The sequence below is a fragment of the Cornus florida genome, unplaced genomic scaffold (assembly GCF_030987335.1).
Source record: "Cornus florida cultivar Cherokee Brave unplaced genomic scaffold, ASM3098733v1 CherokeeBrave_3.0.0_Hap2_Chr01, whole genome shotgun sequence".
In the NCBI taxonomy this organism is placed as follows: Eukaryota; Viridiplantae; Streptophyta; class Magnoliopsida; order Cornales; family Cornaceae; genus Cornus; species Cornus florida.
This window is the reverse complement of record NW_026775571.1, coordinates 96,843,837-96,904,784: the sequence shown is the minus strand read 5'-3', so window position 1 is coordinate 96,904,784 and position 60,948 is coordinate 96,843,837. Positions and strand designations below refer to the sequence as shown.

The window sequence follows — 60,948 nt, the reverse complement described above, 5'->3', positions numbered from 1 at the left end:
AACCACATTAGCATCCACATCTATAACTACATTAGCATCCACATCTACATCCACAGTAGCATATTCATGCTCTAATTCATCATTCAGTTCATTTTTAGTCTAAGTTGCCCATTCTAGTATTTCATCATCCCAATTAGAATCATTAAATTACATGTCAACTTCAGGTTGTACTCCATCCTCCATACACTTATAACTTTCCTCAACATTTTCAGTATTTTCACCCTCAACACTGCCTTTTGAAATTATAAAGATTTTCATCAACCCGAACCTGCTATGAGCATTGATGCATTCCAATACATCTTCATATTCTTCAATTTTCTTAACTCCTTCATTACTGGCCATCATTGGATTTCTATAATACAACTCATAGTTTTTTTCAAACCCAAGCCTATTGGCCACCTTTTTTTAGATGAAAAAATGATTAAAAAATCCACATTAATATTGTCAAGTAGGTCTACCTCACCACCAACATATGACTTAAGTGGTGTGTATTGGAAATAACCTCCAAAATGTGCTTCCAGTGTAATCAACCTAGTAGTATTTATTCTCTGTTCAATCAAGAAAACCAAACCATCAAAAGATCAAATGGTCAATAAACAATACCTAAGCAATAAAATAACAATTTGCACAAACCCTAAGCACAAATATATATATATATATATATATATATATATATATATATATCAAATGACAATCCCTAAGCACAAAAAATAAAAAAACTTAAGTAAATAACAATATTTGAGCAATAAAATAACAATTTGCATTTTATTTACTAAAAAAAAATAACAATTTGCACAAACCCTAAGCACAAAAAATGAAAAATTAATCAAATGACAATCCCTAAGCAAAAAAAATAAAAAATTAAGCAAATAACAATACCTAAGCAATAAAATAACAATATGCATAAACCCTAAGTAAAAAAAATAAAAAAATAATCAAAAGATAATCCCTAAGCAAAAAAAATAAAAAATTAAGCAAATAACAATACCTAAGCAATAAAATAACAATATGCATAAACCCTAAGTACAAAAAATAAAAAATTAATCAAAAGACAATTCCTAAGCACAAAAAATAAAAAATTAAGCAAATAACAATACCTATACCTAAGCAATAAAATAACAATATGCATAAACCCTAATAGAGTAATGAAGCATTTTTTTTTTCACTGTTATTAATTATGTAGTAATGGAGCATATGAAGATACAAAAATGTAGTAATGATCACATGGAAACAAACTGACATCAAACACAAGACATGGACCATTGTGTATCACTATACGAAGACATAAAGGTAAAAAAAAGAAAAAAGACATGGACCACTGTCATTGACTATAAACTCTATTGTCAATGTGGTCTATCTTCTTTAATCAATATACAACCTACACCAAACATTTCCTAAGTTCTAAAAAATTGCATATAATTGACTGCATGCATGTGTATTATATATACAAAAAGAGATCTTTATACTAGGTCAAGATATATTTTCACAAATCCTAGAAATCGAATTTTCGATTCATACTAATTAACCCAAAAATATAACCATTAACATACAAAATGAAAAACAAGATTCATTTAAAATCGACATAAAGACATAGAACAGAATCTACACTTACAAATTTGGAGAACTTGTAAAATCGAACCAAAGTTCGTGAAAACGACAGACGCAACAGGAAATACCACACGATGTAACACACAATTGAAGAGAACAACAACACGATGTCGCGCACAATTTAACAGAATAAGAATACAATCAAAGTCTTCAACCCACATTATGAAACCCTAAGTTCGTATCTGCGCCTCCATCTCTCTCTAACTCTCTGTGCGTCTCTTTCTGTAACATAATCAGCTAAATGAGATTTTATGGCGACTTAACTTAGTAGGGTAAAATTGGTATTTCACCATCAGCCTTTTATTTTTATTTTTATTTTTATTTTATATAATTTAATAAGTAATATTATTTCAGTCATTTCAAATCAACAGTTGCCTGAAAGCTGATCCAATGACTCTCAGAGGGTATTTGCACACTTTGGTACTTTAGGGAGATGTTTGCAATAATTTAAATAGTTCAGGACGTTTTTTTACACTTTTACCTAAAAAAGAACAGTGAAAATTGACATTGGGCTTTCATAGTAACCAATTTGGCACCTGATGGAACCGTGAGATAGGAGGGGGGATATTGCACGCTCTGTTGCATTTGTTGTGTTGTTGCTGACATGGCAGGTTTTTTTGTTTAAAATAATTTTATCAAATGGTGCATTTTAATTGGATGGTTGTAGGCTTGAAGCACGTAAGGTAGTTGCTGGGGCAGTGCATAATTTCTTCTAGGGCTGCAAGTTGGGAGGGTCCAACCCAGCCCAGTCCCAATCCAACCTCAACCCGAATCGGATTGGGTTGGGCCAACCCGAATTATACTTAACATGGGTTATAGTCAAAACCCAGCCCGAATATTTTTGGGCCGGTCGGGTCGGGTTGACGGGTTGAGTTTTTAAAAATTTATTTATATTTTTTTTTTGGAAAATATATATATTATATAGATATATATATCTATATATTATTAAAAAACAAAAAAAATTTAGGGCAAATCATTTCAGCCTCCCCTGTCTCATTCTTAACTCTCTCTCTCTGTAACTTCAAACTACAAAATCTACAAGAATCAGAAGTTCAAAACCCATATATTTCAGATCTGTCTGCAAGAATCAAAAGTTCAAAATCCATATATTTCAGATCATTTCAGATTGTTCAAAAAATCAAAACCCATATGTTTCAGTTTCCATTGCCGACTGTTCCAGTTCGGGCCGTTCGCAAGCTTCAGCCGTCTCAAGCTTGCTCCCCTCTATCTCTGCAACTGCTAACTTGTATGTATGGGTTTGTTTTTATTTTTGGAAGTGACGGCGGCGGCGGTGGATCGGCTGAGGACGGCGGCACAGAGAGAGAGAGAAAGAAGAGAAAAGAGAAAAAAAAAAAAAAAAATTTCGGGCAGAGAGGGAAAAAGAAAGAAGAAAGAAGAAAGAAGAAAGAGAAGAGAAAGAGAAAGAAGAGAGAGGAGAGAGAGAAAAAAAAAAAAAAAATTCGGGCAGAAAGAAGAAAGGGAAAGAAGAGAGAGAGAGAAGAGAGACGAGAGAGAGAAAAAAAAAAAAAATTCGAGCAGAAAGAAGAAAGAAGAAAGAAAGAGAGGAGAGAGAAAAAAAATTTCAGGGAGGAGAGAGAAAAGAGAAAAAAAAATAATAATAATAATTTTGGGTTGGGTTCGGGTTGAGCCCGAGCCCAACCCGAATTGTTTGGGTTTTGACAAAATCCAACCCGAGCATGAACCCGATTTGTGAATTGTGTGTCCAAATTTCAAAATTTTTTGGTTGGGGTTGGGGTTGGGGTGGGCTGGGCTAACCCGCCAACTTGCAGCCCTAATTTCTTCCGACACATGGTTGATTAACCCAGGCGCATCAAACCAACTTTAAGTATCCCAATCCTAGATTAAGTCTGATTCTCCTTTGTTTCCACTTACCGATCTTCCCAATCGGAATCCCTACGATTTTAAGTTGGTACCTTCTATATTTCTGCGCATGTGTGTGTGTGTATATATATCTATCTGTTTTCCGATTCGCTGATTTTATTACTTTTAAATTGTTGTTATTTATTTGTAGGCGAAAGCAAATAAGGGGAGATCTATCAAGCAGGTATACAAGGGTGTTAGTGTTTTAATCTGTTATAGACGGGAATTGAGTGCTTAAGAACTTGGGTTTTCGATTTGTTGTTCCGAAAGTCTCAATCTTCACACTGATGCATGATTTCTGTCGTTTCGTGATTGTGCTCTTTATTTTGCAGGGTTTGTTCTAACATAAATTATTACAAGCTAAGGCAGGCATAGACAACTGTGTAATTAAGATGAGGAAGATTGCACGGTGTACCTCTTCTTTCAAGCAACAGAAGGTGAGTTGTTCAGATCAACCCCTAAACTTTATAATCACATCTTTAGAGTGTATTCGGTGACTAATTATTTGGTCTCAATCATCAATCCGATTTTTTCTATTAAATTTTAAAACATTGAGTACATAGAATAATTGTCATAAAATAAAATTTTCAGTGGCTGGTGGCGACAGAAACCAAATATGATAAAATACCTTAGATCAAAATCCTGTCAAGTAATACCACCAATGCGGACCATAGTGGTTTATATGCATTTAATCATACACGATCACAACACTAGCACATCATTCACATGGATCCCATGCAAATATGGAAAAATTGGAAATAGCATCTTCATGTAATTTTTTTATGCTATATCCATATTTTATATCAAGTTTATGATTTTTAACAAAACCCCCTTATGTTTTTGTCTTTAAACCAAGACAATCATGCCTTTTAACTTTATTTCTTCAATAACCTTATGACATGAGGCATAATAAAAAATTCGGCTTTAAACCTTATGCGGAATACAATTGTAGTCTTTCAAACTTTATGTTTCTTCACGAGATTCAAATAATTCATAAAACCATATGTGCACAAAAAGAATATTCAAGAATATAATTTGTATAATAATACTCCAAAAATTTTTAGAGCTACCAAATATTCAGACAAGATAAGACTACAAATTCTTTATATGAATGCTAGTGAATGAAAGAAAATAAAACTCCAATAATAATACTCCAAACTTTAAGAGCTACCAAAAATTCAGACAATAAGTCAAATGATGTTGATTAAGAGTAGTTTACAGCAGATAAAAGTATGTTCCTTATATAAGACAACAATTGTGATACTACTTTTTCCCAAGACTGACTTTCGGACTACCCAAGAGTATTAATAACAACTTTTATGTTTTCCAATACATATTAAGATTTTCCATACCATAATGAAACCCTTGACTAAAGACTATTGACTGACACAACTGATTGTATTAATGAGACAGAACTTACTGCATCAATCCTTCCTCCTTGGAAGAAACTCGTCCTCGAGTTGAATTCTGTCCAGCAACCCTTTTTTTACTGCCATCATGGAATGGATGCAGATCTGAAACATTGAATGTAGGATCGATACCCAAGTGCTGTGGTAAATCAATTTTATATGCATTCTCTCCAATCTTCTTGATGATTTGATAAGGTCCAATATTCTTCTTGCTGAGCTTAAAATAAGAGCCAGTTGGGAACCTCTCCTTTCGTAAGTAAACCATCACCATTTTGCCTTCTTTAAAGCTCTGGACACGCCTCTTCTTGTCTGCATCCTCCTTATACTTGGCATTTGATTCTTCTATTTTCAGCCTCATTTGATCATGCAACCTTTTCATCTCATCAACCATGGTTTCTCCCTTCGCATTTCTTTTCCCAATCCGTGGTATATGAGCTAAATCATAAAAATGAGTTGGTTGTCTTCCATGTACTACTTCAAAGGGACTTTTTTTTGGTAGTTCGATTCTCGGAGTAATTATAGGCAAAATCAGCTTGTGCAATAATGGCCTCCCATTGCTTTGGGTTCTTGCCAACCAAACACCTCAGAATATTGCCCAAACTTCTATTGATTACATCAGGTTGCCCATCTGTTTGAGGATGCTAGGAACTACTATACCGCAGCCCAGTTCCTAATTTCTTCCATAGATCTCTCCAGAAATGTGTCCAAAACTTGGAGTCTCGATCCGATGTGATTGTTTTGGCACTTCATGCAAATGAACAACTTCCTGGAAGTAAAGATTTGCAATATTTGATGCATCCATGGTCTTTTTGTAGCAAATAAAATGACCATCTTAGAAAATCTGTCGACTACCACGAAAATAGAATCCATTCCCCTTTGAGTTCTAGGCAGCCCCAATACAAAATCCATGCTTACATCTTCCCATGGTGCTGTAGGAACAGGCAGTGGTGTGTATAGACCGGTATTCTGGACTTTTCCTTTGGATTCTTGACATATTTGTCATCTATCAACAAACCGGTACACATCTCGCCTCATTTTGGGCCAAAAGTACTTCTGCTCAATCATGGCATGTGTCTTGTCTCTTCCAAAATGTCCTCCTAAGCCTCCTCCATGCATATCTATAATGATTCTCTCTCGCAAAAAACATTCTGGAATGCACAACTGATTGCCTTTGAAGAGAAATCCTTTATGCCACGTATATGTTCAATCTTACCCATTAGTGCCGTCACTCCAAACTGCACGATATAAATCCTTGAAAGATTCAAATCCTTCAATGGTTGTAGACATGATATTTAGCAATATGGTCCTCCTGTTGAGCGTTTCTGCCACTTTATTGCTAACTCCAGATTTATGCCTCAACACAAAAGTGAACTGTTGGAGGAGAGAAGCTCACTTTGCATGCTTCTTATTTAACTTCTTTTGGCTATTTATATGCTTCAAAGCTTCATGATCTGAGGACAAAAGAAACTCACGGCGAAGCAAATAATGCTGCCAGTGCCTTAAAGCTTGAACAGTGGCATAAAACTCTTGATCATAGGTGCTCTTGTATCATTCAATTTCTCGCTGTCGCATGCTACTGGTCTTCCCGTTTGACTTAGAACAGCTCCAATCCCAATTCTAGAAGCATCACATTCTACTTCAAATATATTTTCGAGATCTGGTAATGCAAGGACGGGGGTTGATCATAGCTTTTCTTTGATCTGCTGGAAGCTCTCTTCAGCTTTGTTGGTCCATTCAAACTTGCCTTTCTTCAAACAATCAGTCACTTTTGCAACTATAGTGCTGAAATTCTTGATGAAACGTCTGTAAAAGGTTGCAAGACCATGAAATTCTGCAACTGTAGTTGGTGTTGGCCAGCTTCTAATGGCTGACACTTTGCTGTCATCTACTTTTATTCCTTCTGCACTGATGATGTATCCCAAAAACACCAAGGAATTATTCATAAAATGGCATTTTTTCAGGTTAGCATTGAGTTTCTCTTGTCGTAGAACCTCTAATACTTCCCTTAAGTGCTGCAAGTGAGAATCTTTGGATAGACTGTAAATCAAAATGGCATCAAAGTAAATCACAACAAACTTTCCAATAATGGCTTCAAAATTTGACTCGTCATAAAGGTTCTGGGTGCATTTGACAAACCAAAATTTGATTCATCAAATACATGAATGTTCATGAATAAATACTCATTGTTCTCTGAATGTATGTATGGTGGTCCTTAAATACTTTAGTAGAGTAGTGGTTTCTATTACTTTTGTTGAATATGTTTCTTTTTCTTGTGTTTATGATTATTTGGATTTTCACTTCAGACAAAAGAGCAGCATACGAAGGATGGAATTAGTGGATTGCCAGACGAGATCCTCATTGACATCCTGTCTCTTTTGACGCTTAAGGAAGCTGCATGCTCTAGTATTCTCTCACGCAGATGGAGATATTTATGGAGACATACAACTGGTAGTTTCAACTTCGATTTAAATACATTACTAGGAGCTCCTACAGAGAGGATTTTTTTATGTTCTGAACATGAAGAAAAGCGTACTACATATACAAATTGGGTTAATGAAGTCTTGAAATTGCATCTTGGCACCCGTATAGATGAAATGAGGATTTATTTTGATTTCCGTGACCAATACCCTCACGATATCAATGATTGGATTAAGTTTGCTATGGAAAAGGGTGCTCAAAGGTTTGAATTGAATGTGTTGGGTTACACTATTCCCGGCCAGTGGCGTACATTTTACAATTTTTCAAGCGTGGAAAACTTCAAAATCTTATTTAGGACTTCACACAGTCATCATGTGTCACGGAGTATTGGTTCTGCAGCTGGCTTTTGTTCCCTGACAGCTCTTCGATTGGTTGGTGTTGATATCACGGAGGAGATGCTTGAGAATTTCCTATTCAACTGTCCGTTTCTTGAACAATTAGGCATTGTGGGTACAAAATGTCTGGTGAATCTAAAAATTTCTGGCCCGTCACTCAAATTGAAATGCTTAGAGATATCTCAATGCTTGTCTTTGGAAAATCTGGAAATTTCTGCAATAAATCTTGTTTCATTCGCCTACAAGGGACGAGAAACAGGTGTGCATTTTAAGAATGTTCCTCTACTCTCTGAGCTATCAATTGGGGGAGAATTCTGTCCCCCCTTTGTTTTTGGATGTTGCAAGCATTCCAGCTCTCTTCCTCAAATAGAAAAGCTCAAGTTAAAATATTTACAGGTTAGAATACACAATCATTGCGTGATTGTATGCTTTTCTTTTCTTTTTTGGTTATGGTTGTTGTAACATCATTATCAACTTGTGCTTTCTTTTTGTTAGGAAATACAGCGGTTCCCCAAGTATTGCCGTGATCTAGGTAATCTCAAGCAAGTGGAATTTTTCTTTGTAGGATCTGGTGGTGACTGCCTTCTGAGTTTCACTTCTGTGATTAAGGCATCTCCTAATTTGTCTAAGTTTTCTGTTCGGGTAAGTATTCTTTCTTTGTAATTTAAGTTATGTTTGCTGATGGAAGTATTAGTATTGATTTTTTAATTTTTTTTTTTTCATAATTTGTATTAGTATTGACTATTATTATTTTATTTATAAAAGGTACATGTATGATTTAAATAGACTTCAAATGTAAAGAGATAAGAAGATTGGGAGAGGTGTAAGCAGAGAGACACGTATATGATAGAATATAAGATTTTTATTGAAGTGGCTGAGGAGGTGAAAGGGACCATCAGCCTGCCACTTTCGCTTCTGCAAATAAATTCCCATCTTCAACTTAAAAGAGGAAACATACTGAACTTGATAACTTACTAAATTTCTTTTGACCCAAATTAAATTTAAAGAACAAGTTGAAGATGAAGAAGATAACAATTGAATAATGCTTTCATAAAAAATGCCATTCCAAACACACCCTAAATTTTGAGAACTTAGTGGGTTTGTGCCATTGTAGCTTTTTGCTTATACAATATGAGTAACCTAAGTAAAATCTTTAATGGAGGCCTTCTGAATTTACCACAGCTGTTTTCAAGCGTTAGGGTAAAGTAGACAGAGAGAATGGAATGGGATATAAGAGGCTGAGAAATATAGGAATTGGAAAGAAAGAGACAAACATCTTAAATTGTCCTCAATTATGCAAAGGAAATTAAGGAAAAAAAAAGTGAGAGAATATATATCATCAGGATGCAAACATTATCTTATAAAGAGATCCATTGATCCTAGCCACTCTTTTCTTGTTTAATCTTAGCTGCTATTTGTTTTCATGCCATTATTATGTGATTATAAATGAAAATAAGTTGAAGTCTTAAAACATGCTACTAGAATGTGACTTACCAAATATATATATATATATATATATATATATATGCTACTAGAATGTGAATAGTATCAATACATTGTTACTAGCCTAAATAAAATTAAGTTGTACCTAATGCTTAAAGGTATAATGTGATTGAATTCATAAGTTATAGTGAGCTAGCTTTCAATACAAATTTAATGACAAAATGAACGTGGATTCCCGCCTTACTCTTTCTTTATCGTCTATACACAAATGTAACATTTGGATGGTCATTTGATTGACAAATTGGACCTCGCAAGAAGCAAAAATCTTTGTATGCATGAACTATTTGCACTTAAATAAAATGGAACTTATACAAGTTTAGGGTCTATGTAAATAGACATTGTTTTATTGTCTTGCTTGTAAAGTTGCAATGGTTTTAGAATGTTAAAGGCTATTGCTTAGCCACCAATGTAAGGAGATGGAAAGGCAGATTGGATGCAAATCTAACCTTTCACATTAATAAAGAAAGTTGTTATTCTTAGCCTTAAAACAGTGGTCACATGCTAACAGCTTGGCCTTTTACCGTTGCACAAAGGATAACGGCGATGAGCTACTGTATTGCCATTGTATTACTTCTAGTGTTGGGTTTGTACCGTTCTGTAACTTTTTTTTTTTGGGGATAAGTAGTCCTATAAAGTTTTTACGATGATAAAATCTATAAATGGGACTCATTTTTTGGTTGGATATCATTGTATGTTATTAAAAGAGATTAATTTTTTTGCGATGAAGTTGAAGACAGCAGACATAAGCCCCTAACTTTTTTCTTGGATTTTTTTTTTTTTTTTGAGGGGGGGGGGGGGGGGGGGGGGGGGGGGCGGGAATGAATTTTCCAAGAGTTCAGGGAGGCAGATTAGGTTTTGGTCTAGTCCATGATGTGGGGTGGGGATAGGCCAATAGCAAGTGTTTTCCTGAGGTTGTTCAGGATATCTTCAGATGGTCATGTCTTGGTAGCTGTTTTTTATCGCCTTGATAGCAGAAGGACGAGTTGGGATGTGCAATTTGTATGTGTTTGGCTAGATTCTAGGCAAGGGAGGTTCGAGGTGTGCTATTTTTACCAGAGATTTTCAAATATTTGGTAGTCTACAATTCCGGGAAGTTTGGTGAACCAAAGGTTCCCTCAAGGTTGCTTTTTTTGGATGGACGGTTGTGTTGGGGAGGATCTTGACAAGCGACAAGAAAGAGGCGTCAAATCTTGGTAAATTGTTGTTGCATGTGCAAGAGGGATGAGGAGTTGATTGATCAGCTTCTCTTACGTTTTTCGGTGACTAGGGATGTGTGGATATTGAGCATGCTCGAAGCTTGCCAAGGTCCACGTTGAGCATGCTCGAGGCTTGGAATGGGTGTATAGTTGTGTTGCTAGCCTGGGATACATGAGAGTGATTCTACTTTGTATTTGGTGGGGCTTCTGGTATGAAAGAAATAGGGGACTCTTTGACTAGAATTAATCTAGTATAGGGGTATTAAAATCGTCCATTCTTCGTTTTGTTGTTTGTTGGGTTAATGGGAGGTATTGTAGAGGATTTTGTTGCATTTGTGGATAGTTTAAGGCTGTGTTACCTGGACTCGTCAGAGAAGGCCAGAGTGTCCGTGTCGACACGACACGGACACGGACACGGGATATGTGTCCGACCCTCCATTTTTCAGTCGGACACGGCTGATGACGAAAATACATAAAATGATGTGTACTTTGATGCTTGTGAAGGATTAGGAATTTTTTTCGTGTTTTTTTGTTAAATCTGCAGGCATATGAAGCTTTCTGTTTCAACAATGGCCGTTTTGGTTTGGATCGGTGGTCTGAAGGTTGAAGACGACTTGCTGTTTATGAACCCACATGCGCTGCTTTTGTGCAATTTTTTGTGCCATCTTGTGCGTGGTTTCACGAACTTAATATCTAACCTTTTAACGGTCAGGATCACAACACCTGTTTATTTGGATCTAGAAAGATAAGAGACATTGGCACACAGCTGTAAAAAGTCTTGCATCTCACGTGGAAAAAAGGACCTACTGTGGACTTTTGACTTGGCTTCCTTTTATGGTTACAGCTGTAACTTTGCTTTTATGGTACTACTATATGAATCGGCTTCCTTTTTAATTGGGCTTTTGACTTGTACAGGCCCAAAACCCAAGCATCAATCCATGACTGAGATGCACATACAGAGACATATTAGCCCATATTGAATTAGTCATCCTTTTTTATTGTGCTTTGACTTGTACAGGCCCAAATGCCAAGATATAGAGGCATATTAGCCCAAGCCCAAACTCACCCTTGGTTAAACAAAAAGAGCCCTACAACTCAGAATTTCTTATTTACTGGTTTCATAAAAACAGCAGTAGCAGGGGAATGCATAGCCATGACATGCCACCTATCAAATGAGGCAAACAAATGCAGTAATAATTATAAAATTCTTATAAAAGAGTACAATTGATATATATATTTTTAGTTTTAGGATTAATGTCTCAAACATAACTTACAAATTTTTTAAAGTGTCCAAGTACCCGTGTCCAATATTTGGACACTTTTAATCCGAGTCCCCGTGTCTTGAAAATTGATAGATTGACGAATCCAACTCTTAGACACGCACCCGTGTCCGACACCCGTACCCGAGTCCGGGTAACATAGGTTTAAGGGTATAGGGGATTATTTTGACTTGGAGCTTATTGTTTTGCACATGTTCGCTTGGGTGCGCTCCCCTTTTGAGTGCTTATAATGAAAAATTACTTGAACAAAAAAAAAAAAAAAAAAAAAAAATCGAATAAGTTGTTAATCTAAGGACATCAAGACATTCCCTTCGTGCTTTTTATTTTATTTTTTCCAAAAATTTCATGACTGGTAAACTTTGTGGTCATTTATGGAGGAATTAGCTCCATCGTTTAAATTTTGTGATGGCCTCAAGCATGTTTGATCTCGTTGTTCTGCTGGAAGTAAATTTGTATGGAGAACTGTTCACTTGAATCCTTCCCCGGCTTTAAGTGAATCTTGTTTTCATAATTGACATTGAATAGAGATTGAATTAGAATGTGAATAAGATTTGATAAGAGAGCTTTTGGCATGGTAAGGATTTTATTACTATTATTGTTGTTATTAATTTTTTTTTAATAAACAACCTATGCTACTAATCTATACTATTATGTCTGTGGGTGGCTATTATTTGAGTGTTTTTGGTAGCCTCCAATGCCAGTTAAAGCAACTGGGGACAGTTTCTGCAGCCTTACTGAAAATAACCAAATTGTGGTTTGGATTTCTCTTATGAATGATTCCTGATGTTTAACCAATATTGATGACCATTATGTAAGTGAGTTACTCTAATAGTCAGTTGCTCTAATAGGTTGTTGCATAACCCGGTTGCATTACTTGAATCACCATTGGCAAAAAATAAAAAAGTCTTTCCCAGTATGCAAGACCCCTGCATTTAGCAGGGTCTGAAAGAGTAATACTATTGGGTGCGCCAGGTGCACGGTGCACCGGCTCATCCGAGCTGTACATGCACAACACGCGCCTGCGTGTGCACAACACGTACGGCTCGGATGAGCCCTGTACACAGTGTGCCAGGTGCACCCAATACCTTCTCCTGAAAGAGGTGGATGGTAAGCTGCCTTACTCCATTGCTAAATAGGTTGATTTCAGGACTCGAGCCCGTGTCATTGCGGGGGACTGATGAGCACTTGAGTTGTCATTGGAATGCAAATACAAGGTCATTTGTTGATTTTCTTAGAAACCTTTTAGAAAATCATTGAGAAAAGGAAGATTTCTTATTTTTATTAGAGACAACTGGCTCCTTTCACATCCAGTGCAATTTACTTTTTTACTAAATCTTCTTGTGTTAACCTACTGTTGTTCTAGCTTCTAATTCATTGTTCTGTTTGTTTTTTTTATTTTTTATCTGACTATCTTCCTCAATGGCAGATGCATCTTGCACCGGTTTATAGAGAGGTACTGAAAATTACAAATTTATACTGGTCTAGAGTTTGTTATATATTCTTAACCTTGTCTGCAAATAATGCCTTCTCTTGTTGTGCTGGCAGATAATAAGGGAAGTTGATGAAAGAACATATTTACATGCTGTAAAAGAGGCGACTAAATGTCATCATCAATGCCTTAAGGTGGTGGAATTGTGTGGGTTTAATGGGATTAGCGGAAGCGAAGTTGAACTTGTTTTGCACATACTTGAGATTGCTGCATCACTAGAGAAGATAATTATTGATACTCGTCTTGTGATACCCTCTGAATTTTCGCGGGAAGCCCAAATAGAAGCTGCTAGAGAGCGTGCCAGACAGTTGAAAACAAGATTACCTGCAACCATTGAACTTGTGATTCTTTAGTTATTAAAAATAATAATAATAATAATCCCAGTCCCATGTCTTCTAGTTTGGAGGGTTACAACTTTAAGTGATTATCTATTTATTCTTCTCAGATTATTTATAATCTAAAAGGCAATGTATCTTCAGGGATTACAACCGAAAGTAGAGATGAGCTGCTATTCTATGACTGGCTGCGGAAAGTTTAACACAGTTTTGAATTATAAAACCCTGAATGGAAAATTTTAAATTTCTTCTTTCTGATGCAGTTGGAAGTTCGTAGGAAATGATCCATCTCTATTTCACATCTCTTGCATGCTGCTAGACCTTAATAGCCATTTATTATTTATTTATTTTACGGGAGGGAGGGTAATAGTAGCAGTGAGGTGCAAATTTTTAAAAAGTTTCATCTCAGGAGTGGTCGGTGTATGCAGGAGTGCTAATGTTTTTACGCGGACTTGGAGAAATGTATAGAATAGGAAGAATTAACATTGATGACACGCACGCATGGTGGTCAGGCTCATTAACCCATCTAGACTCATCCTACTGGGCAGGTCGGGTCGGGTCAAAAATAAATTGTGAAAAAATACTTTAATTATTACCACTAACAAAAGATGATTGGTTGATTATACATGGTAATGGTGTAGAGAAAGTCTCTCTTTTGGTTGTCACCCTTGATTGTGCAAGTCAAATTAAAATTAGTTGGTCAAATTTGTTTGCTGACGTAAATTTAGCAATTTTTTTCAAAATTCTTTAAATTCTATGCAGTTTTGGCAAGAGTGCAAAAAAATTATTCTACACTTTCATCAATTTTGACACTTTTTGGACAATGACATTTTCAGATTTGATAAATTGAACACTGATACATTAAATCAAAATCAAAATCAAAATATCCTGTTACCCTTTAACTTATGAATTAACTATTTAAATTAAAATTTTAACATTTTAACCTTCTCAAAACATTCTCGAATTCATAGGAGTACTATATATATACATATTTTTAATATTAATAAAGTACTCATATGCTGTAACAAATATTAAAATAATAATTTACATTTGTTTTTCAAAAGCAAGAGTAGGTGGTCCTCAATTCTCAAACCCATTGCCGGCTGTATTACGGAGTAGTCTACTTCTGTCCGCATGGAAAGTTCCAAGCACTTCTCGTATGTAACGGTCAACATGTAGACAACACACGTACATATATAATACTCTACATATATATTTCTATATATCTAACATCAACGAGTCACAAAGTGAATATGATTGCTAACAATACAGACAACAAAAATATAACCATTACCAGTTACCACCTCAAAATTCCTTATAAACATAGCTTCACACCCTCTCCTCTCCCTCGCTCAACACACACTGTCACACACACACACACACACACACAAAACCATGGAATCTGTAATCTATTTTAAATTTGCCACTTCTACTCCCTCTCCTCCTTTTCCTGAAAAACAGATCTTCCAAAAGGATCCCACCAGTGACCAGGCTCAATGGGGTTACCCATGGTAGGCCAGAGCCTTGGCCTCCTACGGGACATGAGAGCCAATTGGGGAGAGGAATGGCTCCAAGAAAGGATAAGAAAGTGTGGTTCGATTTCGAAACTCAGCCTCTTTGGGACCCCGATCAACAGTTTTCCTCCATGGAGAGGCTGCAAACAAGTTCATATACACTTGTGATGGCAACACATTTGCCAACCATCAGCCTGCTTCAATCAGGAGGCTCAATGGGGACAAGAATTTAATGGAGTTGGGCCAGGATGATCACCGGAGAGTCAAGGGAGCTCTTGTATCGTTTTTGAAGCCGGAAGTGTTGAAGCTGTATGTTGGGAAGATGGATGAAGAAGTTAGACAGCACCTTGAGATGCATTGGCATGGCAAAAAGGAGGTGACGGTAGGTATACATGTCTATGTCAATTGGACACGAAAATCAACAGTTGATGTGTGTGATTTAACTCTCTAGACATTAAAATCACACTCACATCTAACCACTACCTAACTTAATTGATTTTTACAATACTATATACTCCTTTCGTCCCTAAATACAAGTCCATGTTTAAAAATTGGAATTTTTAAGGAGACATGTAATTAATGCATTGTCTCTTTTTAAATTTACCAAATTGTCCTTTATAATTTAAACATATATAGTTACAAAGTTTGAAATTTTTTAAAAAGATAAAGGATAATGATGAAAATATAATAAAAAGATGCTTTAACTTTTTAAAGAGACAACTAATTTAGAATATGTAAAAAGAGAAAAATGAACTACTAATTAGGGATGGAAGGAGTACTTAATTAAGGGGAATAATTTTTGCAATACTATATACTTACTTAAGGGGAATAGTTTTATCCGAACTTTTCTCGGTATAGTTTCATCATATTGTTTTAAGTGGAGAAGAATCATTTGCGATTGGATACGACCTAAATATAATTAAAATCTATTAACTAGTTCATGAAGTTTTTGTCAAATTTAATTGTTTAGGGTACGGAAATCATATTTTTTAGTCCATTTCGGCATTTTTGTGTGGTCTAAACGGACTCCAATTTTTTATATTTAGCAGTTTCATAGATTAGGGTTCTTATCCTATGTTTTTGGTAATTAATTTTTATCTAAAGTTACATTTTAGGCTTTTTAATGGTGTTAGCTATACGTTTCCTTATGCTGCAGAAAACCGAATTTATTAAACGATTAATAACATTTCACAATAATCTTTGCATATACTCTAGATTTAAAGTTGTTTATGGTTGCTTTGTGAAGCTTAATAGCTTCCACTTTTTAGTATATACATGGAATTAAAGAGCCCTTGCTATGTTGTTAGACATTTACAAGTACCCGTTTGCTATTCCAAAGATTAACTAAAACATGAACAAGTGATACTTAGTTATCAGTGAATCTTGTAGAAATAAAGGTTTGTATATATGTGTGTGTCTCTAAGTGTCTTCATCCAATCAACTGAACAACATTAATTGTAATACGTGTGAGTTTGTTCGCAGCGAAATGGTTGTGGAATATAATATGGATAATTTACCTAGGATGATGGTGAATTGATATAACTTGCTTCTTTATCCAATTTTTACTTATTTTAATTTTACCGAAATAAAACTAAATTCAAATCACAAAGCAAAAATAAAGTGCAAGTAAAGTAAATAAGGTTTAAGAGATGACCACACGATTTTTAACGAGGAAATTCCAATTGGTAGAATAGACTGATTGTTATGGGAAAAATCTCGTTGGACTGTGCAGTCCAGAGAAAAATAATTCACTATGTTTGAAGCAAAGTACACCGAACTTTGACTCAGGCTCACACCCAATCGTTCTACCAAAAACCAATCGTTGACAATCCCTGACTTTGTGACCCCCTTGTCCAACAGCTCTCGACTTTAGGCTTACTCTTGATCTCTGTAGAAGAGTTGCAGGTAGATCAAACAACACTCCACAAATGCTTTAACCCCTTCAAAGTGTGATCGCTTCACCTCTTTTCTTCAAGATCTGAATTTGATGAAGAATGAATGAATTTTGCTTTTCGGAATTTCTGAATATTCAATTATACTTTAATTCCGATGAGATAGAGAACAACACTCCTAAATCACTCTTATGTTTATGTGTGTGCTCTCAAAAATAAAATCAGAAAAATCAGGTTGATTTTCTGAATAAAAATCTCTCAAAGATGGCTCTTAATTAGATCTGAATTTTGTAAGCAAAAGCACGATGTTGAATGAAAGAGATATTATATAGAAGTTAGGAAGACCTAATAACACTTCTAAAACAATTAGAATTCGTGCATAGGTTATGGAAAGAAGTTTGGTCCAAAAAGGATTTAAAACATAATAGGAAACTGAAGTTACCTAACATACTCGGCAGTCTTGAACCGGTACCAGATTTAGCTACCGGTTCAAGAAGGTCAGAAAGCTTTCCGACGCACTTCTTGAATAACTAGCTACTAGTATCAGATTTGGCTACCGGATCCCAATGGATAGAAGTGAAATTTCTATTTGGCTACCAGTAATAGATTTGGCTACCAGTACTAAAAGGACAGAATGTAAACTTCCTAAACACTTCAAACTTCTAAGACTTCCTAAGTGTTCTCACTCACTTACATGCCTTTCTAAAGCATTGTTCTCATCATCCCGGAGTGTAATAAACCATGAACACTTGAACTTCTTTAAATCTGCATCCGATCTTCAATCTTGAATTTTTGAACTGAAAAATTACAACTTGATCGGACTTGTTTTGACAACGAAATTAGCCAATTACAAAATAAATATCTCACAATACGTACATAGGTGATGCCACTAATGAAAACCCTGACCTTCAACATAATTTGTACACTTATATTCGGTATTGAAAGAGAAGGATATGATGGAATGAATGTTGTTTGTACCAATACATTAGCCATTTACACGCTTTAACCATAGCCTCCGGGCAAGGGCAAAAATCAAAACCATAGTTATGGATCTTATATCCGAGAAAAAGGTGGAATTAGAGAAACATGGGGCTTCCCCTCATCAAGATCTCATCACTTGCTTGCTAAGCATCCGCAACGAAGACGGTTTAGCTGCACTGTCTGATGAGGAGATTTTGGACAATGCCATCATTGTAATGCTTGCAAGACATGACACTTCCTCCATTTTACTTACCTTCTTGGTCAGACTTTTCGCCAACCATCCATCCGTCTACTCTTTTGTTCTTCAAGGTATATCCTAACACCATTATGGTAAAGAATCCAGATCCTCTCCCGTGCATTGGACAGTCTACTCTATTGGTAGGGTCCACACCCCTTATAGAGTCACTGGACCGTTCAGTGCATAAGAGATGATCCAAATTGCTGTGGGCACTTATTTTTTTCTCAATCACCCCCGAGAAAAATACAATAAAATAAAAAATTGATAAATTATGTTACTAATTGTGATTGTAGAGCAAGAAGAGATTGCCAAGAGCAAGAGCTTGGGGAAGCTTTTCACATGGGAAGACCTTATGAAGATGAAGTACACATGGAGGGTAGCAATGGAGACACTAAGGGTGACCCCTCCTATATTTTTTTTTCCTTCAGGAGGGCTCTCAAAGATATTGAATATGGAGGTTATATAATTCCAAAGGGTGGCAAGTATGTGACAAATCTTCAATATTATTGTAGTTAGCTTTTAATCATCAGTACTACTATAATATATGTGCCATTATACATACATACATACATACAGACATACATATATATATATATATATATATATATAGAGAGAGAGAGAGAGAGGACTGACTGACATGCATTTGTGGATTATAATGTGAAACAAGAGTTACGCGGAATGTGGAAACTGTTAGTTGATTTAAACGGTGATTAGCTCCTTAATGACCTAGATCTGATTATTAGGTCAACTTGCTTAATTTACGATTGATTAGATTATCTGATCAATTTAAACATCCACAATCACAAATATATGAAAAAGTAAAACAAGTTAGAGTTAGAGAGATTGCACCAGGATTTTTAGCGAGGAAACCCCAGTTGATAAAATATGTCAACTGTTGTGGGAAAAATCTCGTAGACTGTGCAGTCCAAAGTAAACCAATCCACTATATTTGAAACAAAGTATACCGAACTTTGACTCTGTCTCACACCCTATCGTTTTACACTACACCAACCGCTGACAATCCTCTAGCTTTGCGACTCCCCGTCCAACAGCAACTTGATCTCAGGCTTACACTTGATATTTGTAGAAGAGTAGCAGGTAGATCAAACAGCACTTCACGAATGCTCTAACCCTTTCAAAGTGTGATTGTGTTTACTTCTCTTCTTCAAGATCTGAACTCGATTGTAGAAGAATTAAATCCTGCAGATCATCTGGAATATCTGAATATTCAATACAGCTCCAATTCCGATGAGATAGAGAACGTTATAACTAAATCACTCATGAATATATATGTGTGCTCTCAAAAATAAATTCAGAATAATTAGATTTGATTTTCTAAATTTTTCTCTCTCTAAAGGCTTTCTCAAAATATAGAATTGATTTTCCTTAAAGCCATCTTTAAACCAATATATATGACATAGTTTATATAGAGTTTTTAAAGTCCTAATCCCTCAGAAAATATGATAAATTTCGTGCATAGGACTTGGAAGAAAGTTGGAATTGAAAAGGAAACTTTCAGCATAAAGGAAACTAAAATCCAAGTGCTGCTAGAAGACCTTGAACTGGTTCAGCCATCTTGAACTGGTTCAAGATGGACAGTGTTGAAAATTTGCAATATTTTGCAATTATTCTTGTTTCGAACCTTCCAGAAACCGTCTTAACTGTTCTCACTACCTCTCAACCTTCTTAGAGCATCTTTCTCATTATCTCAGAGTGTAGTAATGAACACTTGACTTTCTTCTTCAAATCCGCGTCCGATCGTCAATCTTCGAAATTTTTGAACCGAAAAATTACAACTTGATTGGACTTGTTTTGACAACAAAATAAGCCAATTACAAAATATATATCTCACATATAATAATTAGGTGGTTTGGTCTGCAAGCATGACTCATATGACATATGGATGAAACAATCTTCCCAGAACCAGAAAAGTTCGATCCAATGCGCTCGGAGAAACAAGGAACTCCCCGTCCTTACAGTTTTGTGGCATTTGGAGGAGGCGCCAGGAACTGTCCTGGATATGAGTTTGCAAGAATTGAAACTCTGGATATGGTTCATCACTTGGTTACCAAATTCACATGGAAGCTCTAATGCAAAGATGATTCCTTCAGCAGAGATCGAATGCCCCTTTCACTTAGAACAACTCCAATCCCAATTCCAGAAGCATCACATTCTACTTCAAATATACTTTCAAAATCTTGTAATGCAAGGACGGGGTTGATCATAGCTTTTCTGTGATCTACTGGAAGCTCTCTGCAGCTTTGTTGGTCCATTCAAACTTGCCTTTCTTCAAACAATCAGTCACTGTTGCAATTATAGTGCTGAAATTCTTGATGAAACCTCTGTAGGTCTATGAAATTCTGCAACTGTAGTTGGTGTTGTCCAGCTTCTAATGGCTGACACTTTGCTGTCATCTACTTTTATTCCTTTTGCACTGATGATGTATCCTAAATACACCAAGGAATTACTGATCAAATGGCACTTTTTCAGCTTAGCATTGAGTTTCTCTTGTCGTCAAACCTCTAATACATCCCTTAAGTGCTGCAAGTGAGAATATTTGGATAGACTGTAAATCAAAATGGCATCAAAGTAAACCACATTCCAATAATGGATTCAAAATTTGACTCGTCAAACGCATAAAGGTTCTGGGTGCATTTGACAAACCAAAATTTGATTCATCAAACGCATGAAGGTTCATGAATAAATACTTACTGTTCTCCGAATGTATGTATGGTGGTCCTTAAATACTTTAGTAGAGTAGTGGTTTCCATTACTTTTGTTGAATATGTTTCTTTTTCTTGTGTTTACGATTATTTGGATTTTCACTTCAGACAAAAGAGCAGCATACGAAGGATGGAATTACTGGATTGCCAGACGAGATCCTCATTGCCATCCTGTCTCTTTTGACACTTAAGGAAGCTGCATGCTCTAGTATTCTCTCACGCAGATGGAGATATTTATGGAGATATACAACTGGTAGTTTCAACTTCGATTCAAAGACATTACTAGGAGCTCCTACAGAGAGCTTTTTCATCTTCTAAACATGATGAAAAGCGTACTACATATATAAATTGGGTTAATGAAGTCTTGAAATTGGATCTTGGCACCTGTATAGATGAAATGAGGATTTCTCTTAATTTTCGTGACCAATACCCTCGCGATATCAATGATTGGATTAAGTTTGTTATCGAAAAGGGTGCTCAAAGGTTTAAATTGGATGCATTGGGTGGCACTCATCCTGGCCGGTGGCGTACGTTTTACAAATTTTCAAGCACGGAAAACTTTAAAATCTTATTTAGGATTTCACACAGTCATCATGTGTCATGGAGTATTGGTTCTGTAGCTGGCTTTTGTTCCCTAACAGCTCTTCGATTGGTTGGTGTTGATATCACGGAGGAGATGCTTGAGAATTTCCCTATTCAACTGTCCGTTTCTTGAACAATTAGGCATTGTGGGTACAAAATGTCTAGTGATCCGTCACTCAAATTGAAATGCTTAGAGATATCTCAATGCTTGTCTTTGGAAAATCTGGAAATTTCTGCAATAAATCTTGTTTCATTCGCTTACAAGGGACGAGAAACAGGTGTGCATTTTAATAATGTTCCTCTACTCTCTGAGCTATCAATTGGGGGAGAATTCTGTTCCCCCTTTGTTTCTGGATTTTGCAAGCATTCTAGCTCTCTTCCTCAAATAGAAAAGCTCAAGTTAAAATATTTAAAGGTTAGAATACACAATCATTGCGTGATTGTATGCTTTTCTTTTCTTTTTTGGTTATGGTTGTTGTAACATCATTATCAACTTGTGCTTTCTTTTTGTTAGGAAATACAGCGGTTCCCCAAGTATTGTCGTGATCTAGGTAATCTCAAGCAAGTGGAATTTTTCTTTGTAGGATCTGGTGGTGACTGCCTTCTTAGTTTCACTTCTGTGATTAAGGCATCTCCTAATTTGTCTAAGTTTTCTGTTCGGGTAAGTCTCCTTTCTTTGTAATTTAAGTTATGTTTGCTAATGGAAGTATTAGTATTGATTTTTTAATTTTTTTTTTTCATAATTTGTATTAGTATTGACTATTATTATTTTATTTATAAAAAGGCAGATGTATGATTTAAATAGACTTCAAATGTAAAGAGATAAGAAGATTGGGAGAGGTGTAAGCAGAGAGACACGTATATGATAGAATATAAGATTTTTATTGAAGTGGCTGAGGAGGTGAAAGGGACCATCAGCCTGCCACTTTCGCTTCTGCAAATAAATTGCCATCTTCAACTTAAAAAAGGAAACATACTGGAACTTGATAACTTACTAAATTTCTTTTGACCCAAATTAAATTTAAAGAACAAGTTGAAGATGAAGAAGATAACAATTGAATAATGCTTTCATAAAAAATGCCATTCCAAACACACCCTAAATTTTGAGAACTTAGTGGGTTTGTGCCATTGTAGCTTTTTGCTTATACAATATGAGTAACCTAAGTAAAATCTTTAATGGAGGCCTTCTGAATTTACCACAGCTGTTTGTCAAGCGTTGGGGTAAAGTAGACAGAGAGAATGGAATGGGATATAAGAGGCTGAGAAATATATGAATTGGAAAGAAAGAGACAAACATCTTAAATTGTCCTCAATTATGCAAAGGAAATTAAGGAAAAAAAAAAGAGAGAGAATATATATCATCAGGATGCAAACATTATCTTATAAAGAGATCCATTGATCCTAGCCACTCTTTTCTTGTTTAATCTTAGTTGCTATGTGTTTTCATGCCATTATTATGTGATTATAAATGAAAATAAGTTGAAGTCTTAAAACATGCTACTAGAATGTGACTTACCAAATATATATATATATATATATATATATATATATATATATATATATATATGCTACTAGAATGTGAATAGAATCAATACATTGTTACCAGCCTAAATAAAATTAAGTTGTACCTAATGCTTAAAGGTATAATGTGATTGAATTCAGAAGTTATGGTGAGCTAGCTTTCAATACGAATTTAATGGAGGCAGATTAGGTTTTGGTCGGATCCATGATGTAGGGTGGGGATAGGCCAATAACAAGTGTTTTCCTGAGGTTGTTTAGGATATCTTTAGATGGTCATGTCTTGGTAGCTGTTTGTTATCGCCTTGATAGCAGAAGGACGACTTGGGATGTGCAGTTTGTATGTGTTTGGCTGGATTCTAGGCAAGGGAGTTTCGAGGCGTGCTATTTTTACCAGAGATTTTCAAATATTTAGGAGTCTACAATTCCTAGGGGGGAAGTTTGGTGAACCAAAGGTTCCCTCAAGGTTGCTTTTTTTGGATGGACGGTTGTTTTGGGGAGGATCTTGACAAATGACAAGAAAGAGGCGTCAAATCTTGGTAAATTGTTGTTGCATGTGCAAGAGGGATGAGGAGTTGATTGATCAGCTTCTCTTACATTTTTTGGTGTCTAGGGATGTATGGATATTGAGCATGCTTGAAGCTTGCCATGGTCCACGTTGAACATGCTTGAGGCTTGGAACGGGTGCATAGTTGTGTTGCTAGCCTGGGATACGTGAGAGTGATTCCACTTTGTATTTGGTGGGGTTTGTGGTATGAAAGAAATAAGGGACTCTTTGACTAGAATTAACCCACTATAGGGGTATTAAAATCGTCCATTCTTCGTTTTGTTGTTTGTTGGGTTGTTTGTTAGGTTAATTGGAGGTATTGTAGAGGATTTTGTAGCATTTGTGGATAGTTTAAGGGTATAGGGGTTTATTCTGACTTGGAGCTTATTGTTTTGCACATGTTCGCTTGGGTAGGCTCCCCTTTCGAGTGCTTTTAATGAAAAATTTCTTGAACCAAAAAATATATATATATATTATAATAAGTTGTTAATCTAAGGACATCAAGATATTCTCTTTGTGTTTTTTATTTTATTTTTTCCAAAAAATTCATTACTGATACACTTTGTGGTCATTTATGGAGGAATTAGGTCTATTGTTTAAATTTTGTGAAGGCCTCAAGCATTTTTGATCTCTTTGTTCTGCTGGAAGTAAATTTGTATGGAGAACTGTTCACTTGAATTCTTCCCCGGCATTAAGTGAATCTTGTTTTCATAATTGGTGTTGAATAGAGATTGAATTAGAATGTGAATAAGATTTGATAAGAGAGCTTCTGGCATGGTAAGGATTTTATTACTATTATTGTTGTTATTAATTTTTTTTAATAAACAACCTATGCTACTAATCTACTATTATGTTCTGTGAGTGGCTATTATTTGAGTGTTTTGTAGCCTCTAATGCCAGTTAAAGCAACTGGGGACAGTTTCTGCAGTCTTACTGAAAATAACCAAGTTGTGGTTTGGATTTCTCTTATGAATAATTCCTGATGTTTAACCAATATTGATGACCATTATGTAATTGAGTTACTCTAATAGTCAGTTGCTCTAATAGGTTGTTGGATAACCCGGTTGCATTACTTGAATCACCATTGGAAAAAAAAATAAAAAAGTCTTTCCCAGTATGCAAGATCCCTGCATTTAGCAGGGTCTGAAAGAAAAATACTATTGGGTGCACCGGGTGCACTGTGCGCTAGCTCATCCGAGCCGTACATACACAACATGCGCCCGCATGTATACAACACGTACAGCTCGGATGAGCCTATACAATGTGCGCCGGGTACATCCAATACCTTCTCCTGAAAGAGGTGGATGGTAAGCTGCCTTACTCCATTGCTAAATAGGTTGATTTCAGGACTCGAACCCATGTTATTGCCGGGGACAAATGAGCAATTGAGTCATCATTGGAATGTAAATACAAGGTCATTTGTTGATTTTCTTAGAAACCTTTTAGAAAATCATCAAGAAAAGGAAGATTTCTTATTTTTATTAGATACAACTGGCTCCTTTCAAATCCAGTGCAGAACAAAGTGCAATTTACTTTTTTACTAAATCTTCTTGCGTTAACCAACTGTTGTTCTAGCTTCTAATTCACTGTTCTGTTTGTTTTTATTTATTTTATCTATCTTCCTCTATGGCAGATGCATCTTGCACGGGTTTATAGAGAGGTACTGAAAATTACAAATTTGTAGTGGTCTAAGAGTTTGTTATATATTCTTAACCTTGTTTGCAAATAATGTCATCTCTTGTTGTGCTGGCAGATAATAAGGGAAGTTGATGAAAGAACATATGTATATGCTGTAAAAGAGGTGACTAAATGTCATCATCAATGCCTTAAGGTGGTGGAATTGTGTGGGTTTGATGGGAGTAGCAAAAGCGAAGTTGAACTTGTTTTGCACATACTTGAGATTGCTGCATCACTGGAGAAGATAATTATTAATACCCGTCTTGTGATACCCTCCATTTTTTCACGGGAAGCCCAGATGGAAGCTGCTAGAGAGCATGCCAAACAGCTAAAAACAAGATTACCTACAACCGTTAAACTTGTGATTATTTAGTTAATAATAATAGTAATAATCCCAGTCTTCTAGTGGAGGGTTACAACTTTAAGTGATTATCTATTTATTTCTCAGATAATTTATAATCTAAAAGGCTTGGAAATGTATCTTCAGGGATTACATTCATAAATTTCCGGGGCTTTTCAAAAGAAGTATGAGCTTTCGGTGGACCTAATTTAATTGGGTCTGTTTTTAACTCAATTTTTAAAAATTGAGTTAAACTAAAAAATTTATAAATTCTTATTTAAGTAAAAATAAATAATTTATGTATAATAAATATATATTATTATTTTATTACTGGCACATTCAAGAATGGTGGGCTTGCAATGGCTTGTGTCTGAAGTGACCTCAACCGGTTCGAACATTAAAGAAGGGATAATACAATGGAAACACCCAAAATGAAAATAAGCCCGTCAAAGATAAAATAAAAGAACAACATGCATGACCCAAGTTATTCAACCCATAGCTGTTGCTTTCGCTCACATTTATTTATTTTTCTTTATTATTATTATTTTTTTTTGGGCTCTATACCATTCCAAACGCCCTTATATATGGGGCTTGGGCGCACACAAAGCTCACTTTTCGGAAGACAGATGGGAGGCTTTTGCCTTCCTTTTCCAATCCCCAATAAAGAACTCCTCCACGGCTGTCTTGGCGAAGTCTAGACATCTTTTATCAATTTGAATTTCCATGCTCTAAGCAAAAACCAGCACAAGATCTACATAGAAGATGAAGATATTGTAGACAATGCTGAATATTGGTCGAACTCGAGAAGTGGGTATGTCAAGCCCTACCATCCATTCTTCAAACGATTCATACAAAAGCTGTGGACAAATGATTTCCAATTAACATATCAGAAGGTAGGCTTCTTTGTGGTGAGATTTGAAATCTTCTGAAGATATGGAGAAGGTGCTGCAAAGAATTCATACTTTTGAGGGGACCTGTTACAATCAGCACGGATATGGCTTGAAGTCCATGGTCTTCAAATTCACTGCAGGATCAGAGTAGTTCTCTCTAAAATATAATTGGCTTAGTCGAAAACCATTTTTATGGATGAAGCAGGAAGTGACCGTGGCCAATTTGCAAGGGTTATGGGTGAAGTTGGATGAGCCTCCAGAATCACTGATTATGTGCGTGTATGGTGAAGAGTGTGTAATCTGGACATTGAATACAAATGGCGCCCCCAACTGTTTACCAATTGCAAACGCATTGACCATTTTTGAGAAATGTCCTCGAAGAATCCTAGCAAATCAAAAGAGTAGAGCTAAACCCATTGAGAAGTGGGCGGTTAAATTGAGAGGTAAACTGGTGGAAGGCATTACCGAAGATCAAGATAAAGAAAATTCTGCAGAGGTCAATGCTAGCCTAGAAGAGGAAACCTCAACGGGAAATGGCTATGTTACTGTTTCTAATCCTTTTGCTATGTTCCAACTGGGATAAGGAAGAAAGCAATCATGAAGAGTAGGTATGACAACCCACTTTATCACGTGGTATGATATTGTCCACTTTTAGTCCGAGTCTACACGGCTTTGCTCTTGGTTTTGACCTCAAAATGTCTCGTACTATTCGAAAATAGCATTATGACATATGAGTGTTTCACCTTCACCTTACTCAGCCAATGTGGGTAGCTCGTCCAGTGTCTTGCATCTGCTCCCATCCTCATTAGCCACACTTCTAGCTAGACTCTCGCTCTAATACCATTTATAATAGCTCACTCCACTATATGATAAAATATTATCTATTTTAAGCTTGTACCCGCACAGTTTTGCTATTGAGATTTAGCTCAAAAGGCCTTATGCCATTTGGAGATGGCACTGGCACATATGAGCACTTTACCTTTACCTTACATGAGATTGTGCAACTTGTAACTCGCCCAATGTGATAACTCATCCAGTCGCCACAATCCCCAAAATCCACAACTACCTCCCTGAACACTATTAGCAAGTCAAACTGGAATTTAATTTACAAACTCCCATAATAAATGTAACATTAGACGTGATCCGGAAAACATAAATTATCTCAAACATTCTATATATACAATATAGGAATAGAGAGTTTCTCACTAATACTATTATTAAATTACGTTTCAAAGTCTCAGCATCAAATATTAAACATCAAAGAGAATCCAACAAAATTACAATAACATTAGTTCCAAAAATTCTGAATTTTAGTTGCAAGGCATGGAAACATAACGTCCTTCGCAACTCTACTCCCTTTCACCTGAAAATAGTAATAAAAGGATGAGCTCAACAGCCCAGAAAGCAATTATACAAATTCTTAGACCAATGGTCAACACTAAGTATACACGTTAATATATTATTTTATTTAGTTATCAATACATATATTAATTTAAAATTTCTTTTATTTATTAAACTTATACATATATATATATATATATATATATATATATATTTGTTTTATTTTATTTTATCTTCAAGAACATGCAAGTAATATCAAGCAATAATAGATGAGGGCAAATAAAAACCTAAGAAGAAAAGTCCACACACGCAAGTAAATAATATGAGAAGCAAACATGAATTTATGCGCTAATGGACACATTAGATGAATGCAATGATGATGATGCAAACATTATACGTTGATGCATTACATTAAATGAATTTTTGAATAATGCAATGATGATGATGCAAACATTATGAAACATGAATTCACTGCTTGCTAAAAAGTTAAAAATTAGGTTTCCAAGGGCTGCCTTGGTGATTGGATTGTTTCGTCCCTACGCTGAGGGGCTTGCTAATTGAATGGTTGGAGTGGGATTGTGTCCTTCCGTTCAAGGTACTCTTAAGGTTTTTCGATACTCCGGACAGAATAGCGGAGTCTGTTTTGTGATCTGACGGCCAGGTTCTTGTCATTTTATGGAGAGGCAAAAGTAGGGTGCCTACAATAGACATTAAAAGGTTTTTCTGCCAGAAGAGGAGACCCAACTATGGGTCTGAAAATAGACATTAAAATGGCTTATGACAGTCTCTAGGGAGTTCCTAAATCAAATCCTTCACAAATATGGTTTTGGGGAGGCTACGGTAAGGTGGATTACAGAATGCATCATTACTGATTACTTCTGCTAAATTTTCAATTCTCGTTAATGGTACTCCTGCAAGCTTTTCCTCAGCTTCAAGAGGTATTTTCCAAGCATGTCCACTTTCCCCACCACAATTTATACATGTTATTGATTACTTCTCAAAACTTATGGATGCTAAGATTGGGACAGATCAGATTAAGCTTTGCAAGGCTGCCGTGAAAGCTGGGATACCCATATGCCATGTGTTTTTCGTTGATGACATGCTTGTTGTAGTCAGTAAAGCTGATCTCTCAACTGATAAAGCGCAAAAGGAAGTGTTGGATGAGTTTGTTAAAGCTACAGGTCTTCAAATAAATTCTGATAATAGTACCATCATATTTTCTAAAGCTGGAGGAGGAAAAGAAATATCAAAAGTATTATTCGAATCAAAGAAAGTCAACTCTCTATAAATTACTTGGGGTTGCATTTGATTGATGGCACTCCTAAGAAACCTCATTTCAAGGCTCTGCCTGATAAAATTTATGCCAAAGCGTCAGCTTGGAATACCCAATCTTTCTATGGCGGGTAGAATTGAGTTAGTTAAAGTTGTGCTAATGTCATATCTTTATCATTGGGTTTTTGTATTTAATATCCCTTGGGGTTGCAAAATTTATATAGAGAGAAAGCAGAAGAGATTTATTTGGGGAAACAAAGATTCTGTCAGGAGACTACACCGACTAAACTGGAAAATGGTGACAATAACAAAGGAAGGTGGTTTTGGCCTGATATAGATATAACAGCTAAAGTTGGAATGGCCTGGGACTTTATACAACAATAAAACAAGCTGTGCGTTAAATGGATGCATTATTTTTGAAAGAAACAACTTCTGGACTTGTGTACACAAACAAAGAGATTCTGCTGGTATGGAACATGATTCTAAAAGTTAGACCAATTATTCTTGAAAATAGCCAATTCAAAATTGGAAATGGTGCCTTGTTCAGTCTCCAACATCACCCATGGAGTAATAAAAATCATTGGTTCAAAATTTTGAAGCAAATCTATTTAGAAGTTATCCCAGAGACACCAAACCAGCAGCTTTCATCTTGAATGGCAATGGAACACCCCTCATTTTTTGCCTCAACATGCCACTGATTGGCTGCAGATCTTCAGGTCAACAACGGAAATGGTTCAAACTTTGCTAGAATAGATGTCGACCAAGAGCATCTATCACAGCTGCCTTGATTATGCAAAATAGAGATCTTTCAATGGTAAACTTGAAAAGAAAAGGATTCAGAATGACAGCTATATGCACAAATTGTTGTTGCACTGAAGAAGACAACTTTCACCTTTTTTGGCAATGCACATATGCTTCAGAAATCCGGGATCATATTTTTTTCTATCCTTCCTATCCCTAAACCTCCTATTTCATCTGAAGAGCAGTTGATAGAAGAGTTCCTCAGGCTCACTGAATTCAAGTCAATCAAATCCGTATTTCTTTGTTGCTTGTTCTCTACCTCCTTATGGAAGATTTGGTGGGATAGAATTGCAGCCCTTCATAGAGGTCATTGAAATCACCCTCAATCAGCAGCCATGGCCATTTTTTGGGATGCTTTGTTGGCTTGTGATGTCTCTTAGGAGGATATTTCTCTGTTTTCTACAGATTCAGATGATAAATAGGAATTTTCAGAGCCCCTTTGATGTACTAATTTATTGGAAATGGACTCATTCTATTTCCAATGCTGTGTTAGTGGGAGTTTGCCCATATTATTTTATCTTGTAACTTTGGTATTCTCCATTAATGAAAATTTGTTCAAGTTGGGGGGGGACTAAGCATAGCTGAAATGAGAAAGTTCGAGATTAAAAGGTGGAAAAACAAGATAAGGTAGAATTAAAAATGCGTTGATGTAACAAAGAAGAGGTCATATAAGATGAGATCATGAAAGAAGGACAGTTGGGATGATTAGGTTATGTAATAAAATTCAATGGGATTGTTTGTCTATGCACCAATAGGAGCGATGTATTGTTCAGGTAGCAGGTGTTTTAATGATGAGAGGAAGAACAAAAAGACTACAGATATAAATGTCGATGCATAGACACACTAGCCAATTAATTAAGAAAGTACCACAACTTTATTAGAAACAAATATCATTAGTGTACAAATATTAACATTTTTTATGGTGGTTTTGGGCCTCTTGTAGCACCTTATAATCCACAAATGAGCACATGAACTGGGCAATTACCGGAAAAATTCCTTGGGAGTGCCCACTAGGGGTTCAAACTCCAAACCTATAGGATGTGATGAGAGACTTGCCATTAGGGTAAATCTTACCTACTTAAGGTAGATGCCCCTTACTTGTTAGGATAAGGATTTGTAGATATAAATCTTACCTACTTAGATAGGAAAGCTACACAAACTGAACTTTGCCATCAGTTAATATGGCCCACTGATGGAGATCAATGGCACAAATCTTTAAAGGTGTATAAAAGGCGCCAAAAGGAGAATTCTAAGATTCGAGCTGGCATAGGCTAGATAATATGGGTCCACATGGAATTTTGAATAATTGGGAGATTTGGTCAACTTTTAGTTGCTTTAATTATGTTATTAGGTAAGTATTGATTACCTTAATTATGGGGTAATCCTAGAGTCAAATATTGATTGTCTCAATTATGGGGTGCTTATTTTTATTATGTTATAGAGTCAACTTTTGATTACTTTAATTATGGGGTACTCCAAGGGTAATGATCTGCACTCACAGAATGTTAAAAAAAATGGTAAAATGTAATCTTAGTGAGATAATCAATGAATGAATAAAAAAAGTCTTTGAAATTTCTTTGTGAGTGATTCACAAAATATGAGGGTGTGAGACCTTCTTTAGGTGTGATACCTAGGCCCTGTTGGAGTGATTCCAATAGATTTTTTTTTTTTTGGTGGTGTGATGCCAATAGGCTTTTTCTTATTTTCAAATCATTTCTATCTCTTGAACCATAATCTGTTTCTCTGACCCTGTTGGTGTGATGTGAAGAGGCAGCTATTATTCTATTCTCCTTAATTTCCTACATTTCTACTATCAAACCTCCAAATTTTAGCCCTAGTTGTTAGAACTTTGATACTCCGAATTCTTTGAGTTCTTAGCTATTTAAGGCTGCTCTCTTGTCCTATATCAGATTTTGGTATCAGAGCTTAAGCCGACATTATGTTTACTTGATCGACAATGGAAGATTATATAATAATCAACAGATGAGTTGTTGTTACATATTCAGGACCAACTCAAAGGGCTGAATGCTCGATGCGATGAGATAGGAGCTCGAATTTCGCGGCCTTTTAACAAATCGGTAGCCCTTGAAGAAGGATATGTATTTGGTACTAATGATGGCAAAAACCGCGAGCAACAACAGCCTTCACACTTTCAGCAAAGGTGTAATTTGAAGGCTGATCCACCACTCTATCCCATGTTGGAGTTTCCAAGAAATCCATTAGAGGTGAATCATCATGAGCCACGTGAAGTTCCTGGAGATATTCCAAAGAAGTCAAGTGATGGAACGTGCAGCACACCGACAACAACAATGCTGCCAAATGGTGGATCAAATGCATCTTTCTCTAACATAGTTGATCATGAAGGAAAGAGTACTATGGCTAGCAAGGTTAATGAGAACCTGCTTAACCATGGAACCTATTACACTGATGATCCGGAAGAGGATGAAGAGAATGTTCCATCCATCTCTATTGGGAGGCACATCCTCGTAGCCCCTAATGTTGAAGGCGAAGAAGGGTGGCTCACCTTTAATTTTCAGATGCAAGTTCGTTGTGGAAACCAAGTTCGGAAGCCTATTATTGATGGGTTTTGAATAATTGAGAGATTTGGTCAACTTTTAGTTACTTTAATTATGTTATTAGGTAAGTATTGATTACCTTGATTATGGGGTAATCCTAGAGTCAACTATTGATTGCCTCAATTATGGGGTGATTACTTTTATTATGTTAAAAAATAAACTTTTGATTACTTTAATTATGGGGTATTCCAAGGGTAATGAGCTGCACTCACAAAATGTTCAAAACGGGGTAAAATGTAATCTTGGTAAGTCAGTCAATGAATGAATAAAAAAAGCATTTGAAATTTCTTTGTGAGTGATTCACAAGATATGAGGGTGTGAGACCTTTTCTAGGTGTGATACCTAAGCCCTGTTGGAGTGATTCCAATAGGTTTTTGTTTTCTGTTGGTATGATGCTAATAGGCTTTTTCTGATTTTCAAATCATTTCTCTCTCTTGAATCATAATCTGTTATTCTAACCCTGTTGGTGTGATGCCAATAGGCAGCTCTTATTCTATTCTCCTTGATTTCCTACATTTCTACTATCAAACCTCCAAATTTTAGCCCTAGTTGTTAGAACTTTCAGACTCTAAATTCTTTGAGTTTTTAGCTACTTAAGGCTGCTCTCTTGTCCTACATCACCCACACCCTACCTAATATTATGTCTTTTCATACTACCTCGATAAACGATCTTCATTCTGTCCTTATAACACCTATGACCTAAATTGAATTACTCCTTCCTATCAACTTATAGTCATCTCATGTGTTTAACTTACATGTAATCCTTTTTGGAGTTACACTAAAATTTATATATACATTATCCTATTAATAAATATGAACACATTTCAACCAATTCCCAAAAAATATAAATTTGTATCATATTAGAACTTAGTAACTAATCCCAACATGGAAGTGCAGAAAAAACTCATATAAGAAAAAACTCTCAAAATCCTTGATCATGAGACATATAATTATCACTAACTATACCAAGTGATAGAACATTAGGAAAAGCCCAATGTGTTTCAGCGCATCAAAATGGAAAATTTCAGCAAAGTATTAGATATAAGTAATAACTATGACATTTTAGAAATATATTATTAAACCTGCAAAATGAATAACCAGATATTGCTTTATACTTCAACCATTATCTAACAAAGAATCCAGAAAAAGCAAAAACCTCAATTCTAACCGAGGAGAAATCATACCTTTTTTGGGCATTGCGGTGGCATTAGTGGCTGCATTCTCACCATTTGATTCTGCCATAGTCGCCTGAGGAGGTAGTGCCTGCAGCTTCAACTCAGGTTCTTCTTCTTCTTCTGGTGAAGGTAACGGTATGTTCATCGATGAAGCGAATCTTGTGCGACAAATTTAACCTAACTTCGTCTCAACCCGTATTCCTTGATGTCCAAATTTGACAAACGATCCCATATCCCATGAATGGGATCGTTGATCAGATTTGGACATCAACGACTACGTTAAACTGGTTGACAAGTTAGGGTTAAATTTTGTCGCACATGATTCGCTTCATCGATTCCTATTTACCGATTACCTTCACCAGAAGAAGAACCTGAGATGTTGAGTAGGGGTGCACACGGTTCGGTTCCTGTTGGAACAGGAACCAGAACCGGTCTGAACGATTCCTACAAAATGGAACCGGAACGGGAACCGTGAGCAGTGGGAATGGGATCGTTGGTCAGATTTGGACATCAACGACTACGTTAAACTGGTTGACAAGTTATGGTTAAATTTTGTCGCACATGATTCGCTTCATCGATTCCTATTTACTGATTACCTTCACCAAAAGAAGAACCTAAGATGTTGAGTAGGGGTGCACATGGTTCGGTTCTTGTTGAAACCGAAACCGGTATGAACGGTTCCTACAAAATGGAACCGGAACCGGAACCGTGAGTAGTGGAACCAAACCGGAACCGTGAAACCAAACTGAGACCGAAAGGAGAGGTTGAGAGGAAAGGCAAAGATCTGAGTAGAAGTGATTGAATCAGAGGCTGATAGAAGAAACGATTTAATTAAATCAGAGGCTGAGATGAGAGGATGAGACAGCCAAGTAATTTCGCCTCAACTCTTGCCAGAAAATGTTGTATATTTCTGAGCACCGCCTCCACCCCCGATCAGCTCCAGTCGCCGATCATCAGTCACAAAGGCCGACGTTCTCACCGATTTTCTCAAACACTCTCCGCGTTCCGAACCTCATTTTACCGGATCGAGTCTTCTCTCGCCAAAAATCGACAAACCCTCCTAAAATTGACTTAATTAAATTAGAGGCTGAGAGGAGAGTCTAAGACAGAGACAGATTTGACCGATCCGACCAAATCCACTAAATTAGAGGCTGAGAGGAGAATCGAGAGTCGCGAGTCCAGTGAGAGGCTCGAGAGGCTGAGAGTAGAGGAGAGGAGAGGGCCGAGAGGCGGAGAGGAGCCGCCGAGTGAGTTTGAGAGGTTAGGTTTAGGTTTTGAGAGTTACAAGACTTTTGTCATTTCTGATTTTAATTTTTGGGTAAAAAAAGCCACACCCTTTGAGGTTTGATAAAAAAACATTCAAAATAAACTTATCTGTTTTTTAAACAAAGACACCCCATGAAGGTTAAAAAATGGACAAAGATACCCCTTTATATGAGAATTTGACAAAATTACCCTTTGACCGTTTATGAGACTTTTTTAACTTTATAATTTAATAAATTGGACCAATATACCCTTATGAACAATTTATGTAAAAAAAAATAAAATAAAAAACCCTTTATATTGTTCACTTTTTTTTTTCTTTTTTTTGTTATTTACTTTATAAATGTCCCAACTTTTTAAAAATGTAGACGTCTAAAATGATTTTTTGATCCAATACATATATTTCAAGTAAATTATATTTTGTTATTACTTCTTTTCTTTTTCTTTTTTATTTTTAAATTAAGATGCTTAATTCTTTCATCTAAAAAAATTAAACCAATCTATTTTCCTTAAAAATAAAAAATATGGTACCAGTATAACTTTATGCATCTTAAATTATATATCAAATATTATGCATTTCCCAACATAAAAGGGAAAAATGTAATAAAAAAACAAAGGGGCAAAAAAAAAAAGGCATGCATAAAGTTATATTGATACCTATTTTCTTTTATATTGGGAAACGCATAATATTTGATATATAATTTAAGATGTGTAAAGTTATACTGGTACCATATTTTTTATTTTTAAGGAAAAGAGATTGGTTTAATTTTTTGAGATGAAAGAATTAAGCATCTTAATTTAAAAATAAAAAAGAAAAAGAAAAGAAGTAATAACAAAATATAATTTATTTGAAATATATGTATTGAATCAAAAAATCATTTTAGATGTCTACATTTTCAAGAAGTTGGGACATTTATAAAGTAAATAACTAAAAAAAAAAAAAAAAAGTGAACAATATAAAGTTTTTTTTTTTCACTTTTTTTTTATGCTTAAATTATTCATGAGGGTAGATTGGTTCAATTTGTTAAATTGTAAAATTAAAAAAGTCTCATAAAAAGTCAAAGGGTAATTTGGTCAATTTTTCATGTAAAGGGGTGTCTTTGTCCATTTTTGAACCTTCAAGGGGTGTCTTTGTTCAGAAAATAGGTAAATTTCCTCTGAGTGTCATTTTGCCAAATCTCAAAGGGTGTGATTGTACTTTATCCTTTAATATTTTATCCAATATATGATAATCTGAATTCTAAAATGAATATGTGGATCAGTGGATGTGGTTCTTTGAAACTTACAGGCTAGACACCGCCCAGTCGCCCTCAGCCCACAGGCACAGCCCACAAGTAGAATTATATATAATATATATATATTCGGTTTCGGAACCGAATCGTGAGACCGGAACTGAAACCGAACCGAATCTAAACGATTCCTCATTTTAGGAACCGTAATTGAAAGAATCGAAAATTCGATTCCGATTCCACAGTTCTTTTATGCACCCCTAATCTTGAGACATCTTTCTCATTGCACATCACACTTCCAAGTGCTTTCTCAATGCTCCCACCCTGACAAATAAATTTGTTTTTGAATTGTCTAAAATGGTCATTTTCATATTACTAAATTTTTTAATATTATTTTATTTTATTAACAAGAGGACATTATAATCTTTTTATTTGAACAGAGGGTATTTGTAACAAATTAAAAACAAGCAATGTTTGTATTTTTGCACCATAAACGTGGTTTAAGAAATTTTGCACTTAACACACATATGTCAATCTATATCTACCTATATCTACATATACTATTTTAAAAGTGCAAGTCCCACTCCTAATTTCTTAATATTTTTTATTTTTTATAAAAAAAAAAATCTAATTAAATCTCGTTAAAAACATCTCATTCAATCATCTTATTTAACTCACAACAATATGACTTACTACCAACAAATCCAATTCATTATTGATGGCCCTTACTACATAAAAATCAATTTTCACATTATCACAATGTTGTGAAATGTTCTCTATTATTAATTATTTTAAATTGTTTTAATCCTTCAGCTCAAAAAAAATACTTCCTCTTCCCCACTTAGAAGAGAGTTTGTAGAAGACACATAGAAATCATCAAATTTCAAAAATATTTATTGAAGATATATTGAAAACTACTAATTTGTCACAAGTGGTCAAAAACACACTTTTTTTTTTCCCCAATTTTTTTTTTTTTTTTTTTTTTTGTTTTCGTTCAAGAAAAAACTATGTAAACCATACTAAATAGGTCCACATATGAAATATCTCGTTGCAGCTAACATATACATCTTCCACTACTATTGCCACGAGATCACCACCAGATTCAAACTCATGACAAATTAATTGTCACCTTCCACCTCCATCTTAAATAATCCGGACTTTGAAGAAATTTCATCGATTCTTTTAAAATAATAATGTCTACAAACCCTTAAGGCCCTTTCGGCAAATTTTGTAATAGGCATCTTGGACAAGGAATTACATGTATCTGGTTTAATTATGAAGTGTTCTAAGAGATTCGACACCACCACTAACAAAAAAATAAATAAACAATCACAAGGAACTCTATTTCTCATTTAAGAAACCCATGCCAGCAAATTCCAACCTCAAAAGACTCATCTTGAAAGCTACTCTTTATGTCCTACTTTTGAAATATTTTACTATATCTATGTCAATATCTGTAATATATATTATACTACTACAACTGCATAGTTTTTTTTATTTTTTTTTATTTTATATATATATATATACACATTTTAATGCATTTTTCATTAATAATTAATTACATAAATCTATATTCTAAAAGTGTAACCCCCTTCTTAATTTCTTAACTTTTTTATTTTTTTAAATACAAAAAATCTAATAAAGTCTCATTAAATCGCTCTATTTAACTCTCACAAATAAAAAATTAAATCACCTTCTGATTCTCATTAACATTTTTTTATTTTTTATTTATAAAAACTCTAATAACATGTTATTAAATTACCTTATTTAACTCTCACAGATAAATAAATAAAGAGAAAAAAAAATTCTATTTTATTCTAACTATTTAAAAGGATAGCAGTGTTACACATCTCAAACTAAAATTGGAGATGTGATTTTGAATCTGATGCCACTATAGCTAAAAAGACATTAATGTCTTCTATTTTAATACATATGTATTATATTTTATTCTTTTATGCATTTGTATTTCTTAAATTAGCAAACTAAATGAATTGTCTATTGAAGGGAAAGGAAATAACGTACAATTGCACTATGTTTTTCTCTCAATCTCTAATTTATTTTTCTCTATTTATATTTTTCATTATATACACAAGTATATATATATATATGTAGATATATAGTAGTGTTCAATTGCTCTCTGGTGAGCTGGAAAAATCATACTCACTTTCAATTATAATCGTAGGATCTAATCATACGGCTAATACAATCCTTGCACTGTTTTTAGGGAATTGATATTATTTGAATTAGTAATTAATTACAATTAAAGTAAAATTACTATAATAGACAGTTTCATAAAAAGAAAAAAGAAAAAAACCAGTTTTGTTTGTCATAGCCTTTTAAAATTTGGTTGATTAACTGTGAATATATCTCTTTTATCGAAATCATATATGACATATATTTTTTTTATGATAAAAATTAAGGAAGATTATATAACAAGAAATTTTTTTTTTTTTTTGGGCAAACTATGAAGACATATTTAATTGATAGAGAAAAACAAGATTAGCAAGAAAAATAATAAATAAATAAATAAAAATTTTCTTGTTATATTCTTCCTTAACTTCTTATTTAAAATAAAAAAAAAAGTTTTCATATGATTTCGATAAAAATAATATTCTTCCATTCACGGTTAATCAACTAAATCTTAAAAAGTTGTATCAATCAAAATTGATTTATTTCCTTTTATAAAACTGACTACTATTGTCATTTTACCTCAATTATAATTAATTACTAATTCAAATAATATCAGTTTTGTGCAAGGATTATATTAATAGTAGGATTAGATTTTAAAGCTATAATTGAAAGTGAACATGTTTTTTTCTGCTCACTGAGGAGCAATTGAACACTACTGTGTATATATATATATATATTTATTTCCCTTTCTTCTCTTTTTCAAAGTCTCAAAATCTTGACCTATCAAAGTGACTAAGACAAAGGTACACCAATTCGTGTAGAAATCTCCTTCATATAGTACTACACTGTATAAAAAATAAATTTGGATCCCCAATCGTGTTCCTTGATCTTGTGTTGCTGATACAATATTATGCACTAAATTAGTCTCACGACAAAGTGCAACAGGAATTGCAAGTAAAGTTATTATCCAAGCAATCTGAATTATTATATAAAAAGAAGTAAAAGACGCGAGCTGCGGCACAAGAAGAAATGACAAAAAAGAGATTTTAAAACCAATAAATAAGAGCTAAAAATTATAGACAACAAGCTTTGTTTTTACTCTAATGTTCGTTTGGGGTAGCTTCTTAAGGTTTTCAAAATCTTTCCAAACGTCAAAAGTCATTTTCTAAAAAATTATGACATTGTTTACACATATGTGAAGTCCTTCTTCAATAACTTGATAATTAGTAAGTCCATTTAAGATAAGTAACAAAATGTTACTTTTAAAACTTCCTCAAGAAGTCAATATATTTTTTTAGATAAATTTATTATTTTTACTAATTTGCCTATATAATTTTCATATATTGGCACTGCCTTTCAACACCACCTTCGTGACTTTCCACCATCATTACCTTTCAACCGCCGCCTTCCAACACGTACACCACCTTCCATCATCACTTTCCATTACTGCCTAATATCACCCCCACCTTTGCGCGCCGCTTTTCAATTTCACCACAATCTCCTTCTATCACCACCACCTTCCACACCCACCTTTTCGTGCGGCTTTTCACCATAGTCTCCTTCTATCACCACCACCTTCCACATACTGCCACAGTTGTTGTCACTTTTCGTCACTGAATTTTTTATATTTCTATTTTAGATCTCAATTTTTTTAGAATTTATGAAGATGCTCTCACTAAAATTACAATTCGGCCCCCACTGAGTCCTTTTTTTTTTCTTTTTTTTTTAACATTTTATACTTTAAATTTTTAAAAATTTATGAAGATGCCCCACTAAAATTACAATTTCCCTACCGAATTAATGTTTTTTGCATTTTATACTTTAAATTTTTAAAATTTATGAAAAAACTCAATTGAAATTATAAAAATGGACCCATCATATAAGTTTGTCCCACAAATTAAAAGGTCGCGCCCCTCACAAATTTTTCTGAATCCGTCACTACCTTCCGCCATTGTTCATACTTTTTACTTGAGGCTTGCAATAATTGTCAAAAAAAAAAAAAAAAAAAGGAATAATATTATTGAAACAAAAATAATTTAAAATTTAAAGTACATTTAAGAAATACACTAACCAATTTTGCAAATGACTTTTCTCCTCACGAATTTCTTTAACCAAGGCTTTATCAACGAAAGGACTTTTAAAGAAGCTCGGCGCCTAATCTTCTATGGAATTTAAATAACTAGACGAATTGTTTTGGCGAGTTCACGTGAACCAATGATACACTTCCAGTGCTAAGTACCAACCAATCATCTGCTTGAAACGATAGGTAATGACGTTAGAGTCAGAGGTTGTAGCCTGAGATTAAAATATGCAATCTTCATTGCGCGCCTTCATGGTACTCCTACTGGGCGTTCATTACAACCTGGACACTTGTAACGAATGCTTTTTACCTGATCATGAGACACGGACTGTCATCATTTCTAGAAACAGCCCTAGTGATCACCGTTGATCAAAAATCAATATGGACCCCACTTAATATCATGCCGTCGTTGATGCAACATTTCTTCAATTAAATCCAAATTATATATACTTGTAATAAACAAGCTAAAAAACATACAAATGTATATGTGAATCTGTGTGCGCCATCGATTCCAAAGTTCTCAGAACCCGAGGTTTTGTTTTCTCGAGTCTTGGTAGTTTTCGTCAATTCGAAGTTCATAAAGCGTATGATATTCTTTCTATCTGTGTTTTCGTAGAAAGTTGTATTAGGGTTTTGATTTTCAAGAGTCGAATTAGAAATCGGAGAGTGATGGCTCAAGCTGTTGAAGAATGGTACAAACAGATGCCTATTATCACCCGTTCCTATCTCACTGCTGCAATCGTCACCACCGTCGGTTGCTCCCTCGATGTATACCTTCTGTCTATATATAATTATTCGTACGGATTTATGTGTGATCATCTGTTATTCATTTGGGTTTATATCAATTAGTTCGTCATGATGGGGTTTTGTTATTATTTTGTAAAAATATTGGGTTTTCAATTCGCCTTTTTCTTGAAAAAGAAGTGTTTTTCTTGTAGTTGTTTCAATTCCTTTTTTCATGTAGTTGTTTTGAGGTTATGGATTATTGTACCTAATGAGTATATATGTATATGTGCTTTTTTGCTTTTATATCAGTGCTGATGATTTACTTATAAATTCTTGCAGATAATATCTCCTTATAATTTGTACTTGAACCCTAAGCTTGTGGTCAAGCACTATCAATTCTGGCGTCTCGTCACCAATTTTCTCTACTTCCGGAAAATGGGTATAATTTGTTTAGTTTTGATTTTTTAAGTGATTATGACTAATGTTGGAGTCTATGAAATGGTCTGCTGTAAATAGGTTCCCAGTCTTTGATCTGAGTACCAGGCTTGTATTTTATTCATTAGAAGGGTTCAAGATTAGCATTAGCATATTTTTTGTGTTTTAATATTATTTGTTCTAAGGAATCCGTAAGGGAGAAATGGTTGGTTGCTAGTCGGGACATGTCAAAACGCATGATTGATTTCTTCTTTAAATGTACAACAATTACCAAGCCTTTTTCCCAACTACTTGCGCAAATGTGGGAAAATGTATTCAATTGATTCATTGAAGTAGTCCTAAGTATTAGGGCAGTAGTATTCCGTCATTGTTATTTGTACAAAGAAGCTTTCTAGAGTTGACTTCATCTCCACCACCCTTTATTCTTTTGAACACATACACACACATTTACTTTGACAACAATAAGCTGTGTTGCCAACCTGATTGGTTACTACTTTTAAATGAATCCTGAGTCCCAAAATGAAGCTGTCAGTTACTTCTCATCTTTTCTGTAGATTTTCATGGAATTCAGGTAGTGCCTTTAATCAAATAGGGTGGAATTGGTTGCTTTGGATTTGTGTGCATTGATCTTTTGTGGTCCTCTAAGAATTGCTCTTGCTTATCTTCAGAGTCTCGTTTAAGTTCTAATCATTTAGCTTGGTGTTTTGGACCTTTGTGGATTTGCAACTCCTACCAGGGAACTTTAAAACATGACAAAGAATGGATATTTAATAAAGGTCAAATATACCTATCCAAAAAAAAAAGGTCAAATGCAAATATTTCTTGATGCTAGAGAAGTTTGACTGGGCATGCCTTCTTCTTGTATTGAATGTCCTCCTCTTAAAAGGAAAAAAGGCGGCACGGGTACATTAATCCAAAATGAATTTCCAAAATTGATTGTTTTATGTAATTTTGTTTTGCAATTATTAAATTCAACCAAAATGAATTTCCAAAATTGATTGTTTTATGTCTTTGTGGGATTTTTGTTTTGCAATTTTTAAAGTTCTCTTGCCAAGATAATTATTCGTTTGACTTTATTCATGGTGAAAATGAGGTTACGTGTCTCTAAAATATTTCTTTGTAGAGTCATCTTTAGAATATGGAATCTCATTTATCTCACCACTTCATTTTTCATGTAACTTGTAATATTTGAGTGGACTGGTAACAACAATTTGCGAGCTTCAAATAATTTTCAATCTTTTAACTGTACTTGATCAAGGAGATGTGATTGCTTCTCTAATCTAGTAACACTTTTTTCCTTTGAAGTTTGTCGTAAAGATTCAATAATTTTTATGCGTTCTTAATTTGGCATTTAGTTTATCAAGGTCATCAAAATTTGTAGCCTCTCCTGGATTGAATAATCATGAAATTTGTATACATTAAGTGATTAGAGTTAATAAAAATGAATGGTTCCTATGGCATCGCGTTTGGATTTGTTCGATTACTATTCTGTTTCCGTTAAGGAACTCTTAATACATTTGTTATAATTGTCCCAAGTTAGTCGTGTTTTTGCCCTGCCTTCAAATAAACTATTAAAGTCAACTGACTAAATTAAGCTTTATATCCTAGCTTCTTGATTTCAACTACGCAGATCCATTCTCAAAATCCAACTATATCTTGATCCATAGTTTCTGTTAACTACACATACTATTCTGTCTTCTGATTGTTGCACTTTTGACCATCCTCGATTAATGCTACCTTTTGCCTTCTAATGAATGCATTTGTTTTCTTATACTATATTTCCACATGTTACTACACACAGCTCTTTCCACCTCAACCTTTTATATATACTATATTTTCACATGTTACCACTAACAGCTCTTCCACATCAACATTCACATCCCGTTGTGCTTTTCCAATGCGCTTTTTAACTTCCCTAGACTTATTTATATCATCCACATTCCTTGCCTTTCCTCTCCCTTATTATGGAAAGTCTTATGTTTGGCGTTTGGATAATTATCATCTTATCTTAGGGGGAAAAAAATATTTGATCCAAATCACTGCGTTATACATAAGAATGCATGTACAGGCAAGTCTTTATTTTGCACCATTTATTTACACGTGTTTTATATAAATTTGAAACTGGAAGTTGTGCCCTTTAGTGATCTATCATTCTAATGGATAGCTCGAAATGATTTTTATCATCAGATATAATGTTTTTTGATATCAAGGCTCATGCTTACCATGACTTGATTTGATTCCTCGTCTACTTGATTTACTTAATTGCATGTCTACACACACAACAATAGATTTTCCTATTTTGGTGACACTTTAGACTTGCTCCCTCTTTATGCTAAAAACGATCATATATCATCACTAAAAGTTGAAAATATAGGGTAAAGTGGAAATATATTAATAAGCATATTAAAGTCAAGTCAATAACTTCACAGCTACTTGGGTTGGATAATAGATTGATGCAGTTGCGAAGCCAGAAATTTAGTTTAATGGGGGCACAATTTGAACAATGTCAAGATATACTCCCTCTATCCCGAAATATACAATTTGAACAATGTCAAGAAATACTCCCTCCGTCCCGAAATATTTTGGGACAGAGGGAGTATATCTTGACATTGTTCAAATTGTGCCCCCATTAAACTAAATTTCTGGTTCCGCAACTGCATCAATCTATTATCCAACCCAAGTAGCTGTGAAGTTATTGACTTCTTTTTTCTTAATTACTTGCAGTCGACTACATGAATCTTATGTTTTAATACGAAAAATTAAATCCTGATTGATACTATTTTGATTTAATATATTTGTGATTGCCCTTGACCAGTTTCATGCATGTTTTGAACGTTGCATGATAATTTGTTTCGATATATAAAGTAATTCCAATAAATTGCAAAGCTTTATCGTATTTTGAAAAACAATTCTGAAAGAAAAGAAAGGAAAATACAAATCCTTTTATTTTATAACCTAAAATGAAAATTTTATTCACAAGTAGTGAGATTAAGTAAATAAGTAAGGATTTTGCTTACTGGCATAGGGTCAGTAAATAAATTGAAAAATATTTTTATGATTCTTTCTTATCGTTTCCGGTTTGGAGAAAGTCAGAACGATTGAGAGGGTAAAAGAAAAAATGGATGACTAAAGTAGCGATGAGCTAGATGTAAGTTAGGAAAAAGTTATGTGCAAAGAGCAAGAGAATTATTACAATTAATAAAAGAGAGGACTAAATCATCAAGACTTGATTTTTTCTTTACAATTATTTATTTATTTATTTATATAATCTTGAAATGGGGATTTTTACAATGTTCAAGAATTATGTATACAAAAGTTGAGTTGGGGCAATTGGCCCATTCGCCCCTATGTGGCTGCGCCACTGGGTTGACGTAAGGTTTATACTGGCTAAACATGTTGGGTCCCAAAAGGGCTCTAATACCACTATTGGGCCAGAGAAGTTTTGATACCACATTTAAATAACTGACCTACCTTCTAATGTTCAGAATTCTTTTAAGTGCTTGCTTGTAATTTTCAAAATTCTTTAAGTGCTTGCTTCGATTAAATGTGCTCGTTTATTCTTAAACATTTGCTTCAAAATGTTGATCTAATTGATATATTGAAATCTAATTTCTATTTATTTTTGGTTGTCAATGTTTTTCCTAATGGGGTTGTATTTTGATAATGCCAGACTTGGACTTCCTATTTCACATGTTCTTTCTTGCTCGATACTGCAAGCTTCTCGAAGAGAATTCCTTCAGAGGAAGGACTGCAGATTTCTTTTACATGCTCTTATTTGGTGCCACCGTTTTAACGGGAATCGTTCTTATTGGGGGAATGATACCTTATGTCTCAGAGTCATTTGCAAAGATTATATTCCTTAGCAATTCCCTTACATTCATGATGGTTAGTTGGTTCGCCTTCGTTAACATAGAAAATGTACTTATTTGGTTAAACTTGGCAGGCGATAATGGTTGTGAAATCCTTTGTTTTGTTTTGTCTTTTTTTTCCTCCAACTTTTCAGGTTTATGTGTGGAGCAAGCAAAATCCTTTTATCCATATGAGTTTCTTGGGCCTCTTTACATTCACAGCAGCTTACCTTCCATGGGTAGGTGAATCTCAAAAGTCCTGTTCATGTGTTCTTGTTGAACTAGCATTTGATTAGCCGTTTCTAATCTCTCTTTCTTTCTTTTTTAGTACTGTATTCATTTTTAAATTATCTTTTGCTTGTTTAAATATTTCAAGTTGAGGAATCAGTTGAAGACTTCAGAGTTGTCTGTTTTGGACTGTCTTGCTTAGTCACTTCAGTTGTCATTCTCTCTCCCCCTCCCCCTTTTTCTCTCTCTTTTTGTATCAGTAAAGTGATGTGGCTGCAATGGTCATCTGTACTTCATTATACTAATTAAATTGTTTTGCTGATTTTGATGCTACAACAACCACCCCCTCCCCCCAACACACACTACTACTATTACATTGTTTATTAATAAGTTTGTTCATTTTATTCATTTACCATTGCAAATGTTAGTTGCACAACACAGCATATGTCAGTCGAATTACATCACCAATGCCTAGCAAGACCAATACTTAATACCTTGAACCGTGCAGTCTGATTGGCTAGAAATTTCATTGAGTTACATAATTCTTTCTTGAGTGCATGGATGCTGTAACAGGGAGATATTAATAGGAAGATTATTATGAAGCCATAAATGCAGAGGTTTTGATGCTTTATATCTTTTGTTTCCATCTATGCATTAAGCAAAATAATCTCCTTTTTTTTTTTTTTCTTTTTTTTCTTTTTTTTTTGCTTTTGTTTGTATTTTTGCTTTTCATATATTCCCAAACATGGGTTGTTTGCTTTGGTGCCTTCATTAATGAATCTTTTTTTTCCTTCTTCCTTCTTATTCTTTTTAATGGTAAATCATTAAAAAATTCTTCTTGAAGGAAAACCTCATTTTTACAAAATGTGCACAGACGAGTCCTTATTGAAGGCAGCAGACGACTTTGTGATTTAAATGTTTCTTTGTCCTAATTCTGTGAAGTTGTGGGAACAGGGATGAACTTGTTTGGCAGAGTTGTAGGATGCATGTTCTGTATTTACCTTCAACCCTCCATAAAAATGATATCTTTAAAATATATCTGATAGGGAAGTATTGTGAAATATGGTCAGAGACCATGTAATTAGTGTTAATATTATGTTTTTTCACTGAAGATTTGAATTTTTTAAATATTTAAATGTTCCCCTGTAGTATTTTATTTCAAATTTGCCTTTTCTTTATGAAGGACGTTCTTATTCCTGAAACTGAGATGGATTTGTTCCTTTTATGTTTATTTCAAATGGAATTGCAATCAGCCACGGACTCCAACTTTATATATTTTAACAATTGGTGGCTCTTTATCACTCTCACTATTTTGACCTGTGTAGTACCTGATTCTATTCCTGTTCCTGCAGGTTCTTTTAGGATTCTCTGTCCTCGTCGGCGCTAGCGCGTGGGTGGATCTGCTGGTATGTTAACGTATCATGGTTTTGTTGTCTGATAAGCGCATTTATTGCATTGCGAATATGGTTTATATCGCATAGTTAACCTAAGATTTTGTTAAGAACAGTGTCACGAGTTGATCACCAGAGTGTAGCAGAAAGGAGAGCAATTATTTTTTTCTCCTCGTATATTCTATCATTTTAAACGGACTAGAAAATCATTCTGGCACTACTTCACTATCATTTGGGTCATATGATGCGAATATTATGTAGTTATCATTTTCTGTAAAAGGCACCTCCAACTGGACATATTTTACTGGGCCCCCACCCCCAAAAAGGCATCAATTTCTAGTTGCATTTCTATTAGTCTTGGACTTGGTTACCAAAAACCTTCTAAAATAGGTTTTGGTCCTCCTCTCAATCCTTGAATTGGAAATCTGCAATCCTTCCTTCCTGAATTCTTCACTCATCCTAATGTGGGGGTGAACGTTGGAAGCTGAAACTGTGTCACGAAAAGACACTTTAGATCACCTTCAGTTCAACACACCATCGCTCATCTTTTTGCGAGTTGAATTTCATTGAGCACGTGCGTAGAATAAAAACACATTAGACATATATATATATATATATATATATATATTTATTTACACAAGTAATGTAGTTACATGTGCATGCATAATATTAATTACATGTTATATGCATGCATCCTTCTAACACATGTTCTCTACACCTCAAGTATATTTGAATTTCTGCCTTGCGCTCTTGCTGTCATTTTCTACTTTGGTTATTCAACTCTGGCGAGAGGATTACATCTTTGTAATGGTAAAGGCCTAGTCATTGAGGAGTGATCAACTTGATGCATTTAGGCATGGACCAGTGTCTTGCTTACCTCTCTTTTTATTTGTTCATGTAAACATTCCGTTTCTTGCGTTGGTGTTTGACACTAAATTACTATTTTGTGGTTCAGGGAATGATTGCCGGGCATGCATACTATTTTCTTGAAGATGTGTATCCACGAATGACAGGACGTCGACCCCTGAGAACTCCATCGTTTATCAGATCATTGTTTGCAGATGAGCCTGTAGTAGTGGCGCGGCCTGCAAATGTTAGATTTGCTCCCCCACCTGTAGAGGAAGTTCAGCAAAATTAATCAGACTCACCGGAAGACTAGACTAATGGGAGCTGCCCCCTGCTTATGTTGATATCTTTGTAGAATTAGATGGGAATCCAGGTGAAAGTATGTTCAGTCCATATACAGGAATACTTTTGAAGCATGTTAACTATGGTTATCCCTTTCAGAGCTTATCATGATAATTTGCATGATGTTGCTGCCATTTTTGGCATGTGGGTTTGAAGATGGTTTTTTTGTAATTTAAATTTGGATGGGATTTGATACTTTATAGCATCTGGCATAACAGGAATTTTTCTTAAAATTACAGCCAACCTTTTCCAATAAAGTTATCTTGCATTTTGTTTCTATTTTGTCATATTATCGTTTAGCATCTGACATTTAAAATTTTGAAGGTGTTAGCTTTCATTTTAGGCAAGGCTTATAGGGTTAGCCTCTGTCTAGGTAAATGGCCGAGTCACGTCTAGTTTCAGCTCACTGGAGCTAAAAATTCATGCATCAGGCTACATTTGCAAATTGAGCATGATGAAAATATCAATGCTCAATTCTCACAACATGTTGGAACAAATTATTTGATTCAATCTCTTTTTGAAGTTATGCATTGCACCTGAGGGAATAGGTTCATTTGTTTACTTCTACTATGGACCATCTTTTTTACTGTGTTGCTTTTTGGTTTTTTAAAGTTTTATCAGGACATATTTATTCCTAGGACTTTTCAAAGGTGATATTGGAAGGGCATTTTTATGCAGAAAAAGTTATTAGGGCATATTGAATTGAAGCACATGCTTGCCTGAGTGGTTGAGTTGCTCCTCAAGCCTGAAAGCTTGTTTTCAAACCTTGCATCTCCCCTTCCCTCTAACCAACTAACATTCTTCCCAAGGAAAAAAGAAAAAAAACACATACTGAATTGAAAATAAATTACTAACCTTGAGGTCAAGGGTTTAAGGTCGGTAGAGAGAAGATGATACAATTAATTTAGGACAACTACTTTGTTTGGAAGATGACCTACTCAGTAGGTAAGTCCTGTCCATTAATTTATGCAGAAACATCTTAGGTCTATCAAACAACAAAATTACTAATCGTCAAGAAAACAGAACGGAAAGGAAGAGTTTTTCACTTCAACAGTGACGAATCCAACCTTAAACAAAAAAAAAAATTTCTTTTTCTTTCCAAAATTACATAACCAAGTAAATAAACCCTTGTTTTCTTAACAAACAAGCAAATCAGCTAAAAATGATACATTCACTATAAACGAAAATTACAAGAACAATTTCCTTTTAGCATGTGAATCCAATAAAACCATAAATGTTATCTGACGTCCGGTATTCAAGCTACAAAACCCATGAAGAAATCAATTCCATGAAGAAATCAATTTAACTTGTCGCAAAGACCTCCTTTATACATGGGGAAAAAAGAATCGCTGCCACCATGAGCCATGCCAGAACAATACATCTGGACTTTTCTTGTGGCCCTGCCTGCTGCTACCTCTCAATTCCACTAGCATCTAATGCCGCAACCATGTGAAACCATTTTTTAAGGTAAAAAGAATGATAGTTCGGAGGATAATATGAACCATGGCTAACGGATGGGGTGATATTGGGCTGATATTCTCTTGGGAGGCAACTTACGCAGGATGTAGAGGACAAGAGCTGAAGGGAGGATCTCGACCACCTGTTTTTTAATCAATAAAAAGAAGCACATGCTTAAAGAAAAGTAAAAGAGGGACCTAAAAATGAGGTTATCAATAAATATTCTTTGCAGATTACCGTGTAATAGATTAAATTCAGAACTGGATGATCCAACACATCGAGTGATGCATCCAAATCAAAAGCAGATAGAACAACCTACATTTAGAAAATAAAGTTATGAAGGCACGAGTAGGAAATCCAATTCATATTTGAAAAAGCAGCAAAACCTAGGAAAGCGGATGAAGAAAGTAGAAACCCATGCGAGACTAATGTTTTTCTCGACTGTTGAATTTTGGTTAAAAAGCAGATTGCATAAATTTCATTAGTTGAACCTTGAACATAGGATCTAAATTTCATAACCTCTTCACATATCACTAAATTTGCATCTTACTCTCTGGCTTGGTAATCTGAGACTATGCTGCAACGATGATCATCATATTCCCCCACCCCCAACCCCAACCCCCATACACCCACTCGCAAAAATTCACGGTCACTTCATTTTCTGTGTTCTGAAGTACTGATCAAAGAACAATATCCATTTTATATTTAAATCTTTGGACTTCAGCACATTGATGGCACTAGTACTTGTTATGCAAGGAGACATCATTGAACAATCTTTAGTTGCTTTTTAATCACTCATCAGCCACTACATACTGAAGAAATTATTATCCAGCCACTATAGCGAACAGATTATAAGATCAACATGTAGAGACACTTGACTAAGCAAAGCCTCACTTAAATTACTTGGAATAGCCCTACATGAATCAACTCTTCCATTTAGCTTGGTGCAGTGGTGAAAGCTTAGGCTAACAAAGCATGGGACCGGAGTTTGAATCTTAGAGCAAGCACTTTGTACAAAAATAATACCAAAGTGTAGGGTTGACTTCAGTATTTCCTTCTCAACACCCTAGGGTAGACGTGATTGAAGCTAGATAATAACTTTTTTTTTCCTCCTATAATTGTTCTTGTAAGAGTCAAAACTCTGTCATATATGTCATTTATAATGTCAACCTATCTATTTGTGACTTTTTTTCCCCCTTCCTAAAACCCACATATTATCTGTCTAGGAATCTATCATTACACTATTGTTTAAATTCTTTGTTGTTGCTCCATCACTCTCTCTCAAAGTTCCACAGTATAAATCATCAATTTAATATATAAATTTTAATCATAAATTTTACCACTCATGAAGCACTTCTTAATCATTATTTGATCATTAAACAATTATCTAACCAAGACACATCATCATTTCATTAACACTTCTAAAACCTAATAGGAGGAATACCATATGATCCTAAAACCTTTCCCATTTTCATCTTTCACAATTTACTCTCCACCTTGGGAAATCTAACCCTACAAAAGTACATGGTTTCTCTAATTCTTTGAATTTAACACATTTTTTCTAAGCCTGAATTTCCTATACTGTTTTCATCAAATAACTTCTCAAATTAACTGTTTAACCTTTCTCAAATTTAATCACCATTGGGGGTGGGGGTGGGGGTGGGGGTGCGGAGGAGGCTAGATCACCTTCCATACCATACAGAAAGAGCAAGGTCAAGCAAACACTACCGGTCCAATTTGTGGTTTTCCTCGATATAGTATTACCATATATTTCAACCACATTTATGCCATATTAACCAAAGAAACATAAAAGTCAATTATCCAATCTCATAATCCTTAAAATTCTATACAAGCATTAGTGAAGAAAATACTTCTATTGAAATTACTGGTGTGCAGAGTAGTCTGAACCTTACCACAAAGCATCTTATAAGAAAGCAGGTGAAGCATATGGCTGTCACAGATCCAACCTGCAACAGCTAGCACATATTAGAACCAAGATATTTGGACCAATTGCCATGAAGTTTATAAAAACTAGATCTCAAAAATAAATAATAAATGAATAAATTAAAACCCTTAAAAGGAAAAAGGTAGGGTTTAAAAAGAATTTACTGTGATTACAAGGATCCCATATATTATGATAAACTAAGTAAATGAACTCTCTGAGAACAGTATCCATTTTCATTTTTACTTTTTCCCTTTATCAGTCTACAGTTCTACATTAAATAGCCAAATTCATATTAGTATAATTTTGTAAAGGTAACACTTGAAGTGAAGTCAGATGATACTTGCATCTGTTCGATTCAGTGCCTCGTCTGATAGGAATACACAAATCATGTTACATGATGCCATATTATACAGTGCTGGCCATGAGAAAAGGAAGTCTATTGAAATGAAAGTAATGTTGCGTTTAGTGACCTGGATTTGGATTTGAGAATGGATTTTAAATCTTTGGATTTAAAATACCGGATTTCAGGGTTCAAAATTTGTTTTAGGACACTAAAGTATTTTTAAAGGAAGGATTTAAAATCCACTCAACTCGAGAAAGACAAGAATTTACATTCATCATCATCCTTGCCTTAATCCTAACATTGGAGCAACTCCATTTTCTGCAAAACATTCAACCAACACACAACCCACCATGGATGTCATTAAACCCCAATCACCATAGTTACTGCCATGGCCAACCAAATAAACCCTCTACATTGATCAAACACCTTTGATGCCAAAGCCAAACCACCAACATGTTATAGATCCACTCGTGAGGAGCTTAACTTTATCCACCACCATACTGTTGACTCTATGATCCTATATGAGCAGAACCAATGATGTGATAACAATTCCAGATCTTATTCTGTGCCATAGAGTCAGCACAACTAATGTGGAAGAGATTTCAATGAGAAGTAATCTATTTGAAGTTCCCAGAAATATTTTGAGAACAATTCATGGCCACCACATGAAAGTCTGCACAATCTCAACTCTCTAACCTACAGGACTACGTTGTTGCCAGCTCCTACACTAACCTCTTTGACCCTGAATTTCATTTGAATCTGAACGAGTACAAACAGATCCTAAGTTTTATAGGAATACGGGTTTCTTCTCACTGAATCTATACTTAAAAATGAAATGGATGTTGAAGACGATATAGATCATTGCACTACCAAGCCTTATAGCTCAAATGGTATTTCCTCCCCCACATGGCAGGTAGAGATGGTGTGTGTGCGTGTGCGTGTGCGTGAATGAAGTATATATACTAACCCAAAATTAATAATGATTATAACAATAAATTGTGATATAGATCATCTGCAATCCATCAACAGCCCTAGTTTGCTACCACAGTTTTCCCAAACCATGAAAAGGAACACAATAAATAACTGAAGTGAAACACATATTATGCTGGTAATGGAGAAAATCCAAGAAGATGCACCACAAGGAATTGAACAAGCAAGCATAATTCAGAGGACAAACTGTAATAGCAATGCACAAACCTCATGAAGCTTTTTTCTTCTCCCTTTGGATTCAATAGGAAATCGTCTCAGCATGAAAAATAATCTATAAAAATTGTTGGATATGACAATCCACATTGCAAAAAATTAGATACTGTCGAAAATCAAAATACAGATTGCTTTAGATTCAGAATTCACAGAAGCCAATAAATGTCATACAGAATATTCACCTTCCTCCATAGAGCAGGAAACCTAATGCCGCTATAAATGATACCACTGGAAAAAATAAAATAAAATAAGCATCCATGCACGTAAAAGAAGCAATAATTATTATGGTTTGAAAAAGATGGCCAAAGATTTCTCAATGTCTGCAAATGGAAGTTTTTAAACATACAGAATGGTTAGACAAGAGACCTAACCTGCAATAAATATCTTTCCAATGAATTCCACAACGCTGTTGTCATCTATCCAGAGGTATACCCAAATACAAACCTGATACCAACACCTTTTTCAGTAAAACATCACTTAAATAACAAAGTCAAACACAATGTTTAGAAGTGCTATTTTTAAGAGTAAGGCCCAATGCGCTTCGCCAAGGCTGTTTATGCTACTAAGTTTTGCAACCTCGGACTGCACCTTGTATGGTTACACTTGCCTGGAACCTGTGACAAGGAATGAAACACAACCTCCCACATCCCAGCAAACGGGAGGGCTGGAGGGGCATTCATGACCACCTCCTGTTACGAAAATCCAGACAGTTACCACTCAAACCATAACTTTCTAAAACCCAAAACGCTACCCATATGCTTCTGATCAGAAGGGAATTCTACTATGAAACCAGCGCGAATGCTCCATGTTGCATCCAATTACAGCCAAAGAAGGGGAAAAAAAAAGAGTACTTGCAACAGAACAAACTCATATCCTATACAATAGAGGTTCTTGCAATTGCTTGTTTTCATTGTGCTTTGTAGAAAAGTTGTCCTTTGTTTAAAACATATTTTTCCTCAATCTCTAGATGCAATACCTTAAAAGGACCTATTGCAGGAACTGTAGGGTGCATATTGTAGAGGATATGTACCCGTATGGAACGATTTAATTAAGTAGCCGGCAAACTAATAATTATCTTAAACAGACTGCCATGCCATAGTGTTTAGTTGAGACAAAAATAGTAGGGAATACCAAAAGGTAAGGATTTGTCTCCTATTTTACGTCTCCAAGCATGGATAAAATGGGCTAAGATTTCCATCTAAGGATAGTTATCACATTGCATATAGCAAAATGACTACAATTTTTTTCTTCCATCCTCTGTATCCACTTTATTAGTCCAACCTACAAAAGAATTCAGTTGCGTAGTTTTATCTAATCAATAAATATCAGGTCAAGGAAGGTACTAAGTAGCCATAACTAAAAGGAAAGCCAGGATTTCCATGTTTGTTACAATATTTCCAGAAGTGACAAGAGGTGTTCCACCACTTATCGAGCACAAGTTCGTACATTTACACGTAAACAAAAGGTCAACCTATCTAATAATGATGATTATAATATAAGAGATTAACAATAATAATAAAGGCAAATTGGAAATTGTTAAGACTCGAAGCAGAGATCTCAAACTACAAATGATGAAGGCAGCAGCAATTGGACACATACATGCAATTGCTACATGACGTAATGATATGTGTTTATGTGAGATTATAATATGAATACTTGATGTTGAAGGTTCCCTAAATCAACCGGTAAAAATAACGTTTTTATGTTTAGTGTGCCACAGTAAATGAAAATGTCAGATGAAGCATACGGCATACCTGTATAAAGTACATTGCAGCATTAAGTGAAATATAAAAAATTCTGAGCTTATCTGTTGGTAAACTTCTTGCCTGCTCATTAATAAGTATGAGAGGGTCAGAATTACAACACTGGTGGTTAGATAAACTAACAGTATTCAGGAGCATGTGACCCCACTTAAATAAGAATATAGATCAATGCCCTCGAAATGCAAAAGAATTTAGAATTTTAACTTGCCTGGTGATATATCTCTGCCCAAAATAGGACAAGAAGAGTGTATGTTGAGAAAAACAGAAGTCCAGGAAGATCCAGTAGTACAAGAATTAGTACCTAGTTCAAGACACAGCCAGCTGATGTCAGTGTACAAGCCCTAAGCATTCTAGATGCCAAATGATAACAAAAAAAATGCATTCTCATTTTACTAGTGTGCATCTTTTGATCCATAATAATTTCATCAATAAGCATTAGTTTATCCTCTTAGAAGCTGATCTTACCAATGCTTCAGATGGTTCATTAGAGTACTGAGGCTAAAGGGTACCTTAATCCAAACTATATTAGCTACCAAAGTAGTTGTAAATTAAAGAATGCATTGCAATTTACATGGAGGCAATTGATTTTTTTGTCCATATCCAATGTGATCAACTTTGAGTGATCGACCAACTCACTATAGTTCAAATCCTACTTCCGAGTTTAATTAGATACAAGAAACTTTTAAAAGGTCAAATGAGTTAAGCACAACTTATTTGTTCAAGTTACTGACCATGGAATGCATACTGAGCAGGAAATATGCATTCCACTATATTTGTCAGACAGTACATGAAACCACTGTGAATGCCTCTTGGATATGTTTTCTTCATGTTCCATTAAATAACAATTTCCCTCATCATTGAAAACACTAACGGTAGAATATGTCTTCCACCTCATCCAATAGGTGGTGACCGTTCTGTAAAAGCCTCAATGATGTTTCCTTTCTCCTTCTATTTATTTTTTAACATTTCTTTAAAGGGTGAAGATATCAAATTGAGGTAATGAAGGGAGAGGGTGATGAAATTAGGAGATTAAAAAACCATGAAAAGTTAGCTAGGCGGTGAAGGAAACATGGCATGCAACTTTGAAGAAATCTATTCTCTAATAACTCCCAATAGGAGAAGGTGACTTTAGTGAGAGTGAGGGCCTTCACCATTACAAGGATCTTGGAATCTTAGATATGAAGGCCTTGATTACACTTGAAAAGCCAAGACAATTGACCCACTAGACAAGGTATGTTTAGACCCAAAATTAAACATATCAGCAAACTTACCTTGGGATGCAAATAAAACACTTGCTTGTGAAATCCAAAGACAATTGCACGTACTGAAATAAATAATTCAGAGTCAGACCAATAATCTAAAACCCAAATGACAGAAGAAGTAATCGATACCCAATTGCTACCTCCATTTACAATGAAGTTCATAAGATGGAAAACCTTTTGTGTTGTCCAACCATACTCAGGCACTCTCAATTCAATCCTTATTAATTGTATCTGCATACCATCAATAGAGTTGTAGTCAGCTATTTACAGTTAAGAATAGATTTTTATCTAAGTGCAAGAGTCATACAACTTAATATAGAATGAATAATATTATCTTTTCATTTGATAAGTAAAAGTGAGGGAGAAAGGGATAGAATGAATAATGTTATCCGAAGTCGGGTTTGGTTTTTAGGAGGTTTCACCTCCTTGAAGTGCGCAATTCCTCCCCATTTCTAACTCTTACTTTTATTTTCAAATCAGCCGCATTCAATATTTATGGATCACCTCCAGGCGAAACTTGTAGGTTGAGTTGAGGTTGAATGTGCAAAGGTGAAATGTTAGGAGAAAACACCCTCAAACAGGTTCTTTTGTTTTCATTTTTTTTTTCTTTTTCAACATTATCTTAGATGGCATCACACATATTCCATGATCAAATTCTTAAAAAATTCAAACCTTGAGGACAAGATTCCTTTAAGGAGGTTTATATGATATGTACCCATATAGTTTAAATGAATTTGGCTTATTTTAGAGGTTAGATTAATCAGCTATTAAAATTTACTAGAATTGTAATTCAATAGATTCCTGTAGAAGTTGCATGGCTTGGCATGTCCAACTGGGCTTGGCTTTTAAGAGGTTTTCATGGTTGTGGCCTTTCTAGGAAGTTTCCAAAAAGTTTGAATACCAACGTAAATCTCTATGAAGTTGTAAACACCAAAAGCCATAATACCGGCAGACAACATAGGCATATTCCACATGAACCCCACCCACCCACCCACAAAATACTGGAAACTATATATTCTCTCTTTATTTTTTGTCATCCCACCACTGAATTATGGATGAAAGCCCGGGCTTTAAAATTTGTTCTTTAATTTTTATCCCTTCAACAAATTTCATATGAACCAGGCAACAAATTGGAGATTTGGGACTTAATACACATCTCAGTAGTTGAGACTTCAAATTTATTTCAAAAATTCAACACTAAGTAGGATATAATCTATAAATGAGTTTGGGATTCCAAAAGTTATGTCAATTGAAAAAATGGAAATAAAATACAAAAAAAGTCCAACCGTTCATTACAATGTCATACACTAAAAATCACAAAATCTACTAAGTTTTTTTATATAGAGGTATTGCAATGCCGTAATGAACTATAAAAGCGTCAAGCAAATGATTTTTTTTTTTTTTTACCATGAAAATCAATCCACATAAGCCACTCGAATCTACAATTTAATAGGTGAGAAAATTGAAAGAAAACAAATAATATATATTACTAAATCTAGAAACTTATTTCCAAATTGTTATTGTTGTTTTCCAAAACATTATTTACTAACAAAAACAATGATTACCATTAACTGAGCCACATAATCATAAATGGGAAATATTTTTTTTTTCCTTTCTAAGCTCCCAATGATTGGAAAACCTAATTCTCAACAAGCATATTCCAACCTTTTTCTTTTTCTCAGCAATACAACAGAGCAAAATGTGCAATACAAGTACAGATTAGGACCTTAATACCAAAATCAAGATGAGTGGAGAAAGAATACCAAAGCGACAGACGAAACTAGGGCATAAGTAGCACAGAGAGTGTAAAAGATCCCATCTTGCCATTGAACCGAATCATTGATCTCGTCCCACCAGTTCGAAGTCAGAGCTCCGATGTCAATCGACGACGGGAAGCTCAGTGGCATTCTCGTCATTTCACTTGACCTCCCAGAGCTTCAAAAGCAGAGAGAGCGAGAGCTGCGAAGTAGAGAAACTGTGAAAAGTCAAACTCAACAAACATTAAAGAGAGATGAGAAGCAGAGAAACGTGTGAGCTTTGCAAACAAGAAGAGTATAGAGAGAGAAAGGGTAGAGAGAGAAAGATCTGAAGGGATAGTGTGTGTGTCTACCAGATGGTCTAAGAGGCTGTAGGGCTGTTCTTGGTCGCTCTCACCTAAGCTTCCAGTCCTCACCCGCTCTTCTTTCCTTCTCGGCCTTCTCTTTTTGGAAATTTAGACAGGGTAGTTGTATAAATAAATGTGTGTAATAAGTAACATTTATATTTGCTATTTGAATTAAATTCAAGAAAATTTAGTTTTAAAAAATTCGAGCAAGTGATGTTATGATGTCCGATTTTATTTTTTAATTAAGAATATTTTAGGTTTTCGGACTTGTATTTAAATAATGCAAATATTTTGCAGAAATTACGAGAAAAAATAAAAAAATCATAAGTCATCCTTACGAAAGAAGAAAGGGGATGCTATAATAATTTTTTAAAAATTAAAAATTTTTCTTGCACTTTTTATTCTCTTTTCTCCTATTAAATAAAATAAGATATTTTTTTATTCTCTTTTTTTTCATTTAATAATAATAAAAAAAAGCAGAAAGTACATAATATTTTTGCTATAATGTCTCGTTCATCTATTCTTTTTTGAATTCAATATAATTTTCTTTCATCTTAATAAATAGAGCATAAGAATTTAACTGTCCATATACTAGACATTCTTGAACATAAAAGTTTATGTTTAGTTGTGTCAATGTATAAGGTTAAAAATATATATAGGCCTATATTAACACTTAATATGCGCACAAGCATTGGTATATGCTTTTTGTGTGTAATGGCAAAAAAAAAATGTACAAAATCAAATTGCATATGATGCATAGTGGAATTTGAGGTGGTTAATGTTATTTCTCTACTCGTTTTTTTGAACAGAATTCTATTTTAAGTCTAAAGTTTGGCCAAAGGAATGATTCGAATATTCTATATCACGAATTAACTATGCTTCGATATTCACGTTCAAAAATATGATAATTTTTAAATATTTTAAAAAGAAAACGAAACAAATTTAATGTTTTATTTTTTTTGGGTGGGCATTATTGATTTTTGTTTAAAGATCTAAACTCAGTGGTCCATAATTACATGACCCTTTAAAGATCATGACATGCCATTATTTTATTTTATTATTATTATTGTTTTGGGGTGAAAAATGGCATACCATATTGGCAGGAATTGCCTCCCTCAATATTTTATTATTATTTTTTTAATGTACCATGCTATATATATAATTTTTACTAATATATCATACTATTGTTTTTTGAATATATACATATAAAATATTGCTAATACCCTCTAAATTATTATAAAGTTTCAATCTTGTGCCCCTATGTTGGTAAAACAAACAAACTAAAAATAAATTATTTAGTGATACAGTAATTATATGTAAAAGATAAATTTGAGAAAATAAATAATGTAAGGTCGTAAAAAGTAAAAAAAAAATAATCCCTCAATTGGTTGAGACAGCTCTAGGAATTAATAAAGTGCGTTGTTTGATGTGTTTGTTTTTTTCCTTTCGGCCTGTTTTTTCTCCTGGCCACAAAATAGGAAAAAAAAAATATTGCTTATTGAGACTATTTATGAATATTAAAGCAATTCTTTATCAAACTCGTCAATTTGGTCCTAAATCTTTGTGATAATAATACTTCATTTATTCTTCTGATTATTCGAAATGATAAATAAATCAGCTAGTTAATATATCAATAATTATGTACTTACTTTTTCTTAGTGAGTAATACGATACTCAAATCGATTTCTGGGGGACTCTTATGACAGTGGCTAACAAGAACTTCTCTATAATTATCATAGAATTTAATCTCTCCTCTTATACTATTTCAATTAATAATAAACACATCAATCGGTTTTAAAAACTTATGACAATTTTATCAATTTTTCATTGGTTATTAAATATTCGACCATAAATGTTCTAGTTATTAAATTTTAATCAAAATATTTTACCTTTTGTTTATCAAAATATTTAACTAAATAGAGCCTGCATTCTGTCATTACAATGAATAATGCTCCCAGTGTGTATTTCACTGTTGATTGAATAAAGTTTTGTACATATATAATTATATATTTGATTGCAAGGGCTAGATGTGTGATTAATATGATTGCAAGGGCTAGATGTGTGATTAACTTGAATTTAAGGCATAAAAAAATAAAAAAATAAAAAATAAAATAAAAAAAAGAAAAAAAAAAAAGTGTACAATAAAATTCAAGGAGGAGCTCATTGTGAGCACCTCTTTTACAATCATTAAATTTAAGAGATTGTAGGATATATCAGTTAGACTCTGTTAATACTTGTGAGTCATGTGGTTCTGTCTTGTTGGGTCTTTTGATCCTCTCTGTTATATACGTTTTGTTTTGTTTATTTGTTTTGGATGTGGGTTATAGTTAGATATGTCTCTCGTAGATGTCGTAGGGGCGTTGTTTTTGTCTGGAGAAAAAAAAAAAAAAAACAAAAAAATTTTAAGAGATTGTAGGATATACTTGAATATTTTATTGACATGACATACAAAGTAACAAATGTGACATGCCACGTGTTGCACCTGATAAGATACTGTACTAAAAGTTTATATATTGAACTATATTATACTCCGTACTTTGCAAGCTACAAAATATATAATTTTTGCAAACTGATGTGTATCCATGGGTTATTATATGTTGTCCCATGTGAGCTTGCAGTCAAAGGGTTCAAATGAAAATTATTGGGATGTATAGATCCCGCTTCTCTTTCAAATCACATATTCTGCAATGTTTTGGAGGAAGTATTTGCCTTATAATCTAAGAGCAATGATATTTGTAATGTTTCTGTTTTTCGCTATTTTCTTTTTTTTT

General features: G+C 34.6%; 4 protein-coding genes and 1 pseudogene across 6 annotated transcripts; 4 read left to right on the top strand and 1 right to left on the bottom strand.

The window, feature by feature from the left end:
* Nucleotides 1-3,399: 3,399 nt before the first annotated feature.
* Nucleotides 3,400-13,776, top strand: LOC132308132 (putative FBD-associated F-box protein At5g56690). 2 transcript variants are annotated; one of them, XM_059806134.1, is made up of 7 exons: nt 3,400-3,534; nt 3,641-3,673; nt 3,822-3,926; nt 7,202-8,107; nt 8,207-8,353; nt 13,117-13,143; nt 13,236-13,776. In XM_059806134.1, the coding sequence occupies exons 3-7, from the start codon at nt 3,882-3,884 to the stop codon at nt 13,530-13,532; spliced, it is 1,422 nt and encodes a 473-aa protein (XP_059662117.1). In that variant the 5' UTR covers nt 3,400-3,534; nt 3,641-3,673; nt 3,822-3,881; the 3' UTR covers nt 13,533-13,776. The 2 variants fall into 2 exon arrangements, with proteins under 2 accessions (XP_059662117.1, XP_059662123.1); XM_059806140.1 differs by having other exon boundaries at nt 3,418-3,538.
* Nucleotides 13,777-14,922: 1,146 nt separating this feature from the next.
* On the top strand, nt 14,923-20,377 carry LOC132278323 (taxadiene 5-alpha hydroxylase-like; annotated as a pseudogene).
* Nucleotides 20,378-20,825: 448 nt separating this feature from the next.
* On the top strand, nt 20,826-21,577 carry LOC132278314 (F-box/FBD/LRR-repeat protein At1g16930-like). The gene is made up of 3 exons (XM_059780113.1): nt 20,826-20,831; nt 20,971-21,115; nt 21,255-21,577. The coding sequence occupies exons 1-3, from the start codon at nt 20,826-20,828 to the stop codon at nt 21,575-21,577; spliced, it is 474 nt and encodes a 157-aa protein (XP_059636096.1).
* A 19,169-nt stretch (nt 21,578-40,746) lies between these two features.
* LOC132308124 (derlin-2.2-like) lies at nt 40,747-48,378 on the top strand. The gene is made up of 6 exons (XM_059806120.1): nt 40,747-41,051; nt 41,349-41,448; nt 45,115-45,329; nt 45,448-45,531; nt 46,873-46,926; nt 47,867-48,378. The coding sequence occupies exons 1-6, from the start codon at nt 40,953-40,955 to the stop codon at nt 48,047-48,049; spliced, it is 735 nt and encodes a 244-aa protein (XP_059662103.1). The 5' UTR covers nt 40,747-40,952; the 3' UTR covers nt 48,050-48,378.
* A 789-nt stretch (nt 48,379-49,167) lies between these two features.
* On the bottom strand, nt 49,168-58,285 carry LOC132308111 (tobamovirus multiplication protein 1). 2 transcript variants are annotated; one of them, XM_059806112.1, is made up of 12 exons: nt 58,184-58,285; nt 57,837-58,032; nt 56,214-56,304; nt 56,083-56,135; nt 55,020-55,112; nt 54,803-54,874; nt 53,420-53,492; nt 53,231-53,276; nt 53,043-53,106; nt 51,471-51,524; nt 49,795-49,872; nt 49,168-49,699 (listed from the first exon to the last, which is right to left on the bottom strand). In XM_059806112.1, exons 2-12 carry the CDS (start codon nt 57,987-57,989, stop codon nt 49,607-49,609), a joined length of 870 nt encoding a protein of 289 aa, XP_059662095.1. In that variant the 5' UTR covers nt 57,990-58,032; nt 58,184-58,285; the 3' UTR covers nt 49,168-49,606. The 2 variants fall into 2 exon arrangements, with proteins under 2 accessions (XP_059662095.1, XP_059662086.1); XM_059806103.1 differs by lacking the exon at nt 58,184-58,285 and having other exon boundaries at nt 57,837-58,172.
* Nucleotides 58,286-60,948: the final 2,663 nt, after the last annotated feature.

Excerpts from the sequence above, each read along its gene's own strand:
- LOC132308124 (XM_059806120.1), top strand. The coding sequence starts at position 40,953 with ATGGCTCAAGCTGTTGAAGAATGGTACAAACAGATGCCTATTATCACC. Across the intron at positions 41,052-41,348 it reads CCGTCGGTTGCTCCCTCGAT|ATAATATCTCCTTATAATTT; the intron begins GTATACCTTCTG and ends AAATTCTTGCAG. Across the intron at positions 41,449-45,114 it reads TCTCTACTTCCGGAAAATGG|ACTTGGACTTCCTATTTCAC; the intron begins GTATAATTTGTT and ends TGATAATGCCAG.
- LOC132278314 (XM_059780113.1), top strand. Across the intron at positions 21,116-21,254 it reads TTTATGGAGATATACAACTG|ATGAAATGAGGATTTCTCTT; the intron begins GTAGTTTCAACT and ends GCACCTGTATAG.
- LOC132308111 (XM_059806112.1), bottom strand. The coding sequence starts at position 57,989 with ATGACGAGAATGCCACTGAGCTTCCCGTCGTCGATTGACATCGGAGCT. Across the intron at positions 55,113-56,082 it reads TGTTTTATTTGCATCCCAAG|GTACTAATTCTTGTACTACT; the intron begins GTAAGTTTGCTG and ends GTCTTGAACTAG. Across the intron at positions 53,493-54,802 it reads CTGCAATGTACTTTATACAG|GTTTGTATTTGGGTATACCT; the intron begins GTATGCCGTATG and ends TGTTGGTATCAG.
- LOC132308132 (XM_059806134.1), top strand. The coding sequence starts at position 3,882 with ATGAGGAAGATTGCACGGTGTACCTCTTCTTTCAAGCAACAGAAG. Across the intron at positions 8,108-8,206 it reads TCAAGTTAAAATATTTACAG|GAAATACAGCGGTTCCCCAA; the intron begins GTTAGAATACAC and ends TCTTTTTGTTAG. Across the intron at positions 8,354-13,116 it reads TGTCTAAGTTTTCTGTTCGG|ATGCATCTTGCACCGGTTTA; the intron begins GTAAGTATTCTT and ends CCTCAATGGCAG.